At 51.3% G+C, this 60,948-nt stretch overlaps 2 protein-coding genes across 3 annotated transcripts in view; both read left to right on the forward strand.

Moving 5' to 3' along the window:
• HSPB7 (heat shock protein family B (small) member 7) overlaps nucleotides 1-679 on the forward strand; it is a 15,709-nt gene extending 15,030 nt beyond the window's left edge. Inside the window, exon 3 of the mRNA XM_032787597.2 lies at nucleotides 1-679. This exon is cut by the window's left edge and continues 1,850 nt beyond it. The gene's annotated coding sequence lies outside the window, so the exon portion shown is untranslated.
• Nucleotides 680-24,892: 24,213 nt separating this feature from the next.
• On the forward strand, nucleotides 24,893-59,847 carry ZBTB17 (zinc finger and BTB domain containing 17). 2 transcript variants are annotated; one of them, XM_032787598.1, is made up of 15 exons: nucleotides 24,893-25,026; nucleotides 39,832-40,038; nucleotides 43,724-43,912; nucleotides 44,785-44,955; nucleotides 45,185-45,310; nucleotides 47,428-47,663; nucleotides 47,751-47,893; nucleotides 48,657-48,957; nucleotides 52,607-52,694; nucleotides 53,787-53,903; nucleotides 55,914-56,034; nucleotides 57,028-57,158; nucleotides 57,454-57,669; nucleotides 58,274-58,363; nucleotides 59,302-59,847. In XM_032787598.1, the coding sequence occupies exons 1-15, from the start codon at nucleotides 25,020-25,022 to the stop codon at nucleotides 59,565-59,567; spliced, it is 2,409 nt and encodes an 802-aa protein (XP_032643489.1). In that variant the 5' UTR covers nucleotides 24,893-25,019; the 3' UTR covers nucleotides 59,568-59,847. The 2 variants fall into 2 exon arrangements, with proteins under 2 accessions (XP_032643489.1, XP_032643490.1); XM_032787599.2 differs by lacking the exon at nucleotides 39,832-40,038 and having other exon boundaries at nucleotides 24,945-25,026.
• Nucleotides 59,848-60,948: the final 1,101 nt, after the last annotated feature.

Below are 60,948 nucleotides of genomic sequence, written 5' to 3' on the forward strand. Positions count from 1 at the left end.
CAGAACAGGTGGGTCTCATTAGATACAGTTCAGGACTATAAAAAGCTCCAAGAAAACTAGAGACAGGAGGGAATCTGTAGGAACAGCTTAAGAGGGAGTCTGGGTTATGATTTATTTATATTTGTAAGTACAAGTGCTGCCTCAGGAATTGAAGGGCAAATCCCAGGAGGGTGAGTCTGCCCAGAACCAGTAGTGTGAGTGCTGGGAGAGGAATCATTCCTGTTTATACAGCCGTTAATCCCGTTCTTCAAGGCACAAGAGTCAGAGCCGGGAACAGAACCTAGGAGCACCAGACAGCAGCCCCAGCAATGGACTCAGGGTCACCGAAGAAGTCCAACATGGAGCATGTGTACAGAGGGCAGAGAAGAGAGATGGGCAGGGACAGGCACATGGAAAAGGACACCATTTGGCAGAGTTTAGGTTTGACAGCTCTAAATCCAATTGCAGCCAGGGTCCCACACAAAAGGCCGCGAGGAGCCCATGGGACCAGCTGAGCCCAGGTGACTCTTCCTCCCAGTGGGCCTGTGTCAAGTGTGATCCATACACACACTGAATAAAGGAATAGAGCCGATCACACATGGGGTGGGGAGGAGGGGGCTGCATTTCCCATTGACCTTATGCTGGAGTTATTCTGTATATAGATTGGTTTGGTTTGTTATAAATGATTGGTAACTCCTGACTGCCGCTTCCTCTTGGTTCATTGCTGTTGCTACCATCTGCCCCCGGAGAGCCTGGGGAACGAGGCAGAGCCGTGACACCCCCAGTGGCTGCCATCGCAGCTTCTCCCTGGCTCCTCTCCTCTCGGCCACCCCGTGCTAAGGAGCGACCCCCCCGCTGTTCTTACGCTGCGCTGGAAGCGTTTTCCCATCAATCCAGCCATTCTCAGGGCAGAGGCGTCCGGGTTTCCCTGTCACCAAGGCACAGCTGGGCCCCTTCTCGCTGCTGCTCTGTGAGGGACGTGCAAGGAGTGTGGGGAGCCTGAACCCACTGGGGCTGCCTCCATCACAAACGCCCACGTGGGCACCCTCGACAGAGGGACCAGAGATCGAATGGGACATTGAGCCGGAACGTGGGGTCCTTGCAGAGCATTCATCAGAGCAGAGACCCTGCACTGCCATTGCCACTCCCTGTTCTGGTCCGTCTCCAGCGCTGGCAAGCCTACATTCATTGATGGTTCAATATCCTCTTTTCCCACATACCTGGGCGTTCCTGGACAGGCAGCCAGAGGGCTGGGCCCTATTAGGAGTCAACGCCCTAAGCAGGCATCAGCAGCCAGGGCTTGCTCTGCAGCTGGCTTGGTTTGGGCTGACAAACCGGTTGTGCCACACGCTCCTATGGCTGTTGGGGGCATCAGTACAGGGATCTGGCTGGCCCATAAGGAGGGTCAGGGGGTCGTCACTGGTGGATTAGCTGGTTCTTTACAATCCCCTTGAGATGACCCCCTGGCTCGGGGCTCTCATGACCATCACCAGGAGCTGCGGAACCCCAGGGAGTTTGGGGCTGATGATGGCCACAGAGCTGGTCAAGCCTGGCCTGCACCTTGACAGAACCACCTTTGCCAGTGGTGCCCCAGCGCCAGCCTCCACCCTCATGGCATGTACTGTGTCCGACCAGCTCGCCAGCATCCTACGGAGCCCCCTAGATCAAGGCACTGAACTCACCTGTGGAGTCCATGGCTGAGCTTTATGGACAAAGTCTGGGCTGCCTGGGCATCCAGCCAGCACCCCTGAAACTCTCCAAGTCTTGTCTTATCTGCACTGAGAACACATCCTTGTACACGCACGCTCACACCACGCAAAAACACAACCAGAGAACAAAGCCAGGCAGCAGCAGGGCTCCAGGCAAGGCTTGAACCCTCCCATTGGAGAGAAGCCACTTGAGGGCCTTCGTAGTGCACGCTGGCCTTGAATTCAGCCTGCCATGGTGCCCTTCGGTGGAGCTGCTGGCTCAGAGCTCTCTGGGCTCTGGACATCAGTGCAGGGATGGTGCCAGGGCATCCCTATGGTGCCAGGAGGAGGGGTGTTGAGCTGATCCCCCAGCTCAGGTTTCAGATGCCCCAGGTATCATCCTTGAGTCATAACCTTCTGCCCAGTCGCTGTACCCGCATCTCTGGCCATGCTCTGCCTCTCAGCAATGCCTGGGGATGGCTCGCTGGGGGTGGGGGGGCTCTCCTTGATCAGATAGCCTCAGGTGGCTGCAGCCACGGCACCCGTCGTGCCCATTGCTGTGGGTGGCGTTGGCAACTTGCTGCCCTCCATCCCTGCTGCCGTGCCCTGTCGAAAAGTTTATTCCCAGCGCGGGTGACTCACTCCTTCCCCTCCGGTCTATTTCCGAGCTGTTCACCTCAGCTGTCCGAATGGCTGGGACACAGGCCCATCGGAGACACTGGAAGGTCAAACCCCACCCGATTCACCCAGGGGAGCAGCCGGGGCACCAGGAGCTGCAAATGGCTGTAATGCTGTCCCCACCCTCTGCAGAGAGCCCCCAGCTTCATGCTTGGACGCAGCCAGGGACGGGGTGTAGGGAGGGGGAGGGAGGGAATAAACTCCCAGATTCAACCAGAGCGGCCTGGCTAACTAGTCTGAATTCCCTTGGTGGGATCCCCTCCCCCACCACACCCCCACCGCTCCCCTGTGACCGTTCACTGCTGGCAGACAAGTCTTTCACCCCTGACTCCCATGTCGTCCCCCACCACCACCATCGGAAATGTTGTGGGTGCTGAGAATTTCTCTTCTGCGAGATGCGCTCCTTGCCGGTTGCGATGAAGCGGCAGGGATCAGTAAAGCAGGGGGATGGGGCTCCCAGGAGAACCCCCAAATCTCTTTTCAGCTGATACACTGGGCATCTTTCCCTCCTCCCCCACCAATGCTTAATAGGGTAGATTAAGATGTCACGGCAATGGCTCCCAGCTGGAAACCGAGATCTAACCAGAAATGGCCAAACCCCGACATGAGAACATCCCCACGAGCAGGGGCTGGTGTGGGGGAGGGCTGGAAACCCGCTTCAAATCCCACCTTTCTCACAGGCTACTTGGATTTGGCCCCTTCCAGAGAGGGACCTTCAAGCTAACCCAGGTCTTCACCTTGCTTTGCCCCAGGGTTTGCCCTGCTTGCCAATTAAACAGAGCCTGGCCCCATAGGAGGTCTTAGCCAGCCAAATATCTCTTCCGCCTGGCCCCCTCCCACAGATAGATGGTTTCCAGTAAGCCAGTGTCTGGGCTCCCCCCTCAGACCACAGCATCTGGACCCCCGAGATCTAGCCATGCTGGCTGTAACCAGCCCTTGGGGTATAAGAATCAGGGTTAATTCCACACGTGGTCCTAAGGAGGACACAGACCCACCCCCAGCTGAGCTCTGGGCTGACCTGGGACTGCAGGAAGCAGCTCCAAAGAGCTATGCCAAGGGACCATGAGAGCTGTGCAGTGAGGAGAGGGGGCTTCTCCTGGGCTCAGGAGAGAGCCCAGCTTTAACTGTCCTGTCTCCTGGCCTTGTGGGCTCACTGGGTAAGAAGAAAAATAAACAATTTGCTTCCCTGCATGTGCACCAGGCCTCCGTGCAATGCTGTTTGGGTCGGGCCATGTAAGAGGGAGGAGGCTGCTATAAACCTGTCGGTTATTTATAATCCGTGGGGCTGGACTGGCTCCCAGGAGAAAGGCAGAGATGGTCTTAGTTTGCAGGCCTGGACGACGAGCAAGGGGAAGGGGAAGCAGCCAGCCCAGGCGCAGCCAGGGGGATTAGAGCAGTGAGACACTCGAACGGCACGTTCAGTGACGTGGGCAGCCCTGGGATCCACCCCGAGGGAGCGCAGGGCACGGCCCGCTGCCAGGGCAGACAGCTCACTCCACCTTATGACCAGGGGATTTTACTCACAGGCAGCTAGTGGGGGGGCTGGAGGGGTCATTAGGCTCAGTGCTGGGAGCTGAGCCTCTCTCTGGTTTCAGTCACAAGTGCAATGAGTTTGGTGGTGTTCACAGCAATGTCAGTCTCCGTGTCACCATAGAGCAAAGCCAGCTTCCCACGCACCCTGCCCAGCCGGCCCTGCGCTGGAGGGACCCCTTCTACAGCTCCGGGGGGAGTTCCGGGTCTATGGCCCATTCAGTCCTTGGCCTCTTGACTTAGACTGTGGGCAAACGGGGCCAGTCGGTACCAACTGCGGGGTGCATTTTGTGAGGTGGATACCTGTACGGTACGGACAAGAGCCAGGCAAGCCTTGGGACTGGTCACCTGAGTCAAGCAGTGTTGTTCCTATTCTCTGAATGGATGAGCTGCTTTTTTACAAACTGCTTCCACCCAAAACAAAGTGAGTTTCCTATTGAATTGAATCTCAGCTCTGGGTGCAAAGTTCTCTGTTTGCAAACAGTCCTCTGAACACACACACACGCACACACACACCCTGCCTCGCTCTAACTCAGGCTTATCTACACAGGGGCTTTTCTGCGGTTTCAGCTCCCGGTATAGCTGCACCAGTGCAAATGTAACCCACTGGTGAGTCTGTTACGTGTCCACCCCTTATGTCCAGTCTCCCAAGGATGAGTCCATTACAGCCCAGCTGGGGAATTTTAGCTCAAGCTGAACTTCGTGCTCTCAGCTGTGGAGGTTCCCGAATCTCCCTGGTGTGTCAACCCCTACACAAAGCCCTAGTGTAAACAGGCCACTCTGGTTTCAAGCAGGGCTAAGAGCATCAGTGCAAACTGCAGCCGCTTCGTCTGTTTGCATTTCGCCACCGATGACTGAAATCCCCAGGACAGACTGGACCTGGGACCAGTGCAACTCATTCCTGAAGGTCACCAAACAGCCATCAGCTAACAATAGCTTTGGGTCACTAGCACCTAGGAGGCAGAGGGTTGGATCCAGATTCGCTGGGGCTCTTCACAATCCCCATCGCTATTTATTATCCAGAGCCAAACCTTGTCCTCCAATAATGACGTGAAACCAAACCCTGGATCCAAACTTCCCCATTTGGATTCAGATTCCCTTTGCAGGGACGGGTGAGTCTCTCCAGTATCTCGAGGGAGACAGAGTTCTGAGTTTGCTCCCCTGTGAGTTCCCGGAGCTGACAACAGGCCGGCAAGGTGACCTCTGTGTGTCAGAGCAGCAGCCAGGATACACCCACGTTGGGAGGCTGCCGGGACGTTGGGAGGCTGCCGGGACTTTCATCAGCTCTTTAAAGGGTGAAGCTGGATCCCTGGCAGCCCTTTGTTCTGTTTTATCTGCATTTCCACTTGTGGGGGTTAAAATTAGAAAGTGAGGCTCTTTGCCCAGCACCCTGGAGACACGGGGCCTGATTCTGATCTCACTGATGCTGCTCCTGATTTACCCTGGGCCAGCTGAGATCAGTCTCCAGCCGGGACGTTTGTCCCCAGCACTCCTTGCTCACCATCCGAACTGACCTGGCGCATAGTCCCCAGGCGCAGCTCCAAAAGGCAATAAACAGCATTTTCTTAAGCGTCTGGTTTTGCTTTGCCAGTTTAATTCTGAGCAGATTTGGTGAACTTTAAGGCTTGAGAAAGGGAAGAATTAACAACCCTGGAGTCAAGCAAATGACGGATCTCATATATAGCTGGGCCAAAGGCTTGAACTGCTAACCCACAGCCCCGGGGACCCGCCCTGGCCCCGTATTCCTTACCTGCAGCCCCAGGTTATTCTGGGCCTGTCTCCCCACCAACCAGAGCTCAGCTCGTTCTCCTCCACCCTCACCTACAGCACCCCCTATGACGACTCTCTTGGGCTCCCCACACATATCACTGCCCCTCCGTCCTGTTGAGTCTATCGGGGTCCGTCTTAATCTCTGAGCTGGTCTGCACTAGCGTTCTCACCTCTGAGTTTGGGTTTGAGTGTTGCCGAGAACTCCCCCCACACACATCCAGACACCAAAGCCCCGCAATCCTGAGTCAGCTGGCAAGGTCAGTGTGTGGGGCAGACATCTGAGCGTGGCACTTGGATACAACATTCAAGGGCTGCTAGTCCTCTAATGCCTTCCCAGAACCGCACCCCATGGCCAGGGCCGGCTTTATGACCCGCAGGGTCCGAATAGATTATTCGGCGGCAAGGCGTCTGCTCCAGGTTTTGCACGGCACCAAAGGACCCCCCCCCACCGCCGAAATGCCGCCGAAGACCCCCGGAGTGGGGCCCCCTTAGGTACAGGCGCGGGGCCCTCTTCTGTGCGGGGCCCGATTCCGGGAAATCGGGTGAATCAGCTGAAAGCTAGCCCTGCCCATGGCCTGCCTGGCCGTCGACATTCTTGGCTTGCTGACCAGAGGGCACCCAGCGCTGCAACAGGACTGTCCAGCACCCTGGTGCCCGGTCACACACCGCTGCCAGCAGCAGCGACAGTCAGCGTCTCCTTCTGTATCTTTCCTGCTTCCTCCGTCCCGCTTCCTCGCTCTGCCTTTGGTCCTGCTTTGAGCAGGGGGTTGGACTAGATCTCTCCTGAGGTCCCTCCCAACCCAGATATTCTATGATTCTTTCACTCGCACTCTCGGGCCAGATCCTCAGCTGGTGGAAAGCAGAGCGGCTCCATCGACTTTAGCGCAGCCCCTCAGTCCTGCCCTGCCCTTTCGTTGCCCTTCTCACTCTCTGAGCTAGCAGCTGAAAGTCAGGCCCAGGGTCTCTGTCTCCTGCTGCGTGTTCCCCATGTCTCTCTTCCCACCACCCCCAGCAGGGACCCAGCAGTCCTGGCCTTTGTCAGCCTCAATTCCCAGCCTGAGACGCCACCCGGATTCCAGTCAGGCATGAGTCTACGAGACAGCAAACGGCTTTTTGATCCCTGGCTGGCTGAGTGCAGTTCAGACAGGACTCTGCCGCTGCAATTCGGCAGCTACTGTGTTCCAGGACCGAGCGTCCCCGCCTTCAGCGATCCCCTGCAGCGAGGCAGACAGGGCCTGATCCTGACCTCACTTACACAGCAGTAAATCAGGAGGGACGCCACTGACGTCAGCAGCGTCATACTGGTGTAGAACAGGAGCAGGAGTAGAATCGGCCCCCTGTTGCTTGCTGAGGTGAGTACAGGGGGTGGCTTCTCCCTAAATACCCCCTAGAACATCAGCTCTCTATCCCACCTTTCCCCTGTGCACATCAGTCTTTGCCAGCAGCCAGGCAGCCAGAAGGGCAGCCAGCCGCATGGAGATGGGCGTTTATTGCAGTCCCAGCTGCCTGAGTCATTTCAGCCTGGGCTTTGGTTTCACAACAGGCCCGGTGAGCAGGGCAGGCAGAGCAGGCTCGGGTGTGCGAAAGGTCACAGGGGCAGCAGTGGCACAGAGCCAGAGGCCTTATTAGGGGTTCATCCTGTCATGTGCTGAGCTACTGTGCACACCTGCATGGCTCGGCTCCCAGGACGCACTTCAGTACACGGGCGCCTCCCTCTATACACTTGATGTTGGGGGCTCCTTGGGCACAATCCCCCTAAAAACCTCCCCGAAAAACAGCTCTGGCAAATCAGTGCTAGTTAAGAAGTCTGGCCCAGGCAGGATTTTATGGGCTACTCCGATGAGTTTGCATTTGGGGGAAGGCAGGATATGGAGCAGGTAGAGCTTTGGTGCCTGGGCCATTCACATCAAGGCAAATCCTATACCATAGTAGATCAGGAGTGACTATAGGGAGCAGGGGCTGGCTCCAGGTCCTTTCCAACATGATCAGTTCCTGCAGGATGTTCTCTAGACATTTTGCCACCCCAAGCATGGAGGGTCCGCTGGTCTCGCGGCTTCAGGGGACCTCCCGCAGGCACGCCTGCGATAGGTCCACCAAAGCCGCGGGACCAGCGGACCCTCTGCAGGCATGCCGCCGAAGACACCCTGCCTGCCACCCTAGCGGCGACCGGCAGAGGGCCCCCCGTGGCTTGCCGCCCCAGGCACGCGCTTGGACCGCTGGTGCCTGGAGCCACCCCTGCTCCTGATCTTGGACCTCTCATGGAGCTCCAGCCTTCTGTTCAAGTGGCTGATTGTCTTTTGCTCCTCTGAGAGGGGTGCAGAGAGCTCCTATAAGCTCCCCAGAACGTCGTCCCCTCCAGAGAGATGGCATCCAAAAAGAGGAAGTGCAAGGTGCTTGCATAAGGCATTGGACTGACTCCAGGGGGTGAGGAATGGCTGGATTATCATGGAGCTGTGTATATAAACAGTGCCAGGAGGCTGTATTTTGTTCTGAGCAGAGGCTGTTTATAGTTACCACAAGCCTGGCAGGCCTGGTGTTGTGTTTATGAAGCTCTGTCATTAGCTCAGAGGTTGCTGTGTCCTCCCGGCTCAGGGAAGGGGGAACCAGCCCATGACGGGGTGGGGGAACAGGACGGGACGACAGGACAGATGTAGCCAGGGAAATGACACATGGGGAGAGACAAAAGCTGGTGGAGTCAGGCCAGAGGATCTTCAATTAATTAAATGAGCAGGTCGAAATGACATCAACCCAGGGGCCCTGTGGTCCAGATATGACAGTGGGGGCACAATAAGACTCGCACGCCAAATGTGGCCCAATACGGTGATTACTATTTAATAGCTGCCCTGGGATAGTGCTTAGAGGCTTCAGTCCAGGATTGTGACCCCATTGTGCTAGGCGCTGTACACACACAAAGGCAGTCCCTGTAGGATGACCAGACAGCACATGTGAAAAATCGGGATGGGAGTGGGGGGTAATAGGAGCCTATATAAGAAAAAGACCCCAAAAGCGGGGCTGTCCCTATAAAATTAGGACATCTGGTCACCCTAAGAGCTAAAATGGGGCCCATAGCCCTTTAATCTGAAGGTGCAAGCTACAGACTACAGCTCCCAGGATGCACCATTCCAGCCATTCTGGGAGCTGGCCTCTCTGCGGGTAGCTCTCGAGCAGCTCCATTTCATGCCACGCAGGTGCAGCCCTTGCTGACTCAGGCAAAGCTGGGCACCACCTGGCATAAGCCTGGCTACCAGCAAGAGCTACTTTAGCACCCCCAGCAGAGGGCTGTGTTTCTGGAGCAGATGCTTGTGCATATCCTTCCCCATATACAGCTCCTCCATTTATGTGGCTAGCGCCTGAGTCCCTAGGGTGTTCCTGGCTGCAGGCTCAGGCTGGGTTTCTGGACAGAGCAAGCGCCAGGGCCGATCATCATGTCACAGTTGGCTTTTGCCAACTGCAGTCCAGACTGGGAAAGGCAAAAAAAACACCAAGGCCAACGGAGTCAATCTCCATGGCTGGTAAAACAGTGACGCCTAGTGGCATCCAACCAGATGCGCATGCCCACGTCAAGAAAAACTAGACCTTCTGACTGTGAATCCCTAGCAGATCCCTTTTCATCAGCAGAGCTCAAAGCCCTTCGGGGAAACTGAGGCACAGAGCAGTGACGTGCTGTCACGGACTCACAGATCGTGCCCACACTTGGCCCTGTGCGGTCCGTGGGGGGTGCCCCTTTCAGTGAGATAGCCCTTCTCGGGGGTCCACTCTCTCTCGGGGTCAGGCCCCTCCACCTCCTGGAGCCGCACCTCTCTGAGCCTTAGCACGTCTGTCTCTGCTGTGGGCCCCTCCGGGAGTCCACGCACTCTGGATCCCCTGGGCCTCTTCACCCCCAAAGGGGCTGATGCAACCCTGTTCTCTAGACCAGAGTGACTCTCAGCCAGCATAAAACAGGAGGGTTTATTGAGAGTTGAACACAGCACAGGAAACTCTCAGGGCCTCAGGCCTGGCCTCTCACAATAACAGCACATCCCAGTCTCCCTGCATCCAGGTGGGCTCTGCCTGCTTCCCCTCGCCAGCCCGAGCCCCCCTGCTTCCCAGCTGGGTCTCTGATATCCCCGGCCTCAAGCCCCGCCTCAGTCCATTGTCTTCTCTCCAGGTAAACAGGGTCGTAAACAGGAAGGCCTGAGTCCCCTTTCCTCGCAGCTCTCCTCTGGCTGGAACCGGCTGGTCAGGTCACCGGGGTCCTCTCTCTGCAGCCCATTGTCCTCCCACTGACCAGAACCGGTTGTGTCTCCTGGGCTGGGGTCCCGAGTCCCTCTCCGGTCCTCTGTAACAACAAACTCCCTCTCCCCTCACCTTGTTAAACCAGTAACACCCACCCCCTGTGCATGCAAACCCTGGAAAAGACAGAAAACCCCAAGGAAACCCCCACTTCGTCACACGTGCCTTGCCCGAGGCCAACCAGCAGCGCAGCGGCAGAACCAGGGTCCCAGGCAGTCCGGTGCTCTTTGCTCCAAGCCATATTAATGCTGGTGGAAAATGCTACGCTGACAGCAAACCCCTTGCTCCCCGCACACCAGGTACAACCTTGGCAGCAGCTGTGCAAGGCTCAGCCCTGGGTGCGCTGATGCTTTAGGGTAGGCCAAGACCAGGCTGCTCCTAGGCTGACCACCTGCCTGTCCCTCATTTTAGGAGGTGCCCTACTCTATACTTGGTGCTGAACATAGAGTGTCAAGGGCTCTATGGGCTCACTTTGTCCCCTACATCAGCACTGTGGCATAGTCCATAGGATTTTGTCCCACAAATACAATAAAGTCAAACTTTATTTGTGCGAAACACCCTAGATGGCTGGGTCGTGATCAAACTTAGCTATCAAGGGAGGGGCTTCTGGGTAAGGTCTTGCCAATCCTCTCTGGAGTCAGGTACAGATGCTTGAGTCCTGTACCTCACCTGGTGCACGACTCAAGAAGGGGTGGGTGGCAAAGCTACTGCATGCCACCTTCGCACTGCCCGTGTTCTGGGGCCAGCCAAAGACCAGTTCGGTCCATCAGGAACCCAAGAACCTGGCCCGTTATCTTTACATGCTGCTTTAACCAACTATGACGGGCCTGGGGCCAGTTCCTCCCACCACCCCCATGTGACACAACATCTCTTAGCCACAGTGGCTAAGCCACTCGAGATATCAGCCCCTTGGTGTGGCTGGAGACAGGAGTTCCTGATGAGGGGTTCTCAGCTCAGGAACTTGCTTCTCCCTGTCTGCCTGCCAGAGCTGGAATACAACTGACCTCCCAGCGGCTGCTCCTCTATTCTCCTAGGCTCTGTCTGGGGTAGCATGGGGAGAGCCTGAGCCTGGGTGGGCTGCGAAAGCTCTGTGCATATCTCATGAGTTAGATTTGGTGCTGTATAGTAGCAGATGAAGTGTTTCCATGGTGGCAGCCAAGATGCCTCCAGCAAGATGCCCATGTGGCTACTGCAGTGCCCAGTTCAAAACCAGCCATTATATAACAATCCAACATTCTTCCATCACCTTCCCCCAGCTAGGCGATGAAAGATGGAAGCGGGACCTTCCCCGATTCCCCCAGGTGAGATTCCATCCTAAAATGAAGAAACCACAAGGCTTTCCTCTCTCCCTCTCTGTTGTGTTCATGGCACATGCCCAGAGAAGTTAGAAAAAGACAATCAATACGAAACACTACTTTTACTCTTAGAATCAAGAACAATAACACACAGTAACCTAAATCAGAGAGAGACGAAGCAGGCTGCTCCCTCCGGGAGCAAGGCACAGCTCATTCCACCTTGTTCCAGACTGACTCTGATCACACACTTCCCTACAGAGCCCCCTAACCTGCAAGCAGCACCAGGAACACCCCCTGCTCCCCATCCACACACACTCTCTTAAAGTGATAGCTTACAATTCCAATGCAGTCCTCAATACACCACTCTCCCCGCACACGGCTTCTCCCTCGGCCCCACTGAGTCACCTCTCTCCTCCCCCAGTTTGACTGGACACTGTTCCCACCTGAGCTCTATGTTACTTGAATTAGACAGGCAAAAACCTTAGTGGACCTGATATGATGGATAGCCCCAAAGCCATGTCACTCCCAAACTATCAGCCACCCAACGCATCCCTAGACAAAAGCAGATTTAAACAGTTTCCAACCAAGCAAGTGTCAGGGGCCAGGAGCAGTGGGAGCAGGGCTGACCTGTCCAATAATAATCGCACTTCTAAACTACTTTCCATCCAGGAATCTAGGAAAGAAAACTTCAGGCAGGTGTAATCCAACCTCTCCCTATGGAATCCACGATCCAGCCTCTCCCTTTATGCACTTTCCCTCTTGCCGGAAAGTATTTGCTACAGTGTTGCTGTGGACAGTTAAGCCAGGTTTATCCCCAGAGGTGGTTGCATTTCAGTGCTGGGTGACTTCTATAATATCTCTCGTTTGTCAGATGTTTGGGGATCCTCTAGGAACAAAGACATAAACATACCCATGGTTCTACTGACTGGCCCAAGAAATCACATTTCTGCATTTGCCAATAACATGAGAACTGCTGACCTGGGGCAAAGAACTGGCCATCTAATCACAGCCATCGCCTGGGAGGGAAGTTTATTCCTACTGTCAGCCAGCGATTAGTTTACAAAGCATGAGGACTAATAGCCCCTGTCTTGTAGGTATTACTCTTGGTCATAGAAGGGCCTGAGCCATTCTTAAATTTTACCATGATATTAGCCTCAATGACGCCCCACAGAAGGCGAGTTCTGCAGGTCAGTTACACATTGCATTAAATAAGATTAAATTAAATTAAATTTTACTCATTGCCTGGATACTCTCAATTAGTTTGTCCAAAGACACACATGGCTAAGTCCTTCAGAAAGTGTTTGACCATGCACCAAGGAGAGTGCTGTAGGGACCTGGAATCAGACCCCTCAGCTGCAGCATTACTCTTAGCACAACTCCTAACGTGGCATTGCTGGCGCATGGAGACAGGAGCCTTGCTCTTGAAGGACTCAGGTGCCTCCATAGAGGCTCCAGTGCCTGGCTGTGATGAAGCTGAGACTCGGGCTGGAGCGCAGGACATGTCCTCCTCGCTTCCTTTGCTTTGGACAATCTGGCGGCCGTAGACGGACACGTCACAGCAGAATATCATGTACGTCTCCATTCTGGGTCTGGAGGGGAAGCGGCTGAGAGGGCGCCTGTAGATATTGCTGTCAGGCCATGCATTCAGCAGTTCCTTTCTCCCACTGGAACAGTCTACGAGGAAGGTCGGGCGCATGAGGGATCCACTGTTTTCTCGTTTTCCAACCCGACACCAGCAGTTCTCCAGATCTAGAGGAAGGGGAAAGCATCAAATTACAGGAGGAAATTGACGAGGAAGGAGATGAAATGTTGGCCTGTAAAGCTTACGCGGGAGGACGTTGGAGAAGCTGATCTGTGCAAGCAAAAAACAGACCAGATCAGAGGCACCTTTGCTTTTGTACTGACAGTGCCCTGCATTGGAAGAAATTTCAATTCTCTGGAAGGGGTGCCAACAGAATAAGACTGAGGCATCCTCCCTGTACACTCCTCCAAAAGCACTTTGCGAACATTCGTTCGTTACCAGCAGTTACCAACCCTTTGGGAAATAGGTATCATCCCCATTTGACCAAGAGGGAAACTGAAGCACAAAAGTGAAGAGACCTTCTGTTGTATGAATTTCAGTGGAATAAATGGGCCCACGGAGGCAAAGGTGTCAACGTGACCCTGTAACTGCCCAACATTAAACAGTTTAGACTGAGGATCAGGGTTTGGTAGGCAGAGATCTCGCCTGCTTAGTACTATGGTAAACACACCACCGAACAGCTCTGCGACCTTCTATTAAAGATACAGGAAACAGGAAAACACTGGGAATGCAAAGTGTGGACCAAGCCTTCATGGACACCACGTCCCTGGTCCCCTTTGCTGTTCGCTATAGACAGCCTGTGGAAGGGAAGACCCCTGGTCTGACAAGCTTGTAGAACTGACGGCAATAACTGTGCTTTTTGCAAAAAGGGGAAGACATTCACTGAGATGGGCTGGAGGTGGGGTTATTGGTGCAGTTTTTAAAGCCCGACACCATTTCCTGGAAGACAAAACAAGCCAAACACAGGGAGAGAAGGGAGAGAAAAGAACAGTCAAGGGAGAAAACGCAGCTTCTGTCTCTGGTGCTGACTTTCACTTGCAGCCAGCTCACTGATGGAGAAACACAGGAATGGCATGTGGCCCTCTCAGCCCTCTGAGACCCGGCAAACTAGTCCTGGGGTCGGGCTGCTTAGGACATTGCTTTTAGCTGCCTTTTTCTGTTCATGGCTCACAGCAGTCTTGGCTGGCTAAGCCTGCCGTTTGTTAGATTGAAGGCAAAAGGAAAGAGAAAAACTAAAGTAGCAGAGGAAACGGACACGGGCTGACAACGACAAAGGGCTTGTCTCACGTAGAGCGCCCCAGCTGCACCTGTTCAGTTGCGCTGCCGCAGCCAATGGGAGAGTGTCTGCTGTTGGCGCAGTGAATCCACCTCCCCAAAGGGCAGGAGCTACGTCTGCAGGAGAAGCTCGCCCACCAACCTAGCACTGTGTGCATGGAGTTAGGTCAGTGCAATTACGTCACTCAGGGGTGTGGCTTTTTCACAGCCCGAAGCACTGTAGTTATCCCATGTCGGTCTGTCATGCAGGCCAGGCCACAGTCGTACGTCCCAGGGGTGTTCGAGACTCAGCGAGAGCCAGTAGAGATGGTGATGTCGTCTGGGTCCCTCTCTTTGGCCCGGTCCGATGAGGACGTCTCTCAGGATCAGGACGACAAAGGCTCAACAGAGTCACAGTGGACGCGGGGGTCCCAGGAGACGCTGGGGGCAGCAGCTGTGAGGAGGAAGCATGCGCCTTCCCCTTTGGCCTGTCAGCAATTGTTGCCTTTGCTTCCCAATTTTTCTAGAATAGTCGTTTCTTGTGAGGACCCCAAGAGGGAGCAATGGAGAATAGCCCCATCCTCTCATTATTTTGTCAGCTAATTAGGCCTAATTTTTAGCACCCCAGGTTTGCTCCATTGATTTCCGGTCCCACGTTCACCCAGCATGACTCTAACCCTGTCCCTGAATTATAGCAGGAGGCTAGACTAATAGCAGGAGGCTAGACTAATCTAGTCTTTCCGCACCTTTTTGCACCTTTCCCTCGCAACCTGTGTTGCACCTTTTTGCACCTTTCCCTCGCAACCTGTGTTGTTCTTGTGACACTTGTTGAACTTTTATCCATGTTCCCCCAGCCCTACAGGGCCCCAGTTATCTCTCGGGATCACACAGGGCAAAGTGGCTAAGTCAGGAATGGAACCCAGGAACCCCAAATCCCAGTTCCCCTGGCTCTAACCATTAGTCCCTGCTCCCTCCCAAAGCGGGAGTCCGGCTTTCCCTCCATAACGTAGTCACCCCTCTTCTAACTGTAACCCATGCTGACATCCTGTGCTCTGTGTGCCCCTCAAGTGGCTGGATCCTAGAGAGGCCTATCAGATTGCAGCCTTTGAGTAACCAGAGCTGGGCCCTTTAGCTCAAACAGCAGAGCAGGGATCTTAAACTCGAACCACCACGACGAGGACCACATGACTACTAGTACATTGGCCCAAGAGCCACATCACTGACACCTTTTCATACAAAGAAACAAAAGTCCCCCACTCTGCCCCCGGCCTTGCCCCCATTCCACCCCTTCCATGGGGCCCCGCCCCTGCCCTGCTTCTTCCCACCCCTGCCCTGCCCCCATTGCAACCCCTACCCCAAAGTCCCCGCCCCAAACCCGCCCCTTCCCCACTCCAATTCCAACCCCTTCCCCAAATCCCCGCCTCAGCCCCGCCTCCTCCCCTGAGCGTGCTACGTCCATGCTCCTCCCCCCTCCCTCCTGGGAAGTCCTAAGCGCTGCCAAACAACTGTTTGGCGGCGGGAAGCACTGGGAGGTAGGCAGAGGAGTGGGGACACGGGCGCTGGCAGCTTGGCTGCCGGTGGAGTCGGCGTCTATGGCAGGAAATAACTCCATGGGCTGCATGCGGCCCATGGGCTACGTGTTTGAGACCCCTGCAGCAGAGGCTCCTGAGGTTTCAGGTTCAATTCCCACTGCAGCTAACCTCCCCAGGGCTGGTGCATTAGAGAGCCACTCAACTACCCTTGCCTCCCTGACTCAATTTAAGGGGCCCCTCCTGCTGTAACCTCTAGTCCACGTGTGTTGGAAGGTGTCCCTGGGACCTCTGCTCATAGAAAAGGGACCCTCACCTCTGTGAGTTAGCAAATCAGATCCGCTGACTCCCCCCAGGGCAGTGTTCTCATCTGCCTGTCGTCTCCCACTCTTCTCCCCTCCAGCTATAGCCCTGGTCCTCTGCAGGAGCTGGGAGCACATTCAGCAAGCAAGCAAGCAGGACCTGATTGAAGACAATGGCCCAAATCCCATTGATTTAGATGGGAGCAAGCTGAGACCTGTGTTCCTTGCTCACCAAAACTGCCCTTCTCCACCTTCCACTTCCCATCAGCTAGAAGTGTGGGCGTCCCCAGCCATTCTCAGAGTTTTACATCATCTCTGGCCTGTTTGCCACTTGCACTAAAGCCTGTTTGGCACCCTGTGTTAACAACAGGTCATGGTAAGCCCCAGCTGGTGGATCTCTCCAGGGCGGGGTTGTGGCGGCATGAGGGAGAAGCTTAGCATGTTGCTGGGTGGATCCATGGATCAGGCACCTCTCCCCAGCGCTAGACGGCAGGACAATCCCAAGCTCCCACATAGGTCTGACTCTGATGTCACCCTAGAGAAGGGAGCTATGATGCACTAATGTCCATGCATTTTTATAGGAGCAACTTCACAACCTCTGGATGGTGAGTGCTTGTGAAAAACATTATACACTCTGCGCTCCTGTTGCACTTTCCACATTCAAAGCTCTTACCAACATTCGCTAGTGAATCCTTACAGCCCCCCTCTGAGGCAGGTAAGTAGATCAGCAATATTATCCCCATGCTACAGATGGGGAAACTGAGGCACGGAGCGGCAACACGGCAAGTCAGTGGCAGAGCTGCTCAGAGGTAGATGGCCTGGAGGATGGACTATTCCAGTGGCTAATGCTGGTGGAGCTGAACTGGTCTTCACAATAACAGGGGAGTTGTTGGGCTTAGTTCATTCATGCTCCTAAAGCACTTGGAGGGCCTAGGATGGAAAGTGCTAGAAAGGGCACAGCATTAGAGTGCAGGGATGCCTGGGGGGGGAAAGTGGGGCAATTTGCCCCGGGCCCCTTAGGGGCCCCACAAGCCCTGGCCTTTAAATCCCTTCCCTGGCTACTCACTCGGTGGCAGGCACTTCACTCGCTCCGGGTCTTTGGCGGCACTTCGGTGGCGGGTCCTTCAGTGCTGCCGAAGATGCAGAGCGAGTGAAGGACCCACCGCTGCTGCAGACCCGGAGTGAGTGAAGGACCCGCCGCTGCTGCCGCAGACTCGGAGCGCTGCCCAGTGAGTACAAGCGCCACAGCGGGTGGCGCCTCTTTTTCTGTCTGCTCCCCCGCTTTCCCCAGGCCCCCTGAACCCTCTGGGCGGCCCTGTCGGAGTGTCATTATCATGCAAGGCACATGCTGGCCCAGGCCCAGGAATTCCCCTTACGGGCAGAACGGCCACTGCTGACTCTTCTTGTTCTTGGTGCTGAGATGAGCCAAAAGGATCTTGGGGAATTGTGCATGTGCTGGGGGAGGGGTGGTCATACATGGAGTGAGGGGCAACATTTCCTTCTTTCTTGTAGTTGAGCGCATGTGTGAGGAAGAGTCATTGGGAAAACGTAAGGGATGAATTTAAACTGGTGCATAGGCGCCAACTCCGGGGGTGCTCCAACATGGAAAAAAATGAGTGGGTGCTTAGCACCCACTGGCAGCCAGATTCTCCACTCCCCCCCAGCCCCGCCGATCAACTTCTCCCTCTCCCTCCCAGCGCCTCCCACCCATCGCGGTCAGCTGTTCTGCAGCATGCAGAAGGTGCTGGGAGGAGCGGGGACGGGGCATGCTCAGGGGAGGGGACAGAACTTGGCGGGAAGAGGCCAGGCGCGGGTGGGGTTTGGAAGAAGGGGTGGGGAAGGAATGGGGACTTGGGGGAAGGAGACTGGTGGAGCGGAAGCCTGAGGCAGAGGGAGTGTTCAACAACCCCGGGGCCCGGAAGAAGCCGGCGCCTATGAACTGGTGGACAAAATTCTTGTTTCGGTACAAGAATGGCTCCCTCAGTGCCTATTCCCATGCAGATGAGCGGGGGGTGGTGCTACATGAGGGACTGACACACACAGAGACTAAGTGACTTGCCCAAGGTCATACAACAAGTCTATGACAGAGCAGGGAATAGAACCTAGGGCCCCCAACTCCTGGGCCGCTGGACCTCTCTACCTCTCTTACACGTTAAGCCAAGTCAGTTTGGAACAGATCAATGCTAAACCAAAATCAGCCACTCCTACGACAGATGAGCATCCACACAGTCCCCCCTTTATGCCCTCTCCCGGGAGTCCCGGTTTTTGGGGTTTTTTGCAAAACTGGGCATTGGTCCCATTTGCTCTTGCCAGCTGATCATCGGTTGTCAAGAGCAAACGGGACAAATACCCAGTTTTGCCAAACAAGTGGGGCAGGGAGGAACGTTCAGAGGGGCAGGTGAGTGGCAACGCCAGTCCCACACAGTGAGGCTTGGGCAAGCAGTGATGCCAGGCAGCTCAGGCCAGCCCATAGGAGGTGAATGGGCAGGCTTGGGCAAGCCCTGTGCAGTGTCCTGTTTTCCCTTTGAGAAATATGGTCACCCTACCACACACCCTTCTGAACTGCTTTAATTCAGGTCAGTTTAAAAACCAATTTACATTAGACGACTGACACTTGCTCATGTGGACAAGCTCTGTGGTGGTGGGAGTACTCTGTGTGTACAGAGAGGGGAATATTGCACGTACAAAATGGAGATGTTGTGTATGCAGAATGCATGGCGGCATGTGCTGTATGCGTGTCTGTCTCGTGTGTACTGTGTGCAGAGTGCATGTATGTGTATTAGAAATTTGGATGGATATATATATACACATATTTCAATCAAGTGGAGACTACACCATGCCCTAAGAAATGCCTCTTCAATGCATTTCATAATCCCTACCACTTTGGGTTTGTCAAACAACCGCCTAATTAAACCTCACAACCCTGCAGTCAGGTGGGTTGAGTCAGCAGCGGCATCCCTATTTTACAGCTGGAGAAACTGAGGCACAGCACAGGGGAAAGACTCATCCAAGGTCACATGGGAAGCCAGTGACAACGTCAGGATTAGAACCTAGGAGCCCCGTGTGCTCAGACCACTATACCATGCTGCTTTTCCACACCGGCTACATTATACAGCAAGTGAACATATTTAACTGTTCATCAGACTCTGCGAGTAAACTCTGCCGCAGCCCATCTGTTTCTGCAGTGACATTCAGAACAAATCTAGGAACTGTCCCAAGAGTTTTGAAATGTCCCCAGTTCCTGTTTTGGGCTAGACTGCTATGTCGATGTTGGAAGTTAGTGTAGAGCCCAAATATTGACCAGCTATGTGTGTCGAGTAGTGGCTAGACAAAGAGAGGGAAATATTGCATTGTCTCTTACCTGGTCTGTCTTGCAGGGAGTATTTCAAGCACATGGTCATGTACATCGGCCAAACTGGACAGTCACTACGGAAAAGGATAAATGGACACAAATCAGATATCAGGAATGGCAATATACAAAAACCTGTAGGAAAGCACTTCAACCTCCCTGGCCACACTATAGCAGTATTCACCCACGAAAGCTCACGCTCCAAAACGTCTGTTAGTCTATAAGGTGCCACAGGATTCTCTGCTGCTTTTATGGTCATGTGTGTTCTCCTTCTTCCTCCAGGAGCTTTCAGAACCTGCCAAGGGAGCAGCCCCCACTCTCTGAGTTTATACCACCCAAGCAGGGGACATCTGCATGCAGGAGCCAGCCCACTTCCAGCCCTGTCTCCATTGCCTGGACTACATTATAATTAACTCAAGGAACGGTGGCTGAGACAAGAACCGGCAATGGGCAGTTTAATGCTATCGATTTGTTTAGGGTATCATAAACCAGTTGTATGCAGACTGGCTGCTGCTTGGCTGCCTAGGCACCAACACCTCATCCTTCCCTAATCTCCGACAAACAACCAGATGAAACCCAAAGCCCTTGAAGAAGCCCCTTATTCAGTCCCGCGACCTTGGTGTCTTTTCTTTATCAGGAGCAACATTACAAGCTGAAATTCAGCTGCAGATAAATAGGTGCCAGGCTCTCTCTCTTTGCAACACAGATTCACCGTTTTCCTTACAGACTTTGAAGACGAGGCTTTATAGGGGATGATACACAACATGGCCAGGACCCACTAGGATTGATGAAGGCAGCTGTGGAAATTTCTCGTGCTAATAACATCCATAGCCCGAGCTAATCCAATAGAAGTGTGTGCGCATATCCAGAGAGAGAAAGGGGCTAGACACTTTATAGTTATTTACTTTGACCGATGATTTAAGAAACTCCTGGTAAAATTAACTGGCCTCTATTGCCTACACTGAGCCAAATTCCGCTCTCAGTTACACGTGGACAGTGATTTAGAACCCAGAGCAGAATTTGCCTCCGTCTATATTTAGCCGGATATTTCACAGCCCAACGACGACTTGAAGATATTACTGCTATGTGGGAATTTTGCAGCCTTCACTTTGCTCTACGTGTAAGTTCATGGCCACAGCAGGAATAGAAATCAGCTTCTCTGACTGTGGAAGCAGAGGCTCCTGCCACTTGAGTGAAAGGAGATTCACTGTGAGTAGGGGAAAGCAGATGACACAAATCTGAGAAGTGCCTACTCCATCTGGTAGAGGATGATAACACACATACATGCTGCCCAGCTCTTTACACTAGGACGTGTAGGCGCAGAATGAAAACACTTGGTTACAAGTGTGAGTAACCTCAGACATTCCATTCACACCTTTCACTGACAGATTAGGCCATTCTCTAAAGAAAACCTATCCACCTCCAACAAGTAACCACATACATATCACATCGATCGTGACCATACTATAACACTAATCCTTAGCTCTGACCTCAGCATCATATGTGTCTGCCGGGCATCCATCGGTGCACTGGTGATGTGTGAAATACGTTGTGACTCAGGCACTTCACATGGCAACGGATGGGGGACAGGACACGCAGTTATAAGTCTTTGCTTTGGGACTTGCCTGGGCATAGCCAGATGGGCACGCAGCCCGGGATCACCATCTTCATGCTATTTTGTCAAAGGGGACCAGGTGTGGTCTCTGCCGGACGCTAAGAACTTGTCATGGTTATTGCGGGATGGATGTACAAAAAATATCCGAAGAGTTATGTGACCAGGTAGAACGCCGTGTTCCAAGCTGCTAGAAACTGGTCACCTGAGGCCGGGGGGTTCTCAGCGCTTGCACAATCAAGAGAGAATAATTGACATCTTTCCACCCAGTCTAGCCCACTGCTAGAAAAGGTGCAGGCTCAGGCCTTTACAGAGCACAGAGGAGCCAAGTAAAATCCCCTGAATAGAGGGACCAACAGGGCGAAGTGAAGTTAATGACACAGCCTGGTTAGGAAAGGAGATAACGGGTCTGGAACTGAATAACAGGGGACAAGACGGCATCCATTACAGGGATGATGCTCTGCCAGTATGGGTGTCTCATGAAAAGGGGATTCCAGCTCCTTTGACAGGCCAAGTGCTAGACAGACTGACCAGTGGGTGAGACATACCCTGTTAGACAGGAGAGAAACGTGGTAATAAGTCAGGGTCTAGCTGGCGTTTGATATTTTTATTTTATCAGTAACCATGTTTCCAGTCCTTATCCTGGCCCCTGTATGAATCTCTGTCTGAAGCTTTGTCACATAAACTTTGCTTGGTTTTACTACAGCCACGTCTAAGTGCTGTGGGCTGAGAGCATTGAGCTGGGGAAGCTGCTCCCCGGACAGCGCATCTGTGGGCACTGCGGGCAGCCAGAGGGTAAGGCACTGGGCACTCAAGTCTAATGAAGCAGGGATGTACAGACAGGTTGGAAGGACCTGTGCCCTGGGGTCAGAGCAGAACTCGGGGGCTGGGGATGGGGGTGGCTAACTATCTACATAGATTCAGCCCCAGGTTCTCTCTGCTCTGCACTTAGGCAGCCTAAGGGCTGGGGGGTGCCAAGTGCAGATGGAAAGAGCAGGGCTTGCGGAGCTCAGAGTGGGGCACTTGCGTTTCCAGCAGCCAGAAGTTTGGGGCGAAACTCTCCCAGTGGTCACAGACGAGGCTCCCTCGCGCTGTAAGCCAATGACAGTGATTCACCTTCAGGTAACCCCAGAAGTTTCTCATACAGGCAGAGTGTTACTTTCACATGGGGATGTATGCGATCACGTTTATTATTCAGTGTGACTCAGGGTATGTCTACACCACAGCGGCTACAGTGGGACAGCTACGGTGCTGCAGCCGCGCCGCTGTAGTGTAGACACTCAACCCGACCACATCACACAGGGCGTGAAATTTTTCACAGCCCTCAGCAATGTGATGGGGTCACCCTAAGTTTGAAGTGTCCGCTAGGCCTCAGTGGAAGAATATTCTCCTCTTTAGGACTGTTGCTGTTTCTGCCCAGTATTTCTTTGCTTTCCCCAGTTGCTGTCCTTGTATTTGGCTCAGACTACACAGCAAAAGCTGCGCACAGGGCTAGCTTGAATCCACCTGGTCCAGGTAACAATAGACAGTACAGAGTGGCTTGGTACAGGCCCTGGGTACATACTCAGCCCTCTAGCCTGTGCTGAGCTCTCTTCATTGCAGTTGTTACCCATGTTAGCCGGATTCCTGCTCCCTCTGGTAGGCTGCCCCGTGCACAACTTTCGCTGTGTAGACAGAGCCTTTATGTCTCTCATCCTTTCTGCCCTCTGCATTTACCCCTCTAATCCCTATGGGGCTTGCTCTCCACTCTTCCCAGTTAGCCTCTGCTAAAAATGATCAGCAGTGAAATGGCTAAAGCTGACAGTTAAGGTATTACCGCCCAACTGAGCCAGGGACGTTCACAACTCTCAGACTGGGGCAGGCACTCACTTTTGGAAGAGTTGCTGACCATGCCTGGCAGAGCTCATAAATACATCAAGAGATCCAGCCTAATTTAAATAGTTTCAGCTAAGATTGAAGTTTTCACCTCATTCAGATGAACGGGGAGGCAGGGAGCAGACTTCCACCTCAAGTCAAGGGAACAGGGTGAGGCCTATATTCAAACCATTGCTGCAGCTGATTGTTTGGCTAGACCTGGGTTAATTAACAGGGCTGCAGAACACCTGAAAAAAGAAGGAAAAACAAACAGATGACGGCAGCACCAGAAATGATCAGAACACTGGAATAGGAACTTTGCCGGGTATGAGACATTAACAATCCTGTACATTTTTCCACTGGCAACTCCTGGGCTTGCCAGGGAAGGCTGAGGCAGGATACCGGGTATTGGGATGTCCCCAGCTGGGACAGCACTTGATTATGATCTAAAATTTAACCAGATGCACCCTCAAAGGAGATTTACTTCAAAATTTTTCCATCTTTAAATATATCTCCTGACAATCTGAAAGGCCTGATGTTACACTAAGAACTATATGCTTCCACAGGCCCCGTCCCTGCAAACATTTATGCATTCAGTTGATCACATGTATGAAACTGGGATTCAACACAATTTAGCCAGTGTGATGAGATGGGTGATCAGATGTCCCCTTTTTAAAGGGACAGTCCCATTTTGGGGGACTTTTTCTTATATAGGCACCTATTACCCCCCACCCTCTGTCCCATTTTTTCACAGTTGCTCTCTGGTCACCCTACAACGGACTTGTAAGCCACTCTCAGTGCTGCCGTGTTTAATTATACACAATCAGGGCAACCTAAAAATGTAACTTTTGCCCTTGATGCTAATTTGCGGTTATAATGTAAGCATCCAGAGGACACAAACCCAGCCTAAGGAGAGGAGCAGTCATGGCATTGTACCTCTTTTATTTCAACACCAAACAATGTTAGGATAAGCCTGTGCTTGGTGTTGCAATAAGGTGTGGTTTTAGTCCAAATAAGACCTTCTGATCAGAGGCTAGCATGTTGCAAAGTTCACCTCTAAGGATCTTTATCTGCAGATGAGTAAATATCCTGCTCTTCCTGTCTGCTTGACCCCTGCTAGATGCATTGCATGTGCTCAAGATCCACGCTTGTTTCAGGATCCATACCTTGGAGGTGGGAGGGTCCCAGAGCTTGGGTTCCAGCCCAAGCCTGGAAGTCTACGCAGCAATGAAACAGCCCCGCAGCCTGAACCCCACAAGCCTGAGTCGCCTGGCATGGGCCAGCTGCACAGACTAGTCTAGTTGCTGTGTAAACATACCAGATCCAGAGTGGCCCTGAAGATGTGGCATATCCTGACTCTTTCAGGGAAGTCCAGTTCAAGGTCTCTGTCCTGATAGTCAAAGCCCTGCATGCCTGATCCCTGAAAGATCACCACTCCCTCCATGCCCACATAACACTGTTACCAACTCTCACCGTTCTATTGAAAGTCTTGTGATATTTGGTGTTTCTTCCCTAAAGCCCCAGCTGCTGGAATCATGTGAGAATCTCAGCTTCCCCTTCTAAAAGAGTGAGCGTCTAGCCTTCATGGTTGCAAAGAAAAGCTTGAACATGGGATCTGAGTGCAGCCTCGAGCCCAGAAAGCAAAGAAAAAGAAAAACGTTCTTTTATTTTTTAAATACCTCATGATTTTTAAGCCAACACATGGCTCTTCAAGACCTGACTCATGATTTGTGAATGCCTGAGGCTGTTAATGCTGATGTCAGTTTGTCTGGTAGTCACAGTTTTAGCCTTTCCAGGCTAGGATCATGTTGGGAAGTGGCATGGCACAGAGGTGGCATAATGTTTCACTGGGGCACCCACGCTCCGCATGGCCACAGTGCGTTGGGAGGCACAGTCCAGTCCCTTTGACCGTGGCTATGGCTACAAAGCCAGGCCCCTGCCCGAGCCCACCTCTGCTGCACGGTCTCTGCAATGCCCAGCAGCCTGCCTCCGTCTCACGGCACGGGGCTGCCTCTAGTGCTCGCTGCTGCCTCTGGTGTCATGGCGCTGGCCCGGAGAAACACCACGTGATCCACAAGGCCCGCCGCTCGCTCTCAATGCCCCGCCCTGACGCTTCAGAACAGCGGCGCATGCGCTAGAGAGGCCTGTCAGCCGCCCGTGCTTCCCCTGCTGTAGCTGCGCATGCGCGGAAAGCCGGCGGGCCATGGGGAGGGGGAGGTGAGACGCCGCCGCTTCCGCCCGTCTCCAAAATGGCGGCGCCCTTTGTCCGTTCCGTGTCAGTCTGAGCCCTGCTTGCCGACATGTGACTCACCTGCGGGTCCCGGGATGGCAGGTAGCGGGGGCAGCCGGGGGGAGCCAGGGCAGCTCCAGGGGGCAGCCAGAGGGGCAGGAGCAGGGGCAGCCAGGGCAGGTGTAGCCATGGGGGAGGGGCAGCCCTGGTAGGAGTGGGGGGAGGGGGATGTGGCGGGGAGGGAACGACTTGGGGATTGAGGGCGATATAGGGGCAGGGGGACGCTACAGTGGAGATGGGGGGCAGGCGGTGGGATAGGGCAGGGTGTGTCTCTCTAAGTAGGCTAAGGGGACCCACTCTGAAGTGGCCAATTGAGCTGTGGGTCTAGTAATAAAAAAATAAATCTTGATCTTAAATCTGCTGCCTCCATCGATCCCCCGCCTCGACCCACGGCTGGCTATTCTGGTCCCTCCCATCTTACACCCTCCTTCGCTGCCACTAGTCAACCGCCTGCGCTTCCCCATCAGATCTTACATCTTCTCCACCCCCTTGTGGCAACCTGGGCCAAGACTGGAGTCCATGTGTGGCGGCAAGGTAATGGTGAAGGGTCTCAGCGCTGCGCCAAAAGTCGGTGCCTCTGGCTGTATACGAGCTGAACTCACGTCGAACTCTTGAGAAACTTTGTACAAGTGGATCCCGCGATGGCGCATGCAGTGTGGAAACCGCGGGCTGCGAGCAGGCAATGTCAGCTTTTATAAGTCAGCATTTGACGTCTTAGCCACTGTGACGTTTCTCTCTCTCCAGGGACCCAATCTGTCTACAATGATTCAAATATTCTTATTCAGAACAACTGTTCTTTTGTTGCACTACTGATATTCTCAGTGGGTGTAACGCTGGATAGACCTGGCATAAGGGTCCTGACACAGCTAATCCTACGAGGACAGAGTGAGAGGAGACACTTTGGCTAGTCTACCCTAGACTTTACATTGTTGGTACACACTGGTGCAGGCAGCCCTGCTGCTGAAAACGTGGGTAAGAATTTCCTGCTGTGGACCAACAACTGAATCTGCTTGTGAGGTTGCTCCTGCTTGCTCTTCTTTCCTTGCTGATGGTTCATTTTGACACATTACCTGCTGAAAGCCCTAGCAATGATTCGTATGTTAAGCTTAGCGGGAGCTTCTTTATATTATATAAGATTTTAACTGTTTTGCCAAGTAAATCAGCAGCAGAATGAATTAGGACAACTGCCTATAAGCGTCTGTGCAATGGACTCTACCCAAGAAATATATTTTTTATTTCTAATAGCAATAGTGGATTCCCAACATAATACCAAGTAATACCACGTGTAATTACACAACACACGCTACATGCAGTTGCAGTATCTGCCTTTCAAAGTGTATATTGATCTGTATCAAACATTTCAACACCTAAGTGAAACATTTGCTTTGCCATTGTTTCGTATGTCGACACTTACTGCCACTCACTGAAACACGTAAAGTTAGTACAGCAGAGAGTAACTTCAGGGTTTGTTTAAGGTGGAAAAAACGCAGTTGTTAGTAGTATCAGCGCCCAGATACTGGAGAGAGTTGCTGTGGAAATATGTATCATGATATTATTTGGGTTAATACATGAGCAGAGTGGTGTATATTATAGTTAATTGGTGGTGTGTAGATAGCAACGTACATACCAATTTTAATATGAGCTCGTATTATGGAATGTGACATATAATGCATGACAGAATAGATCCATTAACACAGTTTGTGCAAGGAATTGTTGGCCTAAACTGTGACCTCCCAAATTTGTTGTGGGGAGGAGGATGTCTCCAATGCACAATCTGGTGTTCATCTTCTGTCGTACATATTCATACACTGTAGCAGCTGAAAGCCAGAAGTCCATCGGAAAGGAGTTGGGCATCATTGTAGCAAGTCAAAAAAACATTAGCTCAAGTCAATACACAGTAACAATCCAAAAAGCAAACGCATATTAGGATGCATAAGGAATGGGGTAAAAAACAATACTGAAAAGATGATAAAGCAATTATGCAAATTCATAGCACACCATAACGTTTGACTGCTATGGTTGGTTTTAGATTGCCCATGTAAAAAAAGCTACTGCAGAAACAGAAGGCATCAGAGACAGGCAAACAAACGTGAGGTAGGATAGGAAAGGTTTTCCCAGCCTACTGAGGGAGTGAAACGATTAGTACAACGTAGTTATAGAGTATATACAGTAAGAGGGGATGAGAGGAGGTAAATCAGCTTTCTCCTATACCCTTGCAGTACAAGAGCAATGGACATTCAATGAAATTGAAAGGGCAACGCATTTAAAAGTGATAAAGGAAATAGTTTTTCACACAACGATGTAATCAACCTGTGGAACTCATTGCCACTAGATAACATTGAGGGCAAGACATTGGGATTCAAACAAAGATTACATATATTAATGAATACATTTTCAATTACATTAGATACAATTAGAAATACTTAGAAGGGATTTGTATAATTCATGCATCAGGGTATAAGCCAGTCTTTTGCTGCTGAGATTCAGGAAGAACATCTGTTGCAGGATATTCATATTTGTCCATTATGGAATTGTATACCTTCCTCTGCAGCACTGCACTTGTCATTGTGTGGAAACAGGATACTAGTCTGGAGAGACACTCAGATCAGAGCAGCATGGCAGTTTCCTCCTAGTTGATTTGCATGTAACCCTCAGCATTCAATTAATTAAGATCAGTAATTCGAAGTCAAGGTTCCACATACAAATCTGAACTGTGACCCTATATTAACACAACTGCACAGGCATAAATTCAGGTCCAAATTTCTGCAAATAATCCAAATTATGACCTACCTGTGCAATTTGTTTGGACATACCTAACCAGTAAGGGAAAACCGCCTCCTCACCCTCCTCCAGCACTCTAGGCCTGTCAAACAAATTTCAGTGGGCACCACAATCCCATCACTGGCAACAAGGTCACACTGAAAACAGCCAGATGTGGGAGACCCAAGCGAGAGACCAACTCGCTCTATCTACTTGCAGGTTCATCTGGTATATCTACTTAATCAGTCCCTGCCACTGCAGGGGCCCTGGGCATGGTGGGCATTCTTGGTCCCTCCTTGTCTTGTGCCTAATCCACTTGTTGCGTATTTTCGAGGTGCGGGGTGCTGGGGAATGGTTAGTGGCCTGTGCATATTACAGGATGATGGTCAACACCAGATCAGTGGTTTCCCAGACTGGGTTTCATGAAAAGTTAAGGGGATCCTCGGGGGGGGGCTGTGGGGGAATTCCTAATGGCGGACAAGCGCGTCCCTATGAACCCCAGGCAGGCACGGGGCAGCAGCCTGGAACCCCTGGACTTCATAGAGCTAAGCAGATCAAAGCAAGTGTATCTATCACACATGAGGAGATTTAAAACTTCAAGACTCCTTATATGAAATTAAAGGGAAGTGGATATTTTTTTGCTGTTTTTAAAATTAAGTAGGTAGCTAGGTTGTGTTTTTGAAAATTATTATGAAGAAACAAGTTAAGCTTTGTGTGACCTGCGTTGTTTGCCTGGACTGCTCAAGACCTGAATGCTTGTGTAGGAGGAACTCTTTGAGTTGGTTTTCTGTAATACCTTTGTGCTGTTTCACATGTGGCAGTCCTTGATGAAACATAGGAGCCTTGTCTTATACAGGCTTATTCAAAGTGATACAGGCCACAAAAGTGAGATCTGGAAGAGTGTTGCTGGTCTTCATAATGTAATAAAAATCTGTAATGATTAATAATAGCAAATTATATATTTCCAAGATTGTTGCTTTTATAGTTTATGCTCAAGTAAAGGAGAAAATCCCTGGAAATATATTTTTAGGAGGGGGTTCGTGAGACTTGACATTTTAAGTGAAAGGGGTTCACAGGTTGTAAAGTTTGGGAACCCCTGCACATAGAATGATCTGGTAGTCGTTCTCGCCTAAACTCTGATCCTATGCTTTGTAGCAACTGGCTTGTCTCTCGTTTCCCAATTGGCAGTGCACGGGGGGGGGGGGGGGGGGGGCATCACGTGGCAAGCTTAATTTAAACTTAGCAGATTTATTTATCTTTAACTGCATGCCACAAATGCAGGTGTCTAGTACTGAGCTTTCCATCACTATGATTGATACAGTAATAAAAGACTTGACAGCAATGTCAGAGGAAGACTGAAAGGGAAAACACTGATGTGATTGGGAGAGAGTGAGACTCAAAGGTTGCTATCATTCTAGTTTCTTAGCTCCATTAAACTCTGGGAACTGAGTTCCCTTGCTTTTTATTTTAGTCAAGGCACCCAGATACCACTTTGATGGTCGCATTATAGCTTGTGAATAGAACAGAGCCCTGGTAAAGGAGTGTCACATATGCAGTCCACTTGTTTTCCCATTTTAGGGAGTAGATTGACTTTGGGGCAGTGGTTTTGTATTTTAAAATGCAACTTTTTGTTGAATCTATCCAAGGTATGACACATATCAGTCAGCTCTATTCTGTAGAAGAGGTTATGGATAGAGGCTTCCAAGAGGAATAGTCTCTCTGTCTTTGTATCTGAGCACTCGACCGTATTTACCCTCACGACAGGGCTGTGAAATAGGAAAATGCTATTGTTTCAATTTATACATGGAGAACTGAGCCTGCAGAGACTGAGTGACTTGCCCCCGGTCACACATGCAGAGCAAGGAATCACACACAAGTTACGCAAGTTCCAGGCTGGCACCCTAACCACTGGGCAGTCCTTCCTCTCACAATGTTAATATGTATTTACTGTTGCGGGGGAGCAATACAGTAGTAATTAAAATGTATGAAGGAAATGAGACATCCATTTCACTGAGAGCAAGTGTGTTAATATGCTTGATATAATGTAAGCCAATATTCCATTGTTCTGAGGCGGGTAGGATGGGTAAAAACATCACTATTTATAATGCAGTAGCAGCTGTTCTATTATCCCAGAAGCATTGTGTTCTATATGGTATTTGAATGGCATAGCCATAGAATAACACTAAGATGAAATGCAGTAAAGGAGAAATTGACCAAACTAAAGACTTCTTAGAGGTTGCATGACTCTGACGTGGACCAGAATTGGCACCTTCTGCATGAGGTGTCTGTGCCTTTCTCTTCATCACACTGGTTACCTTCTTTCATTTTATCTAACAGTAGGAATGTGGGCTAATGTTCCTAAAAGATTCCCCCCCCCCCCCGTGTAACTTTAAACTGAGCCTGTTTTATCAACATTAATAATCATTATGGCATCTGAGCTATGTCCTACATATCTGACAGTCATCACCTTTTAATATAAAGCAACATTAAAATTGCTTTTTGCTATTAATTGTGGGTCATTCTGTAATAATAATCATGGCTGATTTGAGTAATTGTTCCATTGGAAATGAACCCTATTGAGGAAACGTTCCCAGCAACACTTCAGAGGGCAGAATGGTATAAAGCTTAAGTTGCAAGACTGGGAATTCAGAGACGTGGGTTCTAAGTCCTGTCTCTGCCACTGACTTTCTGACCTTGGGGAAGTCACTTAACCTCTCTGTGAGTCAGTGTCCTCATCTGTAAAAGTAGAGATCATGATACTCTCTTATGGAAAGTGTTCAGTGTTACTATGTGAATTACTGAAATATTGATCAAATGGGTTCTGTAATATTCTGTAATGGGTTCTGATCTTCAGTTCTGCAACATTCAGTTCCCACTGGCCCTGAGCTCTGAATAATTTTAATGGGTGGTCTGTTTTGTTGTATTTTAATATTTTAAGACTTCAAAGAAAATATCGCCAGCCACATGGGGAAGGTGAATAATGGTGGTGGTGGTGGGGCGGGGATGATGCCTTTTACCTGACCAAATATTTCAGTTATAATTTAAGAGAGTTATACAGGTCATCCCAGCTGGAAGCTAGTGAAATCCTTCATACAACTCCACACCATCATGTACTTTGCATAGGCCACAGAGTTCACAGAAAAATGATTGCAGAAAAGTTTTAGAATTCCTGCAAATATATATATTGAGACTATGTCTTGTATCCCTTCATTTATAAAGCCCAGGTACCCTAACTATCATGATTCGGGTTGTACAGGAATCAGAAGCAGGGGAAAATTATAATTAAAATATGAAACATCTTTTAAAAATGACCTGAAAGAACCCTTTGATACATACAAATGTTTTGATTTTAAAGTTCCATCTCTCAGGCTCCACTGAAACGGAGAATCCCTCCTTTTCCAGTGGTGCGCGGTTCCCATTTCCAGAACATAAGCCTGTCACTGGCTTTGAACTGCGTATTGCTTGTGCTGGGCTTTGGGTCAGTGTCATTTTAGGAGGGAGCAGGGCTAAAGGAGAAAAAAAGGAAACATCTTGGTGGCAAGTTAAAAAAAAAAATGGCAGTTGTTTGAAGCAGCTGAGGGTTTGGCTTGTTTGAAGTTCTCCCAAGGAAGGTGGTCAAAGTGCAGGTGAGGGAATGCTGTTTGTTACATGACTACAAGGTGTATTATCGCTTGAAAACTTTTGAAGTATCTGTTAATTTAAGGAAAGGCCAGTGCATTGCTTATGTTTAAAAATGGACATAGAGAAGATCCAAGACATTAGGAAATTGATTTTGTCAGAGAAACACCGGCAAGGGGCAGAATAAGAGACATCCGGAAAATTTAAGTACATCTCCTACCCTGTCAGGACCAGTTCTGAGAGTGGCTTAGAATGAGGGGTCTTGAGGGATGTAAGCATGATGGATCTTAGCAGTTTTAGTGGGATTCATTACTTTAGAAGAAAATATTGTATGCTGTAACCTCACCTCAAGACTTCACTGTTTCTGATGGAAACTTCCACTCTTTGTAATGAGAACATCAGATTGATGGGTTTGACGCATACCTGCCTCTATAATGATGAAAGGTTGAAGTGTGTCAAGCTAACGCATTCTCAAAAAGGAGATAGCCCATCGTCTGGACACTCTCTCTTTAAAGCAGTAACAAAAGGAGCTGTTACTGTATTGACAACCTGCGCGTTTGTCTTTGTGAAAGGCTGGTATATGGCTGTACTGCCTGAGTGAATCTAAGAAACCTGCATGTCAGAGACAGAGGCTTTGTGAGTTTGAAAGCAGCTTGGGATATACTCCTAGTGGAGTATGGCGGGTACCAGTGTGACGATCGGACTTGCACATATGACAGATGGCTGGCTAGAAAAGGGACGGTGAGTTTATATTCGATACAGGAATACAGACATCCCAAGTCTTCCACATAAACTCAGATGCCAGGTGCCATGTAAGAATCTCAGTAGACTAGAAAGGCAAATTCCCAGTTGCTCAGATGAGGGAAGTCTTGCAAAATTTCCTGTCCATGCAATTGCGCCAGCATTCTCCCAACAGTGCCAGCAGAACCACAAAACTAACTAGTCTGCAGGGAAGCACTCTTCCAAGACTGCACTGAACCTTCTGAGCAAGTCAAAACAGCTCCCAGTTCAACGAAAATGGGCCTTTTCAAGAGCTATGTTTTGCTCTTTCTCCACGAAAGGGCTGGTGAATTTTATCTCAAAGATCTGGATGCTAGAGGCAGAATTGCTTTCCAGAAGAGGAGTTAGTTACAGGAAATACATGTTGATTAGATGCAGGATGGTCTGTGGTTAAATCAGAGGACCATGAGGCAGGAGACCTGGGCTCTATTGATAACTCTGCCACTTACTCACTGTGTCACCATGGGCAAGTCACTTGAACTCCCAGTGCCTCAGTTGGTTTGTTTGTAAAATTCAGAGAATACACCGGACCCTCACTAGAACGCGGGATTTGGGATCCATGCGCAGTACCGCATTAATGCAGGGACCCCGTTAAAATGAATTTCAATTAAAGTAATTAAATATGGGATCCATGGCCGCGACCGCATTATATGCGAATTTGTGCTGTATAGATGCGCATTCTGGCGAGGGTCTGGTGTACTTTCAGGGCTATTGTGAGACTTAGTTTACTAATGTTTGTAAAATACTTTGCGAGGCACAGATAAAAGGTGGTTTACAGAAGTACAACATGGTGATGATGTTAGTATACGAGTACGAGGGGCTAATGTAAATGGTGGTTGAAAGGAGTTAACTAAGTCTTTGGAGGAAAAATAGCTTCTGTTCTCTGCAACAAACATGATAGAAAGTAAAAAGGCTTCTTTCTGTCTTGAAGTTTAATAAATGCATTAGGCTGGATTGGTACGTCTGGTCTCCTTGGCTCTTTGACAGATGCATATGAGCCACTGATACTCCCTTGATTTCTTCTGGCGGATGCAAGCACATTTTAGTGTCAATTTTTTACAGCTTAATGCTAAGTGAAGGATTTTTTTATTCTTACTGAGCATTGCTGATCGCTTGTCATCCTGTCTCTGTAATTAGAACACATCTGGCTTTCCCTGCTCATTATCACTCTTGGTGATCGTTGACACTGTTACTTTGATAAATTTGTAAAAGTCCTGCTGCAAATTTGCCATCCCGGGATCTCTGAAGATCTGAAAAAGGGACAGCTCAGCATTCGTGTGAGGAAGACTCCAAGGTGATCATGAGAATCAAATTAACTTGATAGCACGGCACAGCTGATACATTTTAAATATGATGTTGTTGGCCCTGGACACACAATGACACGGCACTGCAAAATTTTGGCACAAGCTACACGTTGTCAAAACATATCCATGTCTTGATATCTGTGTCCATCCATTACAGTATAGTTTGTAAGTCGGGGTGCCCCAGTTTTGTTCAGATGCAGGTCATTAAACTGCAGCTGCTTTCCTCAATACGCTAGCAAGCTCACAGAGACTAAATGATGGAGCAGGTGGGTGCTTGGACTACACTTTGTACTGGCTTCCAGTGATTAGTTCTTTCCTTCTGGCCCTGGCCTCTGTCTTGTGAATTTTTGGAGCCCTGGATTAGCAAACTAATAGCTTGTTCTGGCAAACTGCATCAGATATAAACAGCAAGGATACTGGTTAGTCTTTAAAGCAGATTTCACGTGGAGGGCTTTGGTTCTGAAGAAGCAAGCAGGCCAAGCATGCTGTCATGGTGTGGCTAAAGGATTCAATGAAGGGCGTTTCTGCACAGATGGAATTTTGTTAGCATTGAAACACGAGCGCTGTAAGAAAATAAGTCAGAGCCCACAGCAGTAAGTGTATCTTCCTGGAAGAAAAATATCCATTAACAGCAACTTTCAGATTGAATTTTAGTTTAGAAGCTGACTCCAGGGCTTCTAATTTGTCAGGAGGAAGAGCCTTCTCCTCTTGCTTTCCTCATATACCCAGAGCTGTTACCTTAGGTGTTTTCCTAGTCTTCCCCCAGCAGCAGGCCAACTTACTACCATGGAAACTCATGACTACAGGATTGTGCTTTAAGTAAGAGGATTCTCTCTTACCTGCAGTTATTTGGGACTGTTCTTTACATATTTGGGACTAATATCAGGTGTCTCCTTGTAAATACAGCCTGATCTTCATGGCATGTTATCAATATGCCAGGCTGTGGGTTGACTCAATCAACCCTGGCTGTTGTGATCCCTTTCTATGCCTCCAGAGCACCCTGGGGCAGGAGAAAGTGAGACTGTCCCATTGGATGAAGTCACACAACCCCAGAATGGTCACAACTCCTTGATGTTATGTTGTGATGTCAGGCTACAACCTTCTCCAACTACTTTGTGGCTATCCAGTTCTGCTGGAACCACTGCCTTAAAATGATATCATATGAGCAATTGTCATCCAGCCAGATGGCCTCATGTGGGTGAGCATCCCTTTTCTGTCTGTTTCTGAAATAAGTGAGTTTTCAACCCAGGTCTTGCGCCCAGACCAACATACTGTCTTTGCTGTTGGTAAAAAGGGAGAATGTTGGCCATCTGGAAAGGACTTTATTCTTATCCTTCATTGCATCTAGGGGAGGCCTAGTCTATACTAAAAAAATTAGGTCGAACCAGCTATGTCACTTGGGTATGAAAAATCCGCACCCGAGCGAAGTAGTTAAACTGGCCTAACCCCTAGTGTAGACAATGCTAGGTTGATGGAAGAATTCGTCTATTGATTTAGCTACAGCCTCTTGGGGATATGGATTAACTACACTATGGTAGAACACTCCCATCAGCATAGGTAGTGTCTGCCCTGTACTGCTTCAGTGAATATCTGGGCCACTGTAGCATTTCAAGTGTAGACCAGCTCTTAGATTCTACAGCACAAAACTGTCCGTTCAGGACTGTGACCGCTCCCTTGCTATCATTGGGGTGTGTATATATATACATACACACATTTTTGGGAAATGTGATCAAATTTTATGTAACCATTTTTGAATTAGTTTGGGTGTGAAAATATACTTCCGCCCCTCCCGCCCCCACCACCACTTGTTCTGATCAGAAATTTTGCGCTTGGGTAATTCTGAGCAGGAGTTAGAAACATTAAAGTTGGCTTCTTCTCTACATGTTATTGAGACTCAGTTCTCTTTACCAATCCTGCAAGCACGCACAAAGTATATACAAAATTTGTAAGCCCATTTTGAGCATGAAAAGGATGTTGTTGAATGTCATCTACCTCTTTCCATGGGGGTATTTTTTGCTCTTTGTGCATGATTTCCTATGGTTTATCCTAATTCTGTTATAAGAGTTCTTTAGTTTAAAAAAACCTCACTTTCTGCCTCTCTTCTCCTTGCCTTTATTAACGGGTAAGAATACAGGGTCTTTGAATAATTTTTTATTTATCCATATATTTTAGTGTCTGTTCCTGCTGCTTATTCCCCATTTGAAACCATAAACCCTGTGTTTGTGACATTGTAATTAGCTGCTGTGCAAGTGAGTCACAAAGGGAGGATTAGGATTTCAGGTGCAAATAAGCTGTGCGAGCTGGTGAGCTCTTGAGAACAGGTGTAGCTCTCTCTCCTGCAAATGGCCTGGATTTTTTCTTTTTTTTTTTTTTTCTCAATGAGCAGATGAGTGTCAGAGGGTTCTTTCAAGGTTTTCCTGTGGGGTCAGCTGCCCTTTTTCGTGCTTGAAAGATTTTTAATTTTGATAAGGGCTGGAAGTCATGCAGGAAAGGATAGGGATTACGTCCTTGAAATTACACACACGCACATTTATATTATAATAGAAAACATGCTAATTTTGTAACTCAGAGTAAAGACTGTGTCCTCTCAAAATCTCAGCTTATCTGTTTTTTTCTAAAAGAGCTCCTCTGATTCTAACAGGAATTGTTTTGGGGAAGGTCTTTGACCGGTGTTATACAGGAGGTCAGACTAGATGATCACAGTGGTCCCTTCTGGACTTAGAATCCATGAATCTATGCATCTTCCAGATAGTACATAAGAACAGCCATACTGGGTCAGACCAGTGGTCCATCTAGCCCAATATCTTGTCTTCTGACAGTGGCCAATGCCAGGTGCCCCAGAGGGAATGAACAGAACAGGGAATCATCAAATGATCCATCCCGTCACCCATTCCCAGCTTATGGGACTCTGAGGCTACGGCCACCCAGAGCATGAAATTGCATCTTGGACCATCTTGGCTAATTGTCATTAATGGACCTATCCTGAAGTTATCTAACTCTTTTTTGAAGCCTGTTGTAGTCTTGGCCTTCACAACATCCCCTGGCAATGAGTTCCATGGGTTGACTGTGTGTTGAAGAAGTACTTCCTTATGTTTGTTTTAAACCTGGTGCCCATTAATTTCATCGAGTGACACCTGATAGTTATGTTATGTGAAGGAGTAAATTACACTTTCTTCTTCACTTTCTCTTTACCATTCACGATTTTACAGACCTCTATAATATCCCCCCTAAGTCGTCTCTTGTCCAAGTTGAACAGTTTCAGTCCTTTTAATCTATCCTCATTCTACCTTCTTATCTATCCCTTTCTGAATGGTTCTTAACATTCTGTTCACTTTTGACTGCCACTGAGTGGATGTTTTCAGAGAACTATCCACAATGACTCCATGGTCTCCTTTTTGAGTGGTAACAGCCAGTTTAGACCCCATCATTTTGTACGTATAGTTGGGATGATGTTTTCCAATGTGCTTTGCATTTATCAGCACTGAATTTCAGCTGCCATTTTGATGCCCAGTCACCCAGTTTAATGAGATCCCTTTGTACCTCTTCTTGGTCTGCTTTGGACTTCACTTTCTTGAGTAATTTTGTCTTGTCTGCAATTATTACCACCTCACCGTTTACCCCTTTTTTCCAAATCATTTTTTAATATGTTGAACAGCACTAGTCCCAGTACAGATGCCTGGGAGACACCACTATTTACCTCTCTCCAGTATGAAAACTGACCAGTTATTCCTCCCCTTTGTTTCCTCTTTTAACCAAGTATTGATCCATGAGAGAAACGTCCGTCCTTTCCCATGACTGCTTATGAAATCTATAAAGTCTGCTTTAAGGCCCCCGTCTTGTAATTGAGTCCACATGGACAGACCTTTGCACCTGTCTGGAGCCCAGTTAGCCCAATCCTGCAGGCACAGGAGTCTGCCTATGCAGATCCAATGGAAAGACTGAAGCTGAAATTTGCCGGTGCACTAAGATCTCTATATCACTCGGCTGTACTTAGCCCAGATGGAGTCTTCCTCCCTCGCTACATTCCACTTTGCTACGAGAGGTGGTTTCAACAAGACTTACTTCCGCAGGTTATTTAAAGGCAGGATGTCTTGCATACATTGCAACACCAGCCTTTCCACCCCCATTCCTGGGCCACTTGGGATATCGCTATGAAGTGTTGTTTGTCTGCTGTTCAGTTGGATAATGAGTCAGGGCGGCTGCCCTTTAAAGCACACTGACTGCATGGGGTGCCTTGTTTGGGTTAAACCTTTCTCGTCTATTTGGAATGGCCTGTGTAAAGACACAGGATTCTTTTGGGGTAGGTGGCCATGTAGCCAAAGGCGTTCTAATGTGATCTGTGACCACCCCTCCCGTGAGATCCAGGTGGAGCTTCCTATGGGACCGTAATCTCTATGAGCCTCACCTTCATATTGAAGATGAGGGCTTCTGCAGTCGGCTCCACTTTGTGCCAAAGTGTCTCCTTGGGGTCCTGGTATGTTCCTGAGTGGTTCCGGGTACCATGAGACACCTGGGGGCAGGTTTGCAGAAGTTCAGAGGACTCACAACTGAAGCTGTGCTTTGGCGTCCTAAAGTACTATAAAAATGCTGAGCACTCTGAAAAATCAGGCCCTGGGCATCATGAATTGGTCACTTGACAATTTTGTCAAATAATATATTAAAATCTGGTTGGATCTCAGTTCCTCAGCTGGCAAATGTGGATGCTAAGGCCCCCCCCCCCCCAATGCTCTCTGGAATGTTGTGAAGATAAATTCTCTAATGTTTGTGAATTGCTCAGGTGGGGAGAGCACCATAGAAACACTTGGGAGGAAATCAGTCATTTTGTATTCAGTGCAAGGATGGATAGTGTACGTTAAATAACATCTGGGGCCACACGTTGAATGAAGAGGATAAAAAAAAATATTGACTGATACAAGGTTGCACAGACCTCCTTAAATCGGGCATTTTCTAACTCCTTAATCTTTTGTCTATTTATTTTTAGATCTAATCATAGAATAGAATGGGGTGAGGGAGGATACGGTATGTTCATGCAGTTACATAGGCTGCCTGGATGTACAATTGACATGTGCTGAAATATTTAAAAGATATAAATAAATATTGGCGATCCCTGCTGGCCCCTCTCAAGCTGGGATCAGTTGATATCTGTGGGCTTCGCAGTAGAAGTGGGGTTTGTGGAGGGATTTGAAGAGGGTCGTGGTTTTGTGTGCTAATTCAGGGAGAGTCCTGGGTGTAAGGGGCAGTACTGGGAAAGTGGGAGCCAGTGGTAACTGCAACATGGTGAAAACAGGCCAGGAGGGTGGTTTGATGTTAGCAGCTGCAATTGGATGGAGCCAAGCTGGGTGCCAGAAAGAGGTTACAGGAATGGAGGCTGATCTGTATGACTTTCAGTTTTAAGTGTCTGTCTGATTGGAAGGACCAGGGGGCATGTTAGTAAATGTGATACTATAAGTCAGTATTTAAAATTCCTTTTGACACTTCCTAGTGTTGCTCCTGCACCCACCAATAGGCCTTCGTTTGCAGGCCTCAACTAGCGAATTTCAGTCAGAAAACAGCACTCTCTTTTCGAAAGAAAACGTGACAAAATAACAGAAGCAGATTTTATGCCAAATCAGGTTTAAAACAGAGCTGCAGCCTGCGGCTTTGCAGGGAAATGGTTAATGGGGTGGGTCTGATACAATTGACCAGGGAGGCCATAGCATTTGGCACACTTGATCATCCCACCAGCAGTGGCCTGCACTTCAGATGGAGGCAAAAATTCTGAACAGCCTCCTCCTAACCTTGATTGTCCACTTAAAAACTTTCCAAGAAGCACCTTCACGCTTTCTCCCACAGCGGCCCTTGTTCATGGGAAGAGCTCCTGCAAGGCTGCCAGAGTGTCCCTTAGATCTCTCCTTAAAACACTTCTCTGCCGTGATTCCTACAACCCACTCGGCAGTATCATCTCGTTTCGTCGTATACTCCCATCTGTCTGTATCCACCTGTTTTCTGTAGTTTCATACTTTGGTGCAGGGACCTTCTCTTAGCGATGTGTGTGCACAGTGGAGCCCTGGCCTCCACGTGCTCCTGCAATACGAAATGCATAATAATGACCAATGGTACAGTGTGAGGCTGTCTTTCTTATGGGCCCAATGACTGACTAACTGCCCAGTAGAGACTGAATTAGCTCGTCAGCCCTAACATTCGTTCCTCCAGATCAAGGCTGAAGCCCGTAGGTGGAAGTGGGTCTGTGCTCTGCTTCAGTTTTAAGCACCGTTAGTCGGCACTTACACACCATAAAATGATTTTAATAAAACGTCCCTGGCTCCAGCATCAGGCTCAAGCACAGTAGCTGGAGGGACTGAGCGTAGGCTCTGATCAGCCAGGTGATTGAGCTTTCTCTCCTCAGCTATGGATTTCCCTCAGCACAGCAAGCAGGTCCTGGATCAGCTGAACCAGCAGAGGCAGCTGGGCTTGCTGTGTGACTGCACCTTCGTGGTGGACGGCATTGACTTCAAGGCCCACAAGGCCGTGCTGGCAGCCTGCAGCGAGTACTTCAGGATGCTATTTGTGGATCAGAAGGACGTGGTGCATCTCGACATCAGCAATGCAGCAGGTATGCAGGTGCGGCTCCTGGGAGAAGCCAAGGCTGCACTTGGGAGAGGAACTGTGGCCCTGAGATGGTGGGCCGTATCCTCAGGAGGTGTAGATCACAGTGGCCCTGTTGAAGTCAGTGGAGCCACACCAATTCACACCAGCTGTGGCTCAGACCCAAAGTGTGCAGAACCTCCTAGAAAACTTTAGGGCTGGGGTGGGGATAGTAACGTTCCTCCTGAGCACTGGAGTTGCCAGACTGGATCAGACCCATGTCCATAGCCCAGTGTCCTATCTCTGACAGTGCCCAGCACCAGATGTCCCAGAGGAAGGTGAAGTAACAGAAGTAGGATAATCTGACCTCGTTACGGTCTCCTCCTGATCCCTAATAGAGACTGGTTTAAACCCTGAAGCATAGTTTCTAGAACTTGGTTTGTATTAGAATCATAGAATATCAGGGTTGGAAGGGACCTCAGGAGGTGTCTAGTCCAACCCCCTGCTCAAAGAAGGACCAACACCAACTGAATCATCCCTGCAAGGGCTTTGCAAAGCCGGCCCTTAAAAACCTCTAAGGATGGAGATTCCACCACCTGCCTAGGTAACCCATTCCAGTGCTTCACCACCCTCTTAGTGAAAAAGTTTTTCCTAATATCCAAGTATTAACTGTTATAACTCTGCATATTCTTGATATCCCTGAGAGACGTCCACTCACTCTTTGAATCTTGCTAAGTTCTTGGCCTTAATGACCTCCTGTGGCAGGGAGTTCCACAGCCTCATTATACTTTGTGCAGCAAAGTATTTTTCCTTTGATCAGTTTTGGACTTGCTCCCTTTCAGTTTCATTGACTGTCCTCTTGTTCTTGTGTTATGGGACAGGGAGGATAGCAGCTCCTGCTCTTTCTTCTCTAAACCATTCATTGTTTTATATCAGAGGGGTAGCCGTGTTAGTCTGGATCTGTAAAAGCAGCAGAGAATCCTGTGGCACCTTATAGACTATGTTAGTCTATAAGGTGCCACAGGATTCTCTGCTGCTTTCATTGTTTTATATGATTTTATCATGACTCCTTTTATTCATTTCCTTGTGTCTGCACTACAGAGACCATACTGGGTAGCTATACTGGCATAGCCGCCTACAATAGACATGGCCTACACCAACAGAAGTTATTTTTGCCGAAGCAGGGAATTCCCCCTCCCCGAACGACATTAGCTAGGCCCTCTTCCATCGACACTTTTGTGTCTACGCTGAGTGGGATTGTTGGCATAGTTGTGCCAGTCAAGCTTGTGGGTTTTCTCACGCCCCTGACTGACACAGCTATGCTGATACAACTTTTTAGTGTAGACCAAGCCTAAGGTAACAAGCCCAGTCTTCTCCACCTCTCTTCACAGAGACTGTTTTCATGCCCCTAATCATTCTCATCACTCTTCTGTGAACTTGTTTGCATCCTACAATATTATTTTCTAATGGGAGGACCAGTTCTGCGCACAGTATTCTAGAGGTGAGGGGTACCGTCAGTTCAGATCATGGCATTACAGTATTTTGTATATTATTCTCCATCCCATTCCGTAAGCATCCTATCATCTTGTTTGCTCTTTGACTGCAGCTGCTCATTGAGTGGAGGTCCCCATTGAACTGTCCTCAGTGATGCTCTGATCTCTTTCCTGAGTTGATCAATTTGTTTAGAACTCTGCTAAGTTCATGAACCTGTCAGGTTTGAATTTTTCCCTCCAATGTGCATTGCTTGGCATTGATCAACACTGAATTTTCTCTGCCATCGTATTGTCTATTCACCTAGCTTCATTAAGCCCTGAAGTTTCTCTGTCTTCTGTGGGCTTGACTAACCTAAATGACTCTGTGCCTTCTGCAAAGGTTGCCTCCTCACTGATCATCTTTCCACCTCGTTTCCGGATCATTAATAAACATATTAAACAACTCAAGACCTAGTAGGAACCTAGAGGCACCTCACTGTTAATCTTTTATGATGGAAACTGGCCGTTTATCTCTATTCTTATTTATTTTCTGTCTCGTAGCCAGTTTTTGATCCATGACAATATCTTGCCTCTCCCTCCAAGAATACTTAGCTCCTTTAGTAGTTTCTTGTGCAGAACCTTATGAAAGCTCTTTTGAAAGTTGAAAGGATGTTCACAGGTTTTCCGTAAACCATTACCTTATTGACATGTTCAAAGAATTCTGACACATCAGTGAGATGAGACCCATCATATCATGATCTTCCAGATCTTCCATCTTTTTTTGTTCTATTTTTAGTTATCCTTTCAACCAACGTACTGGGTACAGGTGTAGGACTTGCTCGTCTGTTGTAATTCCCTGAGTCACCGCTATGGCAGCTCAACAGCTGGCCAGATACAACCTGTTGGATGCCTGTGATCGAGATGTGGCCAGTACCCTATACAGACACTCACCATATAGAGATAGCTGTCTAACAGTCATCTGAAAGGAAAAAGGAAACAATGATCCTGCCAACATATAGTATATGCCCAATATTTATTACTTCAGTATGTGTGGTTGGACAGATGTGCCTCGCGTCTAGAAGCTAATGGTCTTAGAGTAGAATGGGAGATTATCTGCGCTCCGTAACTGCAACATATTTCCAATGTTTACCAGTAAGCAGTGGAAAGATTTGTATTGTTAATATTAGAAGAAGATGGATTTGTTGTTTTGCATTAGCACTTAAAGGCTCCCACCAAGATGCAGGGCCTGTTGTGCTAGGCTCTGTACCAGCACCATCGTCAGAGACAGTTCCTGCTTCAGAGAACTTCCAGTCAAAACAGACAAGCCAAAGGAGAAGAGAATGGAAGTATTATTATCCTCATTTTACAAACAGGGCAATGATTCCCAGAGAGAGGAAGTGACTCACCCAAGGCCGCATAGGAAGTCTGTGGCAGAGCCAACAACTTAACCCAGGTCTCCTGAACCAAAGAATCATCCTGCCTCGATCTGACATTCCCCAGGATACAATCTGGACTGCTGAACTGCTGGGTCCCCTCAATTCTCCAATCTGGGGTGCCTTTTACATTGCTTCACTGTGAGAGCAACACTCCTGGTCTGCTGTCACGCAGCCTCTAGCATGTAAATTACTCCCAGCTGAGTTATCTGAGTGCCTCTAGCCAGCCACTCCTGAATTGTATTGCAGAGTCACACCATGCTTCCCTAGACTTGGAACATGTCTTATACAGTTACACCGTTGCCATATATGTTTTACCAGGACAATAATGTTCAGCAGATTATGAATTTTTGAATGATACCTCACAAGGCATACTTTGTACAAAATGTATCATTGTTTATAAAAAGGATGAACATAAGAGTACAGTCACACTCCCTGAGTTCCATGTCTTATTTATTTCAGCCTACAGAATTTTACCTCCCCCCCCCCCCCCCCGTGCTAAACTAACACTAACAATGGCAACAACTGGTTAAAGTATCATTATTTGTTACTCTTACCTAGAAAGTAAGAATCTGGCATAGTTTGAATTAGGCTTTTTAGGGAGTTTTATAGCTGCATATAGGATACGTTGTTAATGCCTTTGAATCAATGGGAATTAGCCACCTAAACCTTTTTTAAAAATCTGGCCTTTAGTCACTAAGGCATGTTCAACCTCTAAAATGTTGGCAACTTAGCTTGCTATGAAAAAGCCACTCATCTCCAGAGCTTTGATTTGTGTTTATTTTGTTTCTGGTCTATTTTCTTGCAGGCCTTGGTCAGGTACTGGAGTTCATGTACACAGCCAAGCTCAGCCTGAGCCCAGAGAACGTGGAGGATGTACTAGCAGTTGCCGGTTTCCTCCAGATGCAGGAGATCGTCAACGCTTGCAATGCTTTGAAGTCTCTCACCGTGTCAGCTGAACCCTGTTCAGAAAGCCACAAGGTCCCTGAAGTGACTGGTAGGCAGCCCTCTTACCCCCTGGGGCTTCCTGTTCCCAATAGGAATATGTTCAAAAAGGCTCTTCTCAAGGGGTGCTGGTTTAGTCCGGATTTGATTGCTGTCTTTAGCGTGGATCTGTTACTGAACTGTCCTTAAATCAGGCAGGAGCTGAGAGGAGAAGCTAAACTTTGATTCATTCCCAGTTAGATGTTTTCTTTACTCTAATAAGCTGGCCTGGAGATTGTGGTGAACTCATTGATTAGTCAGTCAATAAAGAACCATGTCCTTCCAAAAGAAATGTAAGGAAGGTGCAGGTGAGGTCACCCCAAGCTGTGCATGTGGCCTGCGAAGCCGCAGAACATTGGCTCCCAGGCTCTGGGGGCAGCACTGCCAGTTTCCCAGGTGAAGAGCACAGCTGTACCTGGCAACGTCTATCTCCTGGTCAGTGGCTGCTCTGTAGCATCAATGGCTCCAAATCCTAGTCTTGGCACTGCAAGACTTAGGGGACAGGGATTTGGTGCACTAAGATTGGTCAGACACATGCAGTACATTTCAGTATTGCAAGTCATGAGTTCTGGCTTAGATCTGTTCCCTCTAACTTACCCTCCCAAGATACAGATGAGGCTTATGTATCTGTGTAACCCCATGGATGGCACCAGGCGTTATGTGTTTGCTACTAAATGTTTGTTTTCCTTTCTTGTCCCACTAGTAGTATGTGTTGATAACATCTTCAGACAATTAGCGCCCCAGGTGCTATCGGCTGGCCTTTCTGACTGCTGTGTCCATTGTTTGGACTCTCAGAGTCCAGCGCGGAAGTTCTGGTTGCTTTGTCCATCTGTCATCACCAAATGTGAAGAGAGTGTGGTTTGCTTGTGTGTGTTTCCCCTGTAGGGGATGAAAAAGCACCCAAAGAAGGTAAAGCAGCAGCGTTCGGTGGACTCGACAGAGCTGAGCAGGTCCCATCTGATAGACAAGAGGAGGAGCTGATGATGGAGGCTGCAGCAGAGCCAAAGGAGAAAAAGCCTGAGGAGGAGGACAGCAAGGAGACCAACGACCGAGCAGGTCAGTCTGAGGAGGGTTATGTATAGAAAGTGGAGGTAATTAAGCTTCCTGGCTTCATACCTTCGCTTGTGTGGTGCTAGGCCTTGGGGCAGCCTTCTGCCTCCCCCACACCCCTTAATCTCGCCTGATCCTTTCCACAGCCCTCCATGTGTCCCCCCCCGCCCCCCATTTCCTCACAGGTCTCAGCCGTAGCAGTGAATGGTTCTAACGTGCTCTTCTTTGTTTCTAGGTGCAGGTGACGCCGTACGGGAGGACCCCCACTCTGAGGTGCCCACTAGCCAGCAGCCAGAGCATACCAGGCCCAGCATCGCCAGCCTGGCTGCAAAGTGCAGCTCCTCCCAGAGTTCAGAGCAAGGTGCGACCTGCAGCTGGCACGGAATGGGGCTTTGACAGTAAACTTCCCCCCTTACATTCAGCTTTGTCGTCTCCACCTCCTTTCGCACAGAGGAATAGCTCCAGACCCCAGGCTCCCCATGGCCACACCCCCACACTTGTCAAATGTTTCTGCCCTGGGTGTTTGGTTTCATCAGAGCAGGGCTCGCTGGTTCTTTCCCAGGCAGTTGGCTGGCTCGGCTCCACTGGGAACAGGCCCGAGTGGCATGCCACAACAGGACGTGAAGTGGGAACAGGTGTCACTGTCTGCTGTTCAGCCCATGCTCTCGCAGCAGGCCATGAAACCTGCAGCCTGGGCTGTCCAGGTCGTCAAGTATGTCAGGATTGCATTGCTCTGAGCTGCAAATAGCTGGAGCTGAAGTTGGGAATTTTAAGAGCTATAGTTTTTGTTGGCACAGGAGCTTACATTTGCAAATCCAGGAACTGAGGATCATCCTGCTCGTTAGATGCAGCTTGTTTGAAAGCACGGGGCTTCCCTGGGTTTTGTATACGTACACCTGGATCCCTTTCATGCTGGCAGAAAGCGAATACCCTTAGAGGAGGAGGAAACCTACCCCTTTAGCAAACCACAGCTGGGCAGGTGAGCCAGGCCGGGGGAGCCGTTGTGAAACACCAGGGCCTGTTAGAAGCTACAAAGCAGCGTTTCGGTAGCTTTACTGAGGCACTTAGAGAAGTTACAGTAACTCTAGACAACTTTTTCCATTCAAGGGGTTGCAAATCCCAGTTCCCAAGCAATGAGAGAGGCCCCATGTCCCAGGCAGCCCATTAGACCTGAATTATGTTGGGGACCCCAGATCTGTGGGGCCCTGTTCCCTGAGCCCTCTCTGCCTCACCAGTATGCAAACACCAGGAGGGTTCCAATGTCTGTGGACTTTAGGAGGTGTACAGGGATGGGGAGGGCTGGCTGGTCAGAAGCCCCAAACTCCTTGTGCACTGCTTCTTTAAATGCCGAACACAGCCCGTATCGTATTTTTAAGGTGTAGCAATTTCAGCAAGAAGTGACAGTTATATGGCCACGCAAATGGGCATCTAATTGCATTTTTACCAGAGACTCTGGGAGTAGGTGCTGAACAAAGGACTGGGCTGGAAACAGGAGACTTCTGTGTACAGAACAGGTTCCCCCCACAGGCAACAGCAATGCAAGCTCCCTGGGGCTGTCCTGCCAGCCTGCTCCTGCTCCCACCTGGAGCATAGCTTGGTTTCCCATTCAGTCAATGGAAGCTCTGCAAGGCAGTTGGTGGTAGATTTAATGCTGTGCAAGCACCTGTCCAATGGGAACTGAACTGAGATCATCCAGCAACCCTGCAGGGGGGAATCTTTCAGTCACTCGTGACTCTGCATCGGTGACCTAGAAGTGACAGGCCGAATCCCGTCACTGGTCCCTTAAGCCTGGGACCCATATTTAGGCTGAAAATTTTCCATCAAAACCTATTTTTGCCAAAAAAAACACCAACAGTTTGGCATCTAAACAAAATTTTGCACAAAAAGTGTCTGCTTTCCGTGGAAAATGTTGATGGGTTTTTTTTGTTTTTTTCCATCAACCTGAATTGCTGAAAACCAAAATGTTTCAATTCTCAATTCTCAAATAAAACCATGGAGCATCATAGGAATTGTAGTTCAGGTGTCTCATACTCCCAGTCCCCCTCTCGGTTGGACTCCCTGGACAGATTTCGTTTCCCCTGATGCTTTGTGGCCATATGACTGCTAGGAGGCATCCCTCTCCCCTCCTTCAGGGCAGGGGCTGTGGCCCTCCAGGGCAGATGAAGTCTAAGCCGGGAGCCTGGCCTCTAGAGGAGGCTGGAAGCATGCAGCGCTACAGCTGCCTTTCAGATTCGAAATATTTTGGTTTTCAACTGAAAAAATTCAGGTTTTGATTTTTTTTTTTTTCTTGTTTCTGCCAAAAACTCAAAATTGCCCCTGAGGGAGTAACTCCCTTTTCCAAGCAGCTGTCCCATCTGGGTCTTTGTCTCCCAAGTATGCAGGCTTCTTTTATTAACCATATGCAATGCCGCAGCAGGATTTTTGTCTCCCCTCTTTTATTCCTGGTTTTCAGCATCCCTCTGTCTCCTAAACCTGCAGAAATGGAGGTAGAGCTGGAGGGAAAGGAGGAAGAGGAGGAGACGACAGCGGAGGAAGCTAAAATCCCAGAGGAAGAGAAGCCACGATTGGAAAATGGAGACAACCCTGAGGATAATGAGTCAGGGGGCACAGACTCCGGGCAGGAGAACTCTGGGGAAGCCAGGCTGCTGCGATCAGGCACCTACAGTGACAGGACCGAGTCAAAAGCCTATGGCTCAGTGACTCACAAATGTGAGGTAAGATGAGCGCAGCTTCCTCCCGGGCCTCAGTTCCCCTGGACTTCGGTGAGGCTGGCTCTTTATCCTGTGTGTCTTTGTCCGTAGGACTGCGGAAAGGAATTCACGCACACTGGTAACTTCAAGCGGCACATCCGGATCCATACTGGAGAAAAGCCTTTTTCTTGCAGGGAATGTAACAAAGCGTTCTCCGACCCGGCGGCCTGCAAAGCCCATGAGAAGACACACAGGTACACTTGCTGCCAACCAAAAACAACATGCCAGTGAGCGCCTGCTCTTCGCTGCAGCTGCCGGTCTGCTCTGCAGCCAGGTGTGGGAGCTGCAGCTCGTGTAGACGGACCTGTGCTAGCTCCGATCTAGCTAGCTCAGTGAAAACAGACGTGTGGATGCTGTGCTGTGGGCTGCACAAGTCCCCCTGACGCCCCCCACGTACGTACTGGCTGTGTAGCCTGCACTGCTGCATCCTCACTTTTATTTTTATCAAGCCAGCTAGATTAACCCTAGCATGGGGGTGCCTGGATGGGCTGCAGATCCCATCTGTGTGTGCCAGCAGCTGGGAGTTGGGGGGTTGAGAGGACTTAGTAGGTGGAGTGAGGGGTTGCTAATGGAGTGAACTCCACTGCAGCCAGGTTGATGCACCCTCTAATTCTCCCCCTTGCCTGCTGTCCCCGCCCATGGCAGCAGACGTCTGGCTGGGTGTAGTGCTTCTAAAGGGGTGAAGCCCCTCTGAGCCAGGGAACAGCCCCTCCTTGCTGCTTGGCTACAGCAGAGCTCGCCCATTGCTGCACACTGGAGTCCTAGTCTCTGGTGCTGATGTCTTGATGCTGGAGGTATTCCAGAACGTGCCTGTGTTGACTCTCTAGGCAGGTGTCTTGTCTGAGGGTTGATCTTAGAGCTGCCAAAAGGAGAAGGATCAGAAATGTCTGTCCCGAACAGACAAGCCGCCTGGCTGCCGTGCGGAGTCCCTCAGTCCCTTCTGAATCCCTCTTTCAGCCCTCTGAAGCCCTACGGCTGTGAAGAATGCGGCAAGAGCTACCGGCTCATCAGCCTGCTGAACCTGCACAAGAAGCGGCACACAGGAGAGGCCAAGTATCGGTGTGACGACTGCGGCAAGCTCTTCACCACCTCGGGCAACCTCAAACGGCACCAGCTGGTGCACAGCGGCGAAAAGCCCTACCAGTGTGACTACTGCGGGCGCTCCTTCTCCGATCCCACCTCCAAGATGCGCCACCTGGAGACCCACGACACAGACAAAGAGCACAAGTGTCCTCACTGCGATAAGAAATTCAATCAGGTGAGTGGATGGCAGCTGGGGAGCCCCTCTGACAGCTTGCCGGGACCTCCAGGGGCACCCCCAACAGCTGTGGACAATAAACACCCTCGCGGCAGACTTGCTTGTCCTTCTGTCTGCCAGAGAAGTTGCTGGTTGGTTGCATTCACCAGCCTCGAACCCAGAGCCGCTAGAGGAAGGCCAGATTGGGGTCATCGAGTCTCTGGGCTGCATCTCCCTGTTGGTATGGGGTCTCATCCACGGCCCATGGGAAGACTCCCATTGATTCTTTCATAGGCCTTGGGTCAGGCCCCTTGTGAAGTGGCAGGTGGCAGCTGCAGGCTGCATTTCTGGGGCTGGACCCAAAGCACAGCCCCAGAGTCCCCAGTTCAGAGTTAGCACTTTGTCCTCCTCCTCCTCCTCCTCAACATGCGACTAACACCTGGAAACGTTTTGCATTAGGTGTCTCCTTAGTCCCCAAGAGCCCCTTCTCCCCTGTGAAGAGCCCAGGAAGATCTGGGGGGGCTGTAACAGAGCCTGTCTCCTCCATGTCAAAGTCCTCCGTGGAGAACTAGAGAGCAGCCAGCTACTCTGGAGTAGGTCCCCCGTCCAAACTCTGTTCTGGTCTGTACTGGTTCTCGGTGTCTGAGCGCCTACATACTAGCCCTGTGAGAGGTTTGATTGTCCCCATTCTACAGATGGGGAAACTGAGGCACGGAGAGGGAGGTGACTGATTCACCCCCAGTGTCGCAGCAAGCCAGGAAAAGAATTCAGGTTTCCTGACTCCAACTCTTGTACTGTATCCCCGGGACCCCACTGCTTCGGAGCTGTAGAGACAGGGGGGTTGGGAGGAAAGGAAGTCAGCCTGTGAGCCCTGATCCATTTGTCCTTGCGTTAGTAGCAGCTGGAAGGAGGCGTGTTACAGTGCAGCTTTGGGCAGCGGCTTTGTCTTGGCAGCATCTGGGGAGCTGTCATCTTCCCAGCGTAACCCCCACTCCCTTTCCCAATGGAGGATCTTGTTAGTGACCAGGACCTGACTCCAAACCCCCTTGCACAGCCACTGGGCTCTGGGTGACAGAGGTTTAGTGCTGGATCCTGCTCCCCTGGAAGTCAGTGCAAAACTCTCGCTGACTTTGGCGAGCAGAACTGTCCTGTGTAGAGCAGAGCGAAGTGAGCAGCTTGGTGAAGCACGTGGGCACCGGTACCCTGAGACAGCCATCCCTGCCTGCGCCTCCGTCCTCTTCCTCAGAGTGTTTCTTGCACAGAGAATGTCCTTCCTGGGCTCCTTACACGGCACTGGCCTCTCATGATTTTATCTTGTGCAGAGTTCAGGATGTAGGTTTTGCTCTGCAAAGCCCTCTCTAGCTAGCCCAAGTCCTGCCTTCCCCCTCCTGCTGCATCCCAACAAGTGAGATCTGAGGGGCATGTTGTGACAGCCCCTGGACTCACAGAGGAAGGATGGGCCTTTGGCTCTCGCTGCACCAGACCAATGTGGGAAGGGAGGTACCGGGTTCGTCGACCTTTAGGACACATTCTAAACATAGACATTGGTCATAGATACTTGTCTGGCCTCCATTAAAGTGGTATCGAGCGCCTCATGCTCTCCAGTGTATTTGTCTGCCACGCCCCTGTGCAGCATGGCAGGCTACTGTCCCCATTGTATAGATCAGGAGCTGAGAACCAGGGAGACTGAGTCGCCCAAGGTCACCCGGTAAGTGCGGTGGGTCTCCCGAGTTCTAGGTCCCTGGGCCAATCTTCCTCTGATGGCGCTGTCAGTAGGAGGCCGGGCGGATTGAGTTTCCTTGATTTCTCTGGCAGCTTTTGCTGACATGCCGTAGAGGTCATGATGACACAGTTTGCACAGAGAAAAGTAGCTAGATAGATCTCACCCAGGGGTTCAGTAATTGGGTCATTTCTTTGGTGCCAGCTTCTGATTTCAACACAGGCTAGTGCCCTGTGCCTGGGTGGCTTCGGGTTTTGACATCGGACTGCCCGAGCTCAGCCAAAACCAAAGGCGATCAGCCCCTCGATGTTTCCTCTTGTACCAGGTTGATGGTTCTAGGTCTCCTGCAAAGTCTGTGTGAAGGAAGCGCATCACCGAAGTGGGCACCTTTGCCAGGCTTTGGGCTAGGAAGCAGTTCTGGATTGCTGGGCTGCACTGGCTCTCAGTTGTGCAGATGCCTTAACCGGACCTCCATGGGTATTTTATTACTGAGCTGATCTTTGATATCAGGTTCTCTCTGCTGTGCCCGGGAGTTTCCTGAGTACAGGAGGTGAGGGGAAAATTCAGCTTCTAGCTAGGTACTGAGTGGGGCTTCCTAGCTGACTGGATGTGCTGGGCGCCCAGTGTTTTCCTAGGGAGCCAGTCCTCTGCTCAGATCAGTCGTAGGTAGCAGGATTAGCAGCAGGATCGTTTCCAGCAAATGCAGAAGTTGGCTGCATCCTCTGCCTTTCTCCATCTCACTCCTGAGGCTGTCGCTGTCCGAAGCCGCAGCACCCTCCTGTCAGGAGAGCTGGAGCTGAACGTACATCCCCGGTCCAGCACCTGAACCACGAGACCAGATTTGCCACATGTACGCAGCACAAACCCAGGACAAAGCAGGGCTGTGGTGGATGAACAGACTTTGCACGTCTGTGCTCCACTTAGACATTGTCACTGAAATGCTGCTAGGGCTGCCAGGGGTCTGGTTTTCAGCCAGAACGCCCGGTCGAAAAGAGACCCTGGCGGCTCCAGTCAGCACCACTGACCAGCCATTAAAAGTCGGGTCGGCAGCGCAGTGGGGTTAAGGCAGGCTCCCTGCGGCTCCTGGAGGTGGCCAGCATATCCAACTCCTAGGTGCAGAGACCAGAGAGCCTCTGCAGCTCCCATTGGCGGGGAACCACAGCCAATGAGATCTGTGGGGGCAGCATCTAACTCCCGGGCCACCCCCGCCTAGGAGCCAGACATGCTGGTCCCTTCCAGAAGCGGCCTGAGGTAAGCAATGCCTGGCCAGAACCTGCACCCTCTCCCATACCCCAACCCCCTGCCCCAACCCAGAGCCCCCTTCTGCACCCCAACCCCCTGCCCCAGTCCAGAGCCCTCCTCTGCACCGCAAACCCCTCATCCCCGGCGTCACCCTGGAGACTACACCCCTAGCTGGAGCCTGCCCCCCAGCCCAGAGCCCTCTCCTGTACCCCAAGACCCTCAACCCCCTGCCCCAGCCCAGAGCCCCCTCCTGTACCCCAAACCCCTCAGTCCTGGCCCCACCCCAGAGACTACACCCCCAGCTGGAGCCTGCACCCCAACCCCCTGCCCCAGCCCAGAGCTCCCTCCTGTACCCCAAACCCCTCAGCCCCACCCCAGAGACTACACCCCCAGCTGGAGCCCCTCCCCTCTCCCCCACACTCCAACCCTCTGAGCCAGCCTGGTGAAAGTGAGTGAGGGTGGGGGAGAGCAAGCGACCGGGGCAGGGGGGAGATGGAGTGAACTGGGGGCGACGCCTTAGGGAAAGGGTGGGGCAGGGGCGGGGCCTCTGGGAAGGAGGTAAGGGTGTCCGGTTTTGTGTGATTAGAAAGTTGGCAGCCCTCAATGCCGTCCACCTGTGTGCGTCCAATATACTTGGGACTGCCCACACAATCCCTCAGCTCCCCGAGGAGCAGCAGGGCTCAGTGGCGCTGTTTTGTCTGCCTGCAGGTGGGGAACTTAAAGGCGCACTTGAAGATTCACATCGCGGACGGGCCGCTGAAGTGCCGGGAATGCGGCAAGCAGTTCACCACGTCAGGTACCACGTGGGGGACACGTGGGCGGGTGGGTACAAGCGTGTCCGCAAACAGCGCCACCTAGAGTAGAGGCCGCGGCTTTGCAGGCTTAGGCTGGGTTGGGAAGAAGCATTGGGGTGGGGTGAGCGGCTCCTCAGTGAGTCAGCAGATACTCAGCATGGGCACAGCGTCCCTGAGGTGAAGATTTCCCGGGGGCGCCCCCTGCTTGGACAGAAAGTGCTGCCCAGGTTGGCAAGAGGAACTTCTGGCACTGCTAGAAGCAAGCCCAGCAAGGGGGCAGAGGGACAGCTGGTGCCCTTTTCTCTATCATCAACCCCAAGACTTCAAGGATCACGAGTTAGGCCCCAAAAGATCATGAACTGCGCTTAAGACTCGCATGATTTAAACATAAGTAAATAATGAAATTGGGTGGTTCTTTGCCCTCAGGTGTCTGAGCCTTTAGGGAGTCACAGCTACAGGCTTTTCTCCATAGCCATGAAGACTAGAAAATTCCTGTTTTTTAAAAATGGAAGCTGAGATTCTTGTGTAATCACCTGACTCCAGGAGCTGGGGCTTTAAGAACACCACCAAATATGGCAAGACCTGTGCTGCCAACCTGAGAGCTGACAGCGCTGCCCATTAGCATTTAATACACTGGGGGAGTGAAATCTAAAATCCTCAGAGACGCTGAGTGTCTCTAAAGCCACTGCTGGGGTCAGGCCGCATGAGTCACTTCTTGAGCTGAGCTGTTCCTGTTGCCCTGGATTGCTGTTTGCCAACGCAAAGCCCCCCTCATGGCATAGCACGGGTCCCTTGCCTCCTGCTGCATTGCGCAGGGCTGAGAGCATACTAGTCAGTGTGTATTTGTGTAACAGGCTAGAAATCCCGGGACCTCCTGAATGTCACACTCAGTAACTGAACAATACGCGGTCCTGTGGCCTCAGAAGTGGAGCGCTAAGGCAGCACGAGGCCACGGAAAATGCACCGCTCTCGTTTGGTGATTTCTCACCAGCACAGCGCAAACCGAGCGAGCCAGTCTGGAGGGGGTGGGGGGAGTGCCCCCCCAACGCACAGCCCTCTGGGCTACTGACTCCCTCTTGTCTGGCTCCTCCAAGGGAACTTGAAGAGGCACCTGCGGATCCACAGCGGAGAGAAGCCGTACGTGTGTGTGCATTGCCAGAGGCAGTTCGCGGACCCCGGTGCCCTGCAGCGGCATGTTCGTATTCACACAGGTAGGGGACCCCAGCTTGGGCCAGCGGGAGACCAGGCCCCGAGACCCCCATCCTCTTGCTCTGGGGGTAGGCTCAGCAAAGCAAGCAGCAGGGCTGGGGATGGGCTGACTATGCAGGGCCACGTTCCTCTCAGACCTCTGCCAAGTGCCATCAGTAGCTGCCAAGAGGCTTTGGTTTCATGTGTATCTGTTATGCAGCAAACAGTGGGGTCTCCTGTGTGCTTCCAGCCCTTCAGAACGCTCCCCCTCGCCCCACGCCAAGGGGCCTGTGCTTCCTGCCCCCAGGATTCCAGAGCGTGTGTATGTACACGGCGTAGCGGGACAGCTGTGCTCGGGTCCTTCGGAGAACTGGTCTGCTGCCCATCATCACAGTATTTGGGCAGCCTCTGTGTAAAACCAACAGCAAGAGCAAAGTCTCTGGTGGATTCTTGGGCTCTCTGACACTCATCCGGTTTTGGTGCCAGAGCTCTGCTTGGAAGGGGGAACAGCCGACCTGCCCAGCCAGGCTGTAACTCAGCAGAGCACAGGCTGCTGGCGGCTGGGGGTCAGGCAAGTGGCATGAGAAGCCGATGTGCTGAGTGTGACAGTAGTAGTTACAAGCTGCTGATGAGCTGCAGAACAGTGCGGTTGGGACAGACATGCCCAGGGACTGAGATGTGGTCTCATCTTTATACCCCTCCTACCACACACTGGCCCAGTCCTTTAACTCCTTAAAATGGCTCAGATAATTAACTCCAAAGCAGCCTGTGGGGATTTACAAAGGAGTCTCACAAAACTGAGTGGCAAAATGGCAGATGAAATTCAGTGCTGATAAATGCAAAGTGATGCACATTGGAAAACATCTTCCCAACTATACGTCCAAAATGCTGGGGTCTAAATTAGCTGTTACCACTCAGGACAAAGATCGTGGAGTCATTGTGGATAGTTCTCTGAAAACATCCGCTCAATGTGCAGCGGCAGGCAAAAAAGCGAACAGAATATTAGGAACCATTAGGAAAGGGATAGATAATAAGTCAGAAAATATCATAATGGCTCTGTACGTAATGGTACATCCACGTCTGGAATACTGCATGCAGATGTGGTCACCTCTGCTCAGAAAAGAGATACTAAAATTGGAAAAGGTACAGAAAAGGGCAGCAAAAATGATTAGGGGTACAGAACAGCATCCGTGTGACGAGAGATTAAAAATACTGGGACTTTTCATCTTGGACAAGAGAGGACTAAGGGGGGATATGATTGAAGTCTATAAAATCATGACTGGAGTGGGGAAGAGCGAAGAAGGAAGTGTTATTTACCCACTCTCACAACACAAAACCAGGGGTCACCCAATTAAATTTCTAGGCAGCAGGTTTAAAACAAACACAAGGCAGTATTTCTTCACACAACGCACGGTCCACCTGTGGAACTCCTCGCCAGAGGATGTTGTGAAGGCCAAGACTATAACAGGGTTCAGAAAAGAACTAAAGTTCATGGAGGATCCGTCCAACAATGGCTCTTAGCCAGGATGGGCAGGGATGGTGTCCCTAGGCTCTATTTGCCAGATGCTGGGAATGGAGATGGGGGCTGGATCACTGGATGATTCCCTGCTCTGTTCACTCCCTCTGGGACACCTGGCATTGGCCACTGTCTGTAGACAGAATACTGGGCTAGATGGACCTTGGGTCTGACCCCGTCTGGCCGTTCTTACATTGTGCCTTGTCTGAATGAGAGTCGGCTCTTCGGAGCAGCTCGTGTGTCTCCTCGGGCCTCCCAAGCATGTGTGAAGCGCCCATGTCCGTGGACCCCAGAGCTCTTCATTTCAGGCCCCTAGGGCTCAGGTGAGCCGCCTCTTTCCACCCACCTGGGAAAGGCCTGAAGCGGCAGAGCCCCCAGGATCTCTAGACGGCTGCCCCTATGGCCATGTGTGGGGGTCAGCTGGCTGGGGGAGCGGCCCACCAGCAACTGATCACTGGCCCTAGGCATGGGCGGGGCTGGTGGGGCTGGCTGCTGAGCTCTCCCCTTCTCTCCCCAGGCGAGAAGCCCTGCCAGTGCCTGATCTGTGGCAAGGCCTTCACGCAGGCCAGCTCCCTCATCGCCCACGTGCGCCAGCACACCGGAGAGAAGCCCTACGTGTGCGAGCGCTGCGGCAAGAGGTGAGGCCCCGCCCCACCCCCCTCCTGGGCTCCCGGCTGGGCCTCGCCTCCCTCCCAGGCATCCGGCTGCCCAGGCACCCCTGGATCTTAGCCCAGCAAATAGAGCAATGGGGCCCCGTGGGATATCCTGCTGCCCACATGTGCTCCTGCTTCCTGCCACCTGGGCCCCTCGCCCACTGCCCGGGGTCCAGATCCGCTGGCAGAGGGACAGTTACTTCGGTTGATTTGGTGCTTTCTTTTTCTTACGGTTCCGGGAAGGAGCAGGGGTGTCTGGGGGAATCGCCAGTGAAGCACACGGGCTGCTGTGCCCAGCTGAGGATGATGGGAGGGCTCTGCCAGCCCGGTGCCAAAGGGACTGCTGCCATTCCCAGGGGGTGCCCGCAGAGGGGGAGATCAGAGCTCTGTGGGAGCTGGTCTCCTCTCAGCCCTGCTGGTGCCCCTGAGATCAGCTGGGGGGTGGGCTGCGCATGGCCGGGGATGCTAGCTAAGGGGCTCTTAGCTCCCAGGGACTAACCTTCAGCACACTGCCCCGGCCCAGCTCTCCTGGTGCTGGGACACGTGGCGCTTGGCACTGGATGAAGTGCAGAGCCGGTGGGGGAATTTCGCCATTTCCGGGCCTGACTGCGTGTGGTCAGAACGATTCTCTGTCCAGGGCTGGGGATTGTTACGATGGGGCTCTGCGTTCGGGGCCATTTGATGGGAGCCGAGCACATAAGCCTCTGCCGTCTCTTTCCAGTTTAAAGGGGCAGGGCTGGCAGTGGGCACCTGGGGGCACAAGGTGCCCACCTGCCGCATGCTCCCAGCTGGGCTGCACTGGGCCAGCTCAGTGAAGAGGCTGCAGGCTCTGAGCCAGGCCTTCTCTCTGCTTTCAGGGGAAGCCCATGCGTCTGACCGATCTTGGACAGGGGCACCGGGTGCTCTGTGCTGGAGTCCTGTGACTGCACCCAGCTCCCTCCGCTCCCCCTTAACGGCCTCCCGCTTCCTCCCCACTAGGTTCGTACAGTCCAGTCAGCTGGCCAACCACATCCGTCACCACGACAACATCCGACCGCACAAATGCAACGTGTGCAACAAGGCCTTCGTGAATGTGGGCGACCTCTCCAAGCACATCATCATCCACACTGGTGGGTCCTGCCTCCCTGTTCCGGCAAGCACAGCTTCTTCACCCTCCTGGGAGCTGCTGGGCCCAGCAGCCTGGAAATCCCATGGGGAGATACCATGGCTTAGAGCCGGGCACCTGCTGGGCTTGGCTGGGAGAGGGAAGGGAGGGGGATCTCGGCAGTCCTGCTCCTCACCCATGTTTGGAGTCTTGATTATCCTGTGACTGACCCCCCGGCCCTGCCCTGAGCCGCCTCTGCTCCCCGCTCCTGTCACGTTTCCCTGCAGAGCTAACCCAGGCCGGGGCTTGGTTCCGTGCAGGGGAGAAGCCGTTCCTCTGCGACAAGTGTGGCCGTGGCTTCAACCGTGTGGACAACCTGCGCTCCCACGTGAAAACCGTGCACCAGGGCAAGGCCGGCATCAAGATCCTGGAGCCGGAGGAAGGCGACGAGGTCAACATCGTCACCGTGGCCTCGGACGACATGGTCACCTTGGCCACGGAGGCGCTGGCAGCCACGGCGGTCACACAGCTGACAGGTGAGCCTGGGAGTCTCCCTGCGCCGTTAGCAGAGCAGGAACCGCCCTCGCTGCACTGGGCGTGGGGCGAGAGGGGCCTGCTGCTCCAAAGGGAAACCTCCCTGGGCTCTCTGAGGCTCTCGCCTCCCCTGGGTCCCAGGCCCCTTCCCCTCCGCGGTCTCTGGCTCAAGTCTGCTGCGCTGGGCAGCATGGCTGGGGGTCGTTACCATCTGAACACAATGTAGGCAATGAATTTGGTGGGTGTCAGTCCGGGTCCCATGGCCGCTGGCACTAACTGCCTGCCTGTTGGCAGCCTTGGCAGCGGCCAGTGAGAAGCGTCTACCGAGCGAGTCCCCCTCTCGCTCCTAGGGCTGGCTCCATGCTCGCCGGCATGGGGCAGGACACCTGGCTCTAGGCCTGTGGGCCTGTCACCTTCCACCAGCACTGCATGGAACAGGCACCCTGTGGGTCCCAGCCCCTCTCTCCACGCCTGGCAGGGACTGGACTGTGCCTGTGGGCCCTACCTGAGCCAAATCAGCTGGCAGCCTGGCCAGAGAGCGGGGTGGCTGAGCCCCGAGGTTTGTTCAGGCCAAGTCACCCTCCTTCTCCCCTCCCCAAACTGCAGTGGTCCCTGTGACGGCCGCCGTGACGGCAGACGAGACCGAAGCACTTAAGGCCGAGATAACCAAGGCCGTGAAGCAGGTGCAGGAAGCAGGTGAGGAGCAGCTGAAAGGTTGCGCACTCCTGAGCCCACGGGGGGCATTTCCTGGCAACGTACCAAGGGGAGCAGACCTGAGGCCTGCTTTGGTCCCAGAGAGGAGACGCCAAACTCGTGGTCCAGTGGCGTTCTAGAAGCAGCCCAAATGTTTGGGGAGCGTCCATCAGTGCAGCCTCCCCGCGCTGGCAGGGGTCTGCACGAGCAGGTCCTGGCGGCTGGGTCAGCATTGCTGCACTTCTCACTGATGCAGGGCTTAATGATCCAGCACAGAGATGCCTGGTCCCTCTGCAATGTCCTTCCACCTGCGCCTCCAGCCCCGCTCTGCACCCAGCTCGCTCCGGGAGGCAGCCGGTTATTTCCCCATCGAGCTCAGCAAAGTGAAGGCAGCTGTTTGCAGAGCCCCACACGCGCAGTTAAAGGGATCGGGGGGCTCAGGGTTCTCCTGTCCGCTGGGCCCACGGGGATGGGATCCGGAGCGGAGCAAGTTGGCACCTTCTGCCCTTGGAGTCTAGGCTTGATGGTGATGAGGGCTGGGTGGCACCTTGGGCTGCACGGGATCCTCCCAGGGGTTTTAACGGGGGAGAGGGGGCAGGCTATGCAGCACTCCTGCTGTCAATGGCTCGTGGGGAACCCCGGCCTCTGGTTGATTGCATTTGAGCACACTCCTCAGCCCTCCCATCCCTGCTGTTTAGCCCATCCCGTGGGGACCAGGCCGAGTGGTTCCCTAGAGATTTCCTAGGGCTGTGGCCAGTCTAGTGTGTAAAGGACTCAGCCCTTGGGATCCGCCTTGCATGGGGACTGTTCCCCCTGGTGGGTGGATTTCTTCATGAGAGGGTCATGCTGTGTGTGAGCAGGAGCAGAATCCCAGCCCTGGCTCCCAGGCGTCTGTCTGGCTACACGGCCTTTGGGTGAGTCACTTCCCCGCTTCGTTACAGACCCCAACACCCAGATCCTCTACGCCTGTGACTCATGCGGGGAGAAGTTCCTGGATGCCAACAGCCTGGCCCAGCACGTGCGGATCCACACGGCGCAGGCCCTGGTGATGTTCCAGGCCGACACGGACTTTTACCAGCAGTACGGAGCCGCCGCCACGTGGCAGGCTGAGCAGGTGATCCAGTCAGGGGAGCTGCTCTTCCGAGCCCGCGATGGGACGGAGGTGCAGACCCCCATGGCTGAGGAGTGCCAGAACCCTGCAGAGTGAATCCGCAGCACCGGACCAGTCACAACGCCCCCAGGAGTGGGACCCAGGAGAGGAGATCGATCATGCTACAGCATTTGGCTACTAATGGTCTGCAAAGGAAGTAGGAGCCCACATGGGGGCGCTGCCGAGTCAGCTGCTGGTCACATCCCGACCAGTTATTTAAAGACAGCTCCATGGAATGATGTAAAAATGTATTTCTGTAATGAGAGAATCCACACTAAGTTGTGTAATATCTAGAGAAAAATAAATCCCATTATTTTCTAAATCCTATTTAAAACCAGTCCCCTGCCCCAGCCTCCTGGTGCTGTCTCTGCTTCCTGCCTTTTGCACTCAAACCTCCCCGAGCACTTGGGGGGAGCTGCAGAGCTCCTCTTCCAGCCTCAGGCTAAGCCAGGCGAGCCCAGGGGGCGGGGCTGGCCAGGGGCTGTGCTGCCCTCCTGAGCCTGCTGGATGTTACAGGGTGTTTCTGGCCCAACGGAGGGGGATTGTAGGGTGAGAACTATAGAAAAATCTCTCTGCTCGGGTGGTTAGAGTTGGCTGAGCTTCACTGCAGCATAGCTGGGCTGGGGGAAGCTTGCACAGCCTGAGAAGACCCTGGCCAGACCGAACTTCATCCCCATCTACTGCCCACAAGCGCATTTGGTGCCGTGACACCTCCTGTGGAGCCTGTTTCAGGCTCATCCAAATCGATGGGCCATCTAGGAGAGTCCCTGCTGCTGCGCCTTAGAATCATAGAAATGTGGGGCTGGGGGGGAACCTCGATAGGCCACCCAGTCGAGCCCCTGCGCTGACAAGTATCATCGAGAGCGGTGGTTCTCAACCTCTACTGTTGTGGGCCAGGTACACAACCCTTTGTTATGTGAGCTGAAGCCACACTAAATATACCACCTGAGTGTCATATGGGGCCCAGCTGTGTGCTGATTTGTACCTGTGTGGGTCTAGCCCTGCAAACAGGGACTTGGGCAGGGCAGGGAGGGCTGATCACAAGCAGTTAAGGGGGGGGCTTAGCTGAGAGAGGGAATCAGCTGTTCAGCTGGTCCCCTCCCTATGCAGTTGCATTCCCTCTGGCCAGTGGCACTTGGTCACGGACTCAGGGGCTAAGGTGAGGTACAGTGGGACGAGCAACCTGTCTGAGAGCCCAGGAAGGGGCAGGACATTGTTAACTCCGTTTGGGCAACTGCAGTGGGATCTCACTCCCCAGCTGGAGGGAGGACTCTGCTGTCTCCCCTGGCCTGGTTCCAGGCTGTGTCCACCCTAGATATGGCGGTTCTGAAACCTGCTCCTGTGGGAGCTGGCTCAGAACAGGGGGCACAGGTGAGATTGGGCCCTGCAGCTTGGCCTCCTCTCCAGTTGCCCTTTGTGTCTCCGTCATGGGCACCAG

This window comes from Chelonoidis abingdonii, chromosome 23 (genome assembly GCF_003597395.2).
Source record: "Chelonoidis abingdonii isolate Lonesome George chromosome 23, CheloAbing_2.0, whole genome shotgun sequence".
NCBI classification, from domain to species: Eukaryota; Metazoa; Chordata; order Testudines; family Testudinidae; genus Chelonoidis; species Chelonoidis abingdonii.

What these genes read in the sequence shown, in the direction of transcription:
- ZBTB17 (XM_032787598.1), top strand. An exon ending in CGACATCAGCAATGCAGCAG is followed by an intron (nt 40,039 to 43,723) that starts GTATGCAGGTGC and finishes ATTTTCTTGCAG; the next exon opens with GCCTTGGTCAGGTACTGGAG. An exon ending in GCGATAAGAAATTCAATCAG is followed by an intron (nt 48,958 to 52,606) that starts GTGAGTGGATGG and finishes GTCTGCCTGCAG; the next exon opens with GTGGGGAACTTAAAGGCGCA.